A 72,089-nucleotide genomic window follows, 5' to 3' on the forward strand; every position below is an offset into this window, starting at 1 on the left:
TTTTGTATTTGGATAGGCCTAAATGGAATTATTAAAGGCATAGGTTGAAGAACTTGAGAATCTAGGTAATTTTGAATACACGTGGATTTCAATGAACAAATTGATAAGACTGTACTATTCTCTTTAATTTAGTTGCTATTGTAACTCAGACAAATGACTGAATGGATGACATACTGACTAAACTGAATGAAGGATGAATTAAATGCTCAAATATGTTGGAATGATGAGTTGCACGCATCATGCATACTATGCACTTTATTTGGCTAGTGGGCAAATAGGCCTACATTGGGGTATAATGACTGACTGCATGCCTCCAGAACGGCATCTTCTGAGGCTGAGAGGTGCTCTACCGAAGACGCATGGTGCTGTGGCAGTGCATGGAGATCACAAGCTCTTCAACTGGGCAGCAGTCTCACGATTGAGGGAATAGCCTATACAGAGACTACCCAAGACCACTGCAACAGTTATTGTAAAGTGTGGGAATAAGCTTAGCCAGACTTAGCCTACGATCCTAACAAGAAACGTATGGATTTTTTCACAATCCTAACGATATGAACGTTCAACCTTTTGGCAGGCATCTGGCTCCATAAACTGGACTCACAACAACAGATCACGTGTAACCATGCCAGCCGTGGACCTCCACATCCGGCTTTTTCACCTGCGGGTTCGTCTGCGGGGGGGGGGGGGGGGCTGAGGAGTATTTCTGTCTATAATAAAGCTCTTTTGTGGGGAAAAACTCATTCTGATTGGATGAGCCTGGTTAACAGGCCTGGCTGCCAAATGGGTGAACCTATGCCCTTCTGGGCCCACCCATGGCTGCACCCCTGCCCAGTCATGTGAAATCAATAGATCAGGGCCTAATGAATTTATTTCAATTTACTGATATCATTATATGAACTGTAACTCAGCAAAATCTTTGACATTGTTGAATGACTAGCTTATATTTTTGTTCAGTAACATGACTCAGGATATGACCCAGATGCAGACACAGGAAGCGGATAGTACAGTTCTCAGATTATTTATTGTAAACACGGGGCAGGTACGGGGCAGGCGAAGGGTAGGTCGAGGACAGGCAGGGGTCCAGTAATTAGTTCAGTCAAGCATGTACAGGACGGCAGGCAGGCTCGGGTCACGGCAGGCAGAATAGTCTGGACTGGGAAAACTAGGAAACACAACTTGAGAAAAAGGAAAGCAGGAGAGCACGCTGGTAAGACTTGACAAGACGAACTGGCAACAGACAGAGAACACAGGGGATAATGGGAAGATGGGCAACACCTGGAGGATGGTGGAAACAAGCACAAAGACAGGTAAAACAGATCAGGGTGTGACAGTTCAGTATATGTCAATTGACCGATTTCCTTATATGAACCGTAATTCAGTCAAATCGTAGACATTTTTGCATGTTGCGTTTGTTTTTTGTTCAGTGTAGTTAACATCTGCCGGCTGCAAAACTTGATGATGCTAGCAACGTGACATGCACTGCAGAACAATGAGGAGGAACGTTAGTTTGGTCAGATTTAAGTAGGGTGTCAGTGTTTAAGGAGAGCGAGGACAGGTGTGGAGGCTGATTAGCAATGAGTTGTAGCAAATGTTTGTTAAGGATCTGCATTCAAAGCAACTAGTTCAAGTGTTGCAAACAGACATAGAGGCTGATTGCAATGAGTAGCAGCTGGTGCTTGTTGAGTTGCTACGGAGCTGCATTCAAGGCAACTAGTTAAAGTGGCCACATTTAAGTCTTGTTCTCTCTAGTTACCTTTTTAAAATTCTTAACACTATTATCTGTTGTTGTGGAGGTAAAGTGTGGCTTTCATTTGTGCCGTGTATAATAGATTGTTTGTGGTGAGGTTATTTTGTTTTCTCCTGCATGTTGTGTTAGATCAAGGCTCTCCAACCATGTTCCTGGAGAGATAACATCCCGTTGGTTTTCGCTCCAACTGTAATCGAGCACACCTGATTCTAATAATTAGCTGTTTGATAAGCTGAATCAATTTAGTTACAACTGGGGTTGGAGCGAAAACCTACAGGAGGGTTGCTCTCCAGGAACAGGGTTGGAGAGACCTGTGATAGATGTTATTCCAGAATAAACAGAGATCCAGTCAGGTCAGCCAGGAGAATATAACTAAAATATGTTACATCTAACAGGCTTGGCTGCAGGCTACCGGGTGGAAATACATTTCAGGTTTTCTTTTGATACACTTTTAAATGTGTTACTATTAAGAGAGTGTTATCAGAAGTCTATGACTGTTATGGGTAATTTTGGGAAAAGCAGTAACTATGGGGCAATGGATGCTGGAGGGCTAGAGGTAGAAGGATGTGTAGCAGGCTGCTGAGGGACGTGGGATGGTGTTTGGTTTGGACCTGCATGTGCCATGTTTGTTGCTTCGGCTCAAGGTTGGCTAAGTGTTCCCAGAGTTTCTGATTGATACTGGAATTTTGTCTATGAACTGGCTATGTGAAGTATCATGTTGGACAGAGCAGGTTTGGATCTGATTTTGACTAATACCCAGGTCTCTGTTTGACACAGGAAACTTGAAATGTCTAAACGTTGATTTGTACACAGGACAAATGTGACCAAATGTTATTACAGTAATGTGCTGCATAGTGTGAATCACGAGTGGAGGAATGTAGGTAACTTTCATCTAGACATGCAGTGGTTAAAGAACATATGAGGGTGAATGACGCTGGAAGTCAAAACGTTGTCAACCATGTGAATCATATGAATGAATGTGTTGGTTTCTTACCACACAAGGTTTAAGAACACCAATCTAAGGAGAGGAGTAAAGATATATCAGAGACCTCCCTGTCAGTCTCTGGACCATGTATGCGTCCGTCTGTTTGTATGTGTGTGCATATGTGTGTGAATCACCAGGGGTCTCAGACAGGGGCCAAAACTCCATGGGAAAGGGGTTCATTAAAACTATGGCTTCAATACATCACATTATAAAGCCCCATCTCCAGATGTACTTATGGTCATTTTCAGGGACCAGAGACATGGAAATAGATGGTGGTACTTTAATTTCAGTGGGCCCCACAGATAGAGCCCTCCCACTGGACACTGAGTCACCTCAAACAGCCATTGTCCCTGCTTCATCTTAAACTACATATCTACACTGCTCCCAGTCAGTGAATGGAGCTGTGGGTTTGGATAAGCCGTCTGAATCACACCAAAGGAATTTGGGCCTCCACGCCGCCTTTGTACTGAGACCAGGCCCCATGGTGTCACGTATGTGTGTGTGCTGAGGCCGTGGAGTCTGTACTGTGTGTGTGTGTCTGTGTCTGTCTTAATATCCGTATCTTTCTGTGTTTAGTTGGATGGCGTGAGGTCTCATAACCCCATAGCTCATACTATACTTACTCTGAAGGGTTATTAACACATGAAAAGTAGACAGTCTGCAGGAGGGATATTTTCTCCTGTTTAGGAGGCCCCTCTATTAGATCCCCATTCACTTTCAAAAACAAAGTCACATAAACACACACACTCGGACTCTGCTCACTCTTCACATCCGTCTCTGTAACAAACTCTAGAGGCACTCAGCTGAATTATTTTGTCATGAATGTGATTAATGTCCTAGTGGGTCACTGGCTGTGCAATTAATGCTACGCACACACACATATGCAGTCTCAATTCTGTACAATCAGTGTGGGTCAATAAAGGTTGAAATTTAGAAACTGCACAAGCACACATACATAGACTGAAACTTTCAGACACACACAGATGTAAATTTGATATCTCATAATAATAAAAAACGGGTAATGAATTCCCCTGTGTGCTTCTACACATCTGGGAACCTTTTAGAGCCTGTGATAGATGTAGTAAGCCAGCTAACTGAGTGTGTATGCTTTATTTGTCCTCCATTTCTCTGTCATTCCACACATGTTATATGACAAATCTATCCTTTGTCCATATACCACTAATCATAAGTCCTAATCATTACAATATGAAAAGTACCGGTTTACTTTCCCAATTCATGTTTGCAATACATAAGATATAGAAAGCCTCAGTCAGATGAATGTATAACATTTTTAGAGTAGAACATTGAGATTAATGTTCATAACTTGCTTATCAAACATCTGTACGTCATGTACTGTACCTCTGCCTAGCTGCTCTCTGGTTTCAGGCCATGGCTTTGAAAAGGCAAAATTTTTGTTGGTTGATTTTAACAGTGTTTTCATCAAGATTATCACATGGGCCAAGGAATACAAACATACACATTCTGCCAAGATGAATCCAGGTCACTTGGTCCTGTTCAAATATACTTGCCTCTTCTTTTTTTTTGTATGTTTTTTTTACAATACAAATTAAAAGACAGCATATAAACACACACAAACATCAACGACATCACCCTGCCCAGACCCACCTGCTCACCCCCAGCCCCCAACCATAGCTCCTCCCACCAGCCTCCACTAACCGGTTTCATCAGAAGGATGATCAAAGAGACTATAGTTCTGACTCAGTTTCCCCACTCAGCGTTCCAAGGACAAACCTGTTTACTTTAATGTGTTCGTAATGACCAGCGGTTCAGTTAAATTTCCAGTGCATTCACAAATGTGATTATCCTATGTTTTATACAGTGCCTTCAGAAAGTATTCACACCCCTTGACTTTTTCCACATTTTGTTGTGTTGCAGGCCGAATTGAAAATGTATTCCATTTAGATTTTGTGCCATACAATACTCCATAATGTCAAAGGGGAATTATGTTTTTAGACATTTTTACAAATTAATAGTATTCAACCCCTTTGTTATGTCAAGCCTAAATAACTTCAGGAGTAAAATGTGCCTAAATAATCGATAATATTTCAACCGGACAATAACGTTGTCAATATAAAAGGTAAACAAAAAAGGCTCACTCTCGGTTGTGCGCATGAAAAACCTCTGGGACACTGTAGGGTCAACTCATTCAGAGTGGTCTTACTCTCTCATTTTTCAGAATACAAGTCAGATAATAAACTGGATGGACTAACTGTGTGCAATAAGCATGACTTAGCCACAAAGGATCATTAGCTTCTTTTAAAGCTGTGAGTTGTTTCACATCACAAGCGTGTAGGCTTAAATGCCTAGTTGGGAACCCTGTAATTTGGGCAGCGCATGTGGCAATAGGCCTAGCTAATTAATAAGATGCGGCTGTCAGTGAAAAGCAATGCATCTAAAATATGTGTGAAGATAATGTGTCTTCAGTATAATTTGAAATTCACAAGTAAAAATTTGTTTAAAACCTCACTAGGGTACGTGGGACTAGCGTCCCACCTGGCCAACATCCAGTGAAATTGCAGAGCGCCAAATTCATAAACAGAAATACTCATTATAAAAATTAATAAAACATACAAGTGTTATACATCAGTTTAACCTCTTCAACCTATAGGGGCGCTATTTCATTATTGGATAAAAAAAAACGTGCCCGTTTTAAGCACAACATTTTGTCACAAAAAGATGCTCACGATGCATATAATTGACAGCTTTGGAAAGAAAACACTCTGACGTTTCCAAAACTGCAAAGATATTATCTGTGAGTGCCCCAGAACTGATGCTACAGGCGAAACCAAGATGAAACTTCAAACAGGAAATGAGCAGGATTTTTGAGGCTCTGTTTTTCATTGTCTCCTTATATGGCTGTGTAAGCGCCAGGAATGAGCCTGCCCTTTCTATCGTTTCTCCAAGTTGTCTGCAGCATTGTGACGTATTTGTAGGCATATCATTGGAAGATTGGCCATAAAGAGACTACATTTACCAGGTGTCCGCCCGGTGTCCTTTGTTGAAATTGCTGCGTAATCTCCAAGCTGCTCGCATTCATCCATGTGATTGAGACAGAGAGGAGAATTCCAGGAATTATATATCATGAAGAGATATGTGAAAAACACCTTGAGGATTGATTCTAAACAACGTTTACCATGTTTCAGTCAATATTATGGAGTTAATGTGGAAAAAAGTTTGGCGTTTTGATGAATGAATTTTCGTTTTTTTTTGGTAGCCAAACATGACGCAGAAAACGGGCCGATTTCTCCTGCACAAATAATCTTTCAGGAAAAACTGAACATTTGCTATCTGAGAGTCTCCTCATTGAAAACATCAGAAGTTCTTCAAATGTAAATTATTTTTATTTGAATGGTTTTCTGGTTTTTGTGAAAATGTTGCCTGCTGAATGCTAACGCTAATGCTAGCTATCAATAGCTATCAATACTGTTACACAAATTCTTGTTTTGCTATGTTTGAGAAGCATATTTTTGATAATCTGAGATGACAGTGTTGTTAACAAAAGGCTAAGCTTGAGAGCTAGCATATTTATTTCATTTCATTTGCGATTTTCATGAATAGTTAACGTTGCGTTATGGTAATGGACATGAGGCTGTAGTCACGATCCCGGATCCGGGAAGGCTCGACGCAAGAAGTTAAAGATTAACTTATTGTTAATCCAACCACAGTGTCAGTTTTCAAAAAGGCTTTATGGCGACAGCTTACCATGCGATTATCTGAGAACAGCACCCAGCAGACAAATCATTACAAACCAAGTAGAGGAGTTACACAAGTCAGAAATAGCGATAAAATTAATCACTTACCTTTGATGTTCATATGGTTGCACTCACAAGATTCCCATTTACTCAATAAATGTTCGTTTTGTTCGATAAAGTCCCTGTTTATATCCAAAATCTTCCGTTTTGTTCGCACGTTTTTTTCCAGTAATCAACAGGCTCAAACGCAGTCACAACAGGCAGATGAAAAATCCAAATAGTATCCGTAAAGTTCATAGAAACATGTCAAACGATGTTTATAAACAATCCTTGGGTTGTTTTTAGCCTAAATAATCGATAATATTTCAACCGGACAATAACGTCGTCAATATAAAAGGTAAACAAGAAAGGCTCACTCTCGGTCGTGCGCATGAAAAACATCTGGGACACTGTAGGGTCAACTCATTCAGAGTGGTCTTACTCTCTCATTTTTCAGAATACAATTCTGAAACAATTTATAAAGACTGTTGACATCTAGTGGAAGCCATAAGAAGTGCAATTTGAGTCCTAAGTCAATGGATACTGTAATGGCATTCAATAGAAAACAACAAACATAAAAAATGCCACTTTCTGGATGGATTTTTCCCAGGATTTTGCCTGCCAATGCAGTAGTTATACTCACAGACATTATTTTAACTTATTGGATATAGGGGGCGCTATTTAAATTTTTAGATGAAAAACGTTCGCGTTTTAAAGAAGATATGTTGTCACGAAAAGATGCATATAATTGACAGCTTTGGAAAGAAAACACTCTGACGTTTCCAAAACTGCAAAGATATTGTCTGTGAGTGCCACAGAACTGATGTTACAGAAAAAACCCAGATAAAAATCCAATCAGGAAGTGCCGCATTTTTTAAAACCGCCTCATGGCAATGACTCTTTATATGGCTGTGGAGGAGCTAGGAGTCAGCTTACGTTTTCCACGTTTTCCCCAAGGTGTCTGCAGCATTGTGACGTATTTGTAGGCATATCATTGGAAGATTGACCATAAGAGACTACATCTACCAGGTGGTCGCTTGGTGTCCTCCGTCGCAATTATTGCATAATCTCCAGCTGCAGTATTTTTCCGTTTACTCCTGATGAGAAACCAACTGCCACAAATGATTTATCATCGAATAGAAATGTGAAAAACACCTTAAGGATTGATTCTAAACAACGTTTGCCATGTTTCTGTCAATATTATGGCGCTAATTTGGAAAAAAGTTCAGCGTTGTAGTGACTGCATTTGGTTTTTTTTCTTAGCCAAACGTGATGAACAAAATGGAGCTATTTCTCCTACACAAATAATATTTTTGGAAAAAATTAACCGAAGTTCTTCAAAGGTAAATTATTTTATTTGAATGCTTTTCTTGTTTTTGTGAAAATGTTGCCTGCTGAATGCTAGGCTTAATGCTATGCTAGGCTATCAATACTCTTACACAAATGCTTGTGTAGTTTTGGTTGAAAAGCATATTTTCAAAATCTGAGATGACAGTGTTGTTAACAAAAGGCTAAACTTGTGTTTCAATATATTTATTTCATTTCATTTGCGATTTTCATGAATAGGAAACGTTACGTTATGGTAATGAGCTTGAGGCTATGATTATGCTCCCGGATACGGGATTGCTCGACGCTAGAGGTTAACAGTTGTGGAAACTTTAGAGTGTTTTCTATCCAAATCTACCAATATATGCACATCCTAGCTTCTGGGCCTGTGTAGCAGGCAGTTTACTTTGGGCACGCTTTTCATCCGGAGGTGAAAATAGTGCCCCCTACCCTAGTGAAGTTTTAACAAGTCACATAAGTTGCATGGACTCACTCTATGTGCAATAATATTGTTTGACATGATTTTTGAATGACTACCTCATCTCTGTACCCCCCCACATACAAATATCTGTAAGGTTCCTCAGTCGGGCAGTGAATTCCAAACACCGATTCAACCACAAAGACCAGAGGGGTTTTTCAATAACTCGCAAAGAAGGGCACCTATTGGTAGATGGGTAAACATAAAAAAGAAGACATTAAATATCCCTTTGAGAATCGAGTAGTTATTATTTTCACTTTGGATGGTGTATCAATACACCCAGTCACTACAAAGATACAGCCATCCTTTCTAACTCAGACGGAGAAGAACAAAACCGCTCAAGGATTTCACCATGAGGCCATTGGTGATAGGAGATCTCAGGATGGATCAAAAACATTTTAGTTACAGCTGTAATGACTGCCAAACGTGATTCTAACATGATTTGACTGAATACGTATATGCTCATATGCTTATATGCTCAAAATGTAGATTTTTTTTATGTACATCGTTTTTTATGTACATCGTTAACAAAACATGACAATTTTAATCCCAATTTATAACACTACAAAATTTGGAAAAAGTCAGGGGGCGTGAATACTTTCTGAAGGCACTGTGCATTCGGAAAGTATTTATAACCCTTGACTTATCCACATTTTGTTACAATTCATCCTTATTCTAAAATTGATGAAATTGCCCCCCCCTCAATCTACACACAATAATCCATAATGACAAAGCAAAAACAGGTTTTTCAAGCATTTTTGCAAATATACCAAAACATTTTTTGTTGAAATATCACATTAACATAAGTATTCAGACGCTTTACTCAGTATATTCTTGAAGCAGTTTTGACAGCAATTACATCCTAGAGTCTTCTTGGGTATTGGCACACCCGTATTTGGAGAGTTTCTCCCATTTTTCTCTGCAGATCCTCTCAAGCTCTGTCAGGTTGGATGGGGAGCGTCGCTGCACAGCTATTTTCCGGTCTTTCAGGTCAAAACCAGATTCTGAATCCAAGAGGTAAAGAGTGGCAGACAGGCTCGATGACAGAGCAGGCAGAAGGGGCAGGCAGGTACGGAGTCCAGAAAAAACAGGCAAAGGTCAAAACCGGGAAGACTAGAAAAAAGAGAATAGAAAACAGGAGCAGGGGAAAAACAAGCTGGTTGATTTGAAAACATACAAGATGAACTGGCACAGAGAGACTGGAAACACAGGGATAAATACACTGGGGAAAATAAGCGACGCCTTGAGGAGGTTTAGACAATCATAATAACAGGTGAAATAGATCAGGGCGTGGCAGTTGTCAGTCAATAGCTGGCTACTAACTAGCTAGCTAAGTAGAATTAGCATTGGTTTAGTGTAGCATCAGTATTGATAGTAGCTATCACTGTGTGTGGTGCCACTCATGAGAACGCTGCAATCAATGCACACTATCAGTGATGGCCTACATTTTACGGGTCATCCCAGTCGACCTCCTCCGGCAGTCACACTTAAATATTGTACAAGTTAATCTGACTTTGGTTATTCTTTGGAACCGTATTCCCTTACACAGTTTAAGGTAGAATGCATTCAACATAACTTGCAGACTGGTCTGTATTAATGTGGTGAATGCTAGCTCATTAGTGCATACTGTTCCATGAGTCACACTATTAGCATACCTTTTACGGTATCATTTCAGTGTGCTTATGCTAGCTCATTAGTGCATATAATTGCATGAGTTACACACATTTTAAATAGGTGGTCCTGCCTGTCAGTCCATCTTTGCGTTATAGTAGTATTATTCTAGCGACTGTTCTTATTCTATCATATGGTATTGTAGCAATGACTTCATTCTAGTCTTCACGAATTAGTACTGTCATAAATTAATCTTTTGCTTGCATTTTGTTATCTTCACGTCTTAGTTCTATCATGTATTTTAGGCTGCAACTCTTGTGTGGTGAATGCTCGCACAGTGATATTCTTTGCTTCATTTTCTATACACAGTATGCCTAATGGCATGGCTGCACGTGCATGGTTAGGTTCTGTATCCATCACCTTGCAGAGGTGAATGTTTGTGCTAATTCATGCATTGATTGTTATGTTCTGTATCATCTGCACAGTCGTTATGGCATGGTTGCTATTATTACTATTGCCAATAGAACACAGTGAGGTCGTGGTGACAGAGGCCAACACTAGCTATCCCTTCCACAGCATCTACTTGGAGCATTGCAGTACGACGGCACACCATTTTAAGGTGGTAGTAAGCAAGTTTATGCGCACCTGGTTAAATAAAGTTGAAATAAAAAAATGAAAAATTGGCAAGATGGGCAGATAGTATAACACATTTTTTATTTTAACTTTATTTAACTAGGCAAGTCAGTTAAGATCAAATTCTTATTTTCAATGACAGCCTAGGAACAGTGGGTTAACTGCCTGTTCAGGGGCAGAAAGACAGATTTGTACCTTGTCAGCTCAGGGATTTGAACTTGCAACCTTCCGGTTACTAGTCCACCGCTCTAACCACTAGGTTACCCTGCTGCCTGTGGCGGCATGCTCACTGTTTATATTCAAGCTTTGCTTGGGCAGTGAGTTACCCTGAAGGAGCAGAACCTATTTCATCAAGATTTGCACGAAAAGAGCAGTTGTTCAGGTGTTCAGATTAGCAATGGCATTAAAGCAACTTAATCCCCCCCCCCCCACTTACTTTTAAAAAATGCAAACATATAAATGAATACCTTTTATTCATGGTTAAAAGACTACGTTTTAACTCAACAATATACAGTTTAACATTGAAACGATGTTACATCTAGCTCCTTCATAAGAACGGTGTGTGTTTGACATATAAAAGAGTACATCTTTAACCTATGGAAAGATAAAGGTTCAAAATGAAAATGTTATGTATCTCAAGAAAAAAGTGCAAAAACAGCAGTTGACTAATGTGGATCCTATTCTTGTTCTCATTATCACATTCTAAAGTTATGTATTGTTGCCAACTACTTTATTGAGGAATTTTTTGTTGTTGTTGCTATGACTGTGATATGTGGTTGTGTCACCCAGCTATCTTATAGGTCGACTTTGGGCACAAAAACCGTTCCAACTCCACTCCTTTCTCCGTTTTAAAACAGAAATGGGGTGTGCCTTTGGTGGATCATTCTGGTCATGCGAGATGACCAACATAGCTAGTTTGTTAGCTAAGCTAGCCTCTGTAGCTAGCCAGTATTCTCCAGTATGTGTTGACGCAATTTCACAGGATTTGTTTTTGGATGGAAGCTGTAGAGGTCGGTAAGAAATAGCACTTCTGTAGCCAAATATCTTATTTATCAAGTTTTTTTCAAGCATTAAATGACCTGGTATGATGGTGCATTGGTCAATGAATTGTTTAAAGATGTTATTTTTTTGTTGCCCAAAGTCGACTCTGGGTAAGAGTGTCTGCTAAATGACTAAAATGTTAATGAAAATTAATTAATTTGTTGGACATAAAGGGCATCGGTATCCAAAATAACATACAGTATATGACATTAATAGGTAGCCAAGCCACTGTATTCCACTAGATCGGGGATGGGCAACTTTGATGGGGGTGGGGGCCACACATTGTTTGTACTCATCATGGGGGGACATAGTTGCTCGTGGGTCTGCATACCCTCATTTCATGCAATTCTACTTATTTAGCCGTGGGGCGGAGAGGAATTAACAGATTTACAGATCATTTCCTGCAGAAGGGTTTGCCGTTTTTAGTATGATAACTGATGATCAATGGGCCCCACCCTGGTCTGTAATACGACCGTGCTTACTACAAGTTTAGATAGCTGGCTGACATACTAACTTAGCAATACATTTTTTTTATTTTTTTTATCGCTGACATGGGCTAACTGAGTGACTGTTAATGCACAAATTTCGAAATATACAGTGAGTTGAGACCCCAACTGAGTCCCCCCCAATTAAATAGTCCCCCCCCTGCACTACTTCTACTATACTGCTACTAATACTATCACACTACAACTGTTGATGAGATTATGACTTTCTCTATATTACTATAACATTGATTTTCATAGTGTGTGGTTTGCTAAATATGATACTTTATAAATTCCATAATGTTTCATGAAACATTTACATGGTAGTCTGGCTGACAACAAACATGATTTGGTTAACCCACTGCATGTGTTTGAGATTTTCATACAGTAATGTACTCTGGTCAATGTCAGAATTAAAGGGAAACCTGAACTACAAAGTTATTAGTCATCTGAGTGAACAATCCCTTTTAAGTCATCTGGGTGAGCTATCCCTTTAATAAAATTTGTAAGTACTGTTATTTTAACAATCTGGGTTCACTGTTCCTTTAATAAAATCTGGACATACTGTTCCTTTAATGTTTCCAGAACTGTGACGGAGCTACGGACCACTACCCTCTCATTGGTCGCTCAATTAGCAGAGTTCTGACTCCAGATGTTCTAGAATTTTCAGAGACCGGAAATGCAAAAGCAGCATATCATTCCACATTATCGCTCATTGACCGTGTTCCCCTAACAGCTAAAACAGCCCACACATTCACATACATACACCCACACACAAACAAACACACACATGCAGTGACGGGGTCATGTATGGTCTCACTACCAGTCACAGTTCCACAGTTATAAACCAACTGTTGACACCAAACATGACAACAACATTGTAATTATAATTCTAACTAGAGAGTAATTATCTTGGAGCTTTTAGTGCCAATGCGTCACTGACTGAAATTCTAAATCTCCAATGAACTTTGGCAAACTGTGTATATCTGTGTCTCTTCTGAAGCTGCTCGGAAAATAACATCAAGACTATTTTTCACATTAAGACTGTTTATATAAAATACTTCAACATGCAACATGGCTGGATACCAAACAAAAAGTATTGGTTGATTGGGTACTAGACCTGGATGTCCAATCACTCCTGTGTGTAAACATAGGCAGACATAGGCTCAATCCCAATACCCCCCTATAGCCCTCCCCCTCCATTTTGTGCAATCCCTCGATCCTCATCGAGTCGCAGTGCTGTCCCAATTCAACTTTAAGGGAGTGGTAGTGCCTTTTCAGCGCTCTAGTTTGGGGTGGCAGCCTAGTGGTAAGAGTGGTGGGCCAATAATCGAAAGGTTGCTGGATCAAATTTCTGAGCTGACAAGGTAGAAATCTGTTGTTTTCCCCTGAACAAGACATTTAAGTGTTCCCCGGTAGGCTGTCATTTTAACCTCTTGAACCTCTGGGGGCAGTATTTCGTTTTTGGATGACAAACGTTCCCGTTTTAAACAAGATATTTTGTCACGAAAAGATGCTCGACTATGCATATAATTGACAGCTTTAAAAGAAAACTCTGACGTTTCCAAAACTGCAAAGATATTGTCTGTGAGTGCCACAGAACTAATGCTACAGTCGAAACCAAGATGACATTTCATACAGGAAGTGAACCAGAGTTTGAATGCGCTGTGTTCCAATGTCTCATTCTATGGCTGTGAATGCGCAAGGAATGAGCCTACACTTTCTGTCGCTTCCCCAAGGTGTCTGCAACATTGTGACGTATTTGTAGGCATATCATTGGAAAATTGACCATAAGAGACTACATTTACCAGGTGTCCGCTCGGTGTCCTCCGTCAAAACTGTTGCGTAATCTCCAGGTGCGTGCATTTTTCCATTTTGTTCAGAGGAGAAACCAAACTGCCACGAGTGATTTATCATCGAATAGATATGTGAAAAACGCCTTGAGGATTGATTCTAAACAATGTTTGCCATGTTTCTGTCGATATTATGGAGTTAATTTGGAAAAAAGTTTGCCGTTGTAATGACTGAATTTTCTGGGTTTTTTCTTAGCCAAACGTGATGAACAAAACGGAGCGATATCTCCTACACAAATAATATTTTTGGAAAAACTGAACATTTGCTATCTAACAGAGTCTACTCATTGAAAACATCGGAAGTTCTTCAAAGGTAAATTATTTTATTTGAATGTTTTTCTTGATTTTGTGAAAATGTTGCCTGCTGAATGCTAGGCTTAATGCTATGCTAGCTATCAATACTCTTACACAAATGCTTGTGTAGCTATGGTTGAAAAGCATTTTTTGAAAATCTGAGATGACAGTGTTGTTAACAAAAGGCTAAGCTTGTGAGCCAATATAATTATATCATTTCACTTGCTGCAAATTGAATGTAGAATTTTTGTAATTTTGCCTTTATTAAAAAATATTTCAAAGCCAGTCACTTTATTGTAGTAACGTTAACGTTAGAGATTGGAGATATTTGCCAATGCAGGTAACGTAGCAGCAGGGCTTGGAACCGGTTCAGGGAACTGAAAAGTGGAAAAAAATCATCAAGATTCATAAACGAAACCTGGAACGAAAGTGATCCATATGTTCTGAAACAGAAACATTATTTTAAAAGCATTGGAACTGGTTAATAAACGTTATTTACGTTCCAAGCATTTTCTCTAGTCCCACAACAAAGTGCCTATGCAAAGCCCTCTCTCTTTCACTTATTTCAGTGTCTGCCAGCAAGCCAAAAATATTTGATTGTGTATGCTTGGGCTACCTGCCACTCACCCCACCCAAGCATAGGCTACTGCACTGACATTACAAGCTTGATTCAGAAGATAGAGAGAGAGATTTTTAATTAGCTAGAGAATTGGTAAACTTTTTCAATGCTAGTTAAGGATACTCTATGCCTAGTTATAATGTCATAGCAAGATTCCCCGCGCTTCAAGCCTCCTACTCAACCCTCTCTCCCCACCAGCAAAATTTCAGTCACATTTTGCGCCTTAGGCGACACTTGTATGTCCATCAGGCATGTAAACAACTAGCTTACCTGCTCTATCCGCACTGATTGGTGATTATTTGACCCTACTGGTCATCTATGAACATTTGAACATCTTGAAGAACCATCTGGCCTTAATGACCTTGTACTCATATAATCTCCACCAGACACAGCCAGAAGAGGACTGGCCACCCTTCAGAGCCTGGTTCCTCTCTAGGTTTCTTCTTTGTTTTTACCTAGGTTCCTGCCTTTCTAGGGAGTTTTTCCTGGCCACCGTGCTTCAACATCTGCATTGCTTGCTGTTTGGGGTTTTAGGCTGGATGTCACTTTGTGACATCTGCTGATGTAAAAAAGGCTTTTTAAATACATTTGATTGATTGATTAAATGTTTCTATGTTGATTTCAACGGTTAAAAAATGAACAGAAAGGAACAATATAAATCGGTTCTTTATTTTGGTTCAAATGTCACGCCCTCACCTGAGATATCTCTGTTTTCTTTATATTTTGGTTAGCTCAGGGTGTGACTAGGGTGGGTACACTAGTTTTTGTATTGTCTAGGTTTTTTTTGTATGTCTAGGGTTTTTGTAGGTCTAGGTGATTTGTATGTCTATGGTGGCCTGATATGGTTCCCAATCAGAGGCAGCTGTTTATCGTTGTCTCTGATTGGGGATCATATTTAGTTAGCCATGTTTTTGGGATCTTGTCTTTGTGTAGTTGCCTGTCAGCACTTTTTTTGTATAGCGTCACGTTTCATTTTGTTATTTTGTTTATTTGTTCAGTGTTCATTCTTTTTAATAAATAAGAATGTATGCATACCACGCTGTGCCTTGGTCCGATGAACAAACGTGACAGAAGATCCCACCAAAAATGGACCAAGCAGCGTGGTCAGGAGGAATGGACCTGGGAGGAGATTCTGGGTGGAGCAGGAACCTGGACGTAGGCTGGGGAGTATCGCCGTCCTAAGGAGGAGATAGAGGCAGCGAAAGCGGAACGGCGATGTTACGAGGAGTTGTACCAACGAGACAGGCACGAGAGGCAGCCCCATAAGATTTTTTTGGGGGGTGGCACACAGGGAGGTTGGCTGAGTCAGGTTGGAGACCTGAGCCAACTCCTCATGCTTACCATGGGGAGCGTGTGACTGGTCAGAGACAGTGTTACGCAGTTATGCGCACGGTGTCTCCAGTTCGCATTCATAGCCCGGTGCGCTCTATTCCAGCTCCTCGCATTTGCTGGGCTAGAATGGTCATCCAGTCAGGACAGATGGTGCCGGCCCAGTGCTCCTGGTCTCCAGTACACCTCCTTGGACCAGGATATCCTGCGCCGGCTCTACGTACTGTGTCTCTGGTGCGTCTGCATAGCCCAGTGCGTCCTGTGCTAGCGCCCCGCACTTGCCGGGCTCAAGTGAGCATCCAGCCAGGATGCATTGTGCCAGCTCTACGCTCCAGATCTCCAGTGCGCCTCCATAGTCCAGTACGTCCTGTGCCTGCTACCCGGACTCGCGCTGAGATGCGTGTCATCAGCCCGGTACCACCAGTGCCGGCACCACGCAACAGACCTCCAGTGCGCCTCCACAGTCCAGTACATGCTGTGCCTCCTGCCCGCAATCGCCCTGAGTTGCGTGTCTTCAGCCCAGTGCCACCTGTACCGGTCCCACGCACCAGGCCTCCAGTGCGCCTCCACAGTCCAGAACCTCTTGTGTCCTGAGATGTGTGTCTTCAGCCCAGTACCACCAGTGCCAGCACCACGCATCAGGTCTCCAGTGTGCCTCCACAGTCCAGAGCTTCCGGCGACAGTTTCCAGTCCAGAGCTTCCGGCGACAGTTCCCAGTCCGGAGCTTCCGGCGACGTTTCACAGTCCGGAACCCCCAATGACGGGCCACAGTCCGGAACCTCCAACGATGGTCCACAGACCGGGGTTTCCGGCGATGGTCCCCAGTCCGGGGTCTCCGGCGACGGTCCCCAGTCTGGGGCCTCCGGCGACGGTCCCCAGTCCAGAGCCTCTGGTGATGATCCACGGTCCGGTTCTACAAAGGCGGAGGAATCAGCGTAAAGAGGGGGGGCTGCATCCAGAACCGGAGCCGCCACCGAGGGTAGAATCCCACCCGGACCCTCCCTATAGGTTCAGGTTTGCGGCCGGGAGTCCGCACCTTTGGCGGGGGTCCTGTCACGCCCTGACCTGAGACATGTTTTCTTTATATTTTGGTTAGGTCAGGGTGTGATTGGGGTGGGTACGCTAGTTTTTGTCTTGTCTAGGGGGTTTTGTATGTCTAGGGTTTTACTCGGTCTAGGTGATTTGTATGTCTATGGTATTATTGTTGTCTCTGATTGGAGATCATATTTAGGTAGCCATTTCCCTTTGGTGTTTTTGGGATCTTCTCTATGTATAGTTGCCTGTCAGCACTCGTTTGTATAGCTTCACGTTTCGTTTTGTTATTTTGTTCAGTGTCAATTCTTTTTAGTAAATAAGAATGCACGCATACCACGCTACGCCTTTGTCCGATTCTTATAACGAATGTGACATCAAACCGGTTCAGAACTTTGTTTTTCCATTTGGAACAGTGGAAAGAAACAAAAAAGAATGGTGGTTCAGAACGAAGAGATTGGAAAATAATTTTGGTTCCAACCCCTGCTACCCCTAGCTAACTCTTTTCTTCCTTATTGTGTAGTGGAGGATAAAAATACCTGTATGCTATGGATGTGTAGCTATGTAGCCAATCTGTGTACTGACCCTGAAAACGTTTGGTATAAATATTAGTTCAGAACAGTAGTTTTAATTGTTCTAGCTAAAGTGCCTTCACTGGTAATAACTGAATGAAATGTGACGGTTAAACCGCTATGGAATAAAAGTCCTGCTTCTGTACTACTCCACATTGAACCACAGCCAGAGGATGGGTACATTACGGGTCCATTGTTGTTCTGCTGTTCTCATTTGATGTTCATATGGTAAGTACATATTTGTTGCATGAGAAATATAAGGAAAGTTATTACTGCAGCCAGTATAGGCATTCTGAAAAACACAAGGTTCATCGTCAATTAATTGCGTGGTGTCCGTGGCCGTTTCTGATGTGCGCAAGTGATGTAGCGATGTCCCATTCCCAAGTGTTATTATAGCTCTCCCTACCACTAGTTGCTCCATTTTTGAGTGCCACTCCCCCACAGAGGGACACTCAAAAACAAGGGGGGGGGGGGCTAAGGGATTGAGCCATTGTACGTTCTAGTGGCTCTGCCATGCATGTGAGAACACCTCCATGCCCCTTAGATCTTTCCCAGAATGACCTGTTGAACCTTGTACACTCCCTAGGACAAGCTGATAAGAGTTGGATTGTGAGGCTTGAATCCTGTTATGAATCCTCCCTCTCTCTCAATCTCAGCCCCATCAATGCGTACTTTAAGCCCAGTCCTTACTCCTGAATGACAGAGAAGCCGGTGGCCAAAACAGCAACAAAAAATTGCTCTTTACTGATGAAATAAGATTTAAAAAATGGTATATACATAATTGATAAAAACATACACTCACACAGATATAATTGCACTTGGCGCTAGCAGGGGTGGAGTCTATAAGGGGTGCCAGTGGTGGTGGTTTTGGAAAGCCGTGGGTTGGATGGTTCCGCGATGGACAGGATAAGTGCTGTTCAGCGTGCGTGATGGGAGAGTAAATGTTACATATTACAACCTACACGTCTCATGTTACATGTCTGTTGGTAGGTCTTCCTGCAGGCTTTCTAGTTGGTCTGCTTGGATGTCTTCATCCTGAAAGAACAAAACAGAGTATTAATATAAGACAGTTAACAGAGCCATCATTTTTTTTCCTGTTTCCCCCCTGTGAGTTCAGGTCAACCACTTGACTGTTGCGCGACTGTATTTAGATTAATGACTATTTGTTTTAGTTATAGTCTGCCTCCCAGAGTTATACTTGTAACATCTGCTCCTGCTACGCCCTCTGGTGGTCATCCGGTGTTCTCTTGACCTACGCACACACACACACACACACACACACACACACACACACACACACACACACACACACACACACACACACACACACACACACACACACACACAGGTGTGCTGGAGTCGGAGCAGATCCCTACCAGCTGCAAATTGTTCCATAAATCAAGGTCTCTACAAATGCTCATTCCTGCCACTTCAAATCAAATCTTATTTGTCACATACTCATGGTTAGCAGATGTTAATGCAACTGTAGCAAAATGCTTGTGCTTTTAGTTCTGACAATGCAGTGATAACCAACGAGTAATCTAACCTAACAATTTGAGCAGCGTGCATAGCAATAGGTCTAGCTGATTAATAAGATGTGGCTGTCGGTGAAAAGCAATGCATTTAAAATGTGTGAAATTCACGAGTAAAGATTTGCTTATTAAGTCACATAAGTTGCATGGACTCACACTGTCTGCAATATAATTGTTTAACATGATTTTTGAATGACTACCTCATCTCTGGACCCAGCACATACAATAATCTGTAAGGTCCCTCAGTCGAGCAGTGAATTTCAAACACTCATTTAACCACAAAGACCAGAGAGGTTTTCCATTGGCTCGCAAAGAAGGGCACCTATTGGTAGATGGGTAAAGATAAAAAAGCAGACATTGAATATCCCTTTGAGCACGGTGAATCGATTACCGCCAGTCGCTACAAAGACACGGCCGTCCTTCCTAACTCTGTTGCCAGAGAGGAAGAAATCCTCAGGAATTTCACCATGAGGCCAATGGTGACTTTTAATCAGTTAGAGTTTAATGGCTGTGATAGGAAAAAACTGAGGATGGATCAACAACAATGTAGTCACTCCACAATACTAACCTAAATGACAGAGTGAAACGAAGGAAGCCTGTGCAGAATAAAAAATATTCCAAAACATGCATCCTGTTTGAAATAAATGTACTTTATATCCTGAATACAAAGCATTATGGTTGGGGCAAATCCAACACATCACTGGGTAGCATTCAAAATATTTTCCAACATGGTGGTGGCTGCATTATGTTATGTGTATGCTTTACATTGGCAAGGACTAGGGAGTTTTTTGGTGGGATAAAAATAAACAAAATAGAGCTGGGAGACATTCACCTGAAACCCAAGGCCAAATATACAGTGTAGTTGCTTAAGAAGTTGACATTGAATGTTCCTGAGTGGCCTTGTTAAATCGGGTTGAAAACCTATGGCAAGACTTAAAAATGGCTGTCTAACAATGATCAACAACAAACTTGACAGAGCTTGAATCATTTTTAAAAGAATGATGTGGAAATGTTGTACAATCCTGGTGTGCAAAACTTTTAGATTTACCCAAAAAGACTCACAGCTGTAATCGTTGCCGAATGTGAATCTAACATGTATTAAATATATGTAAATTATATATTTCTGTATTTCATTTTCAATACATTTGTAAAAAATTCTAAAAACATGTTTTCACCTTGTCATTATGGGGTATCGTGTATTTATTTAATATATTTTGAATTCAGGCTGTATCATATAAAATGTGGAATACAGAGTATTGCAAAACTATTCATCCCCCTTGGCATTTTCCCTATTTCGTTGCATTACAACCTGTAATTTAAATATATATTTTTGGGATTACGTGTAATGGACAAACACAAAATAGTCCAAATTGGTGAAGTGAAATTTTAAAAAGTACTTGTTTCAATACAATAAAAAGCAGAAAAGTGGTGCATTCATATGTTTTGTTATGAAGCATTAAATAAGACCTGGTGCAACCAATTACCTTCAGAAGTCACATAATTAGTTGAATAAAGTCCACCTGTGTGCAATCTAAGTGTCACATGATCTCAGTATATATACACCTGTTCTGAAAGGCATGCAATACCACAAAGTAAGGGGCACCACCAGTCAAGGGGTACCACCAATCAAGGGGTACTACCAATCAAGGGGTACTACCAATCAAGGGGTACTATAAAGACCAAGGAGCTCACCAAACAGGTCAGGGACAAAGTTGTGGAGAAGTACAGATCAGAGTTGAGTTATAAAAAGTACCAGAAACTTTGAACATCCCACAGAGAACCATTAACTCTATTATTAAATTGTTTTAAGAATATGGCACCACAACAAACCTACCAAGAGAGGGCCGCCCACCAAAACTCACAGACCAGGCAAGGAGGACATTATTAAGCCCCTAAATAAGATCTGGTGCAACCAATTACCTTCAGAAGTCACATATAATTAGTTAAATAAAGTCCACCTGTGTGCAATCTAAGTGTCACATGATCTCAGTATATGAATAGGTATGCAGTTCTGAAAGGTATGCAATACAACTAAGCAAGCGGCACCATGATGTACAAGGACCTCGCCAAACAGGTCAGGGCCAAAGTTGTGGAGAAGTACAGATCAGAGTTGGGTTATAAAAATATCAGAAACTTTGAACATCCCACGGAGGACCATTAAATCTATTATACATTTTTTTAAGAATATGGCACCACAACAAACCTGCCAAGAGAGGGCCACCCACCAAACTCACAGAACAGGCAAGGAGGGCATTAATCAGAGAGGCAACAAAGAGACCAAAGATAACCCTGAAGGAACTGCAAAGCTCCAAATCAAATCAGCAGAAATTGGAGTGTCTCTCCATAGGACCACTTTAAGCCGTACACTGCACAGAGCTGGGCTTCATGGATGAGTGTCCAGAAAAAATAAGAATACGTATTCCCGATGATAGTCAACCGAGTTCAAAGTAAAGGAAGGCAAAGTCGAGAACACATATACATAACATAGATGACAGGTAGCTATATTTATAACATAGATGGTAATTGAATAACTGCAAACATGTCACGTTCTGACCTTAGTTCTTTTGTTATGTCTTTGTTTTAGTATAGTCAGGGAGTGAGTTGAGTGGGTTGTCTATGTTCTTTTTTCTATGTTTTGGGATTTCTGTGTTTGGCCTGGTATGGTTCTCAATCAGAGGCAGCTGTCAATCGTCGTCCCTGATTGAGAACCATACTTGGGTAGCCTGGTTTCACTTTTGACTTGTGGGTGATTATGTTTCCGTTTCAGTGTTTGCACCAGTCGGGACTGTTTTCGGTTTTCATTTTTGATTATCTATTTTTTTTGTATTTTCGTATTCATTCCTATTAAAATACATGATGGATACATACCACGCTGCGCATTGGTCTTACGATCCTTCCTACTACTCCTCCTCGTCAGAAGACAACCGTTACAAAACATGCGTGATGAACTTAAATAAATAAATCATGCACTGATGTCAGAGCAAGATTTGTGCTCATGTTTGAAGAAGTTTGAATTATGTGGGTGCGTCTCTAATTAGTATTCCTCTCTTAACCCTTACACAGGAAGAAAACATATACAGTGGGGTCCAAATTATTGACACTCTTGTACTGACACCCTTGATAAACAGCAAAAATGAATGTATAAAACAAATCATTAAAATACTGAGCTTTATACTATGGCATCGTTGAATATTAATTTCTGATTGGCTTGAAGGGCATTCTAGAGTGTGCATTATTTCCCTCTAACACACGGCATATAAGCACAATAAAATTCAATGGCTATACTTCATTCTTACTTGTTTTGTTTAAGCTGCTTTTGAAAGCAAATGTCGATTTTATTTTTTAAATGTTTTACATTTTATTTATTTTTTTATTTTATTTTTTGTTATCAAAATACATTTTCATAATAGCAAGCTAGGACTGATGGTTTGGTTACCAAGGCAACTACAGTAGCTATCGAGTAAACTTGCTATCTACTTCAGTAGATGTTGAATCAATCAATCAATCAAATTGATTTATGAAGCCCTTTTCAGCCTATGTCACAAAGTGCTATACAGAAACCCAGCCTAAAAGCCCAAACAGAAAGCAATGCAGATGTAGAAGCACGGCGGCTAATAAAAACTCCCTATAACATATTTATACCGGCAAATGAAGACATTTCTAAAGGCAAATGTATTCAATTATAGCCATGTAATAAAAGGGACAATCAACTCAGGGTTCTATGCGATCTCTGGAAACTAATGCAACTACATGGAAGGTCAGTGCCACTCTGCTAGCGTGTCATTGGAAACACCTTCCACGTCGTTCATTATTTTCCATAGAACGCATAGCTCCTCGTTGATTATCCCTTGCATAATGTGAACTTTCTGTGAAAGTTCCCAGAACATTCGTTAGTTTACAGCAACTGTTTTCATAACACAAAACTGTGCAGGTGTGCTGGTGATTGTACAATGTTTGTATAAAACATTCACCTGACGTTGCAAGAACATTCTCAGAACTCATTTAGTCTGTTCTATAAATGGTTCCCAGAATGCTTCATTAGGTTGCGGGAACAGTCTGGTGGGAACATTTAGGGGACATCACAAACGATATACTCCAAAAACACAAAAACTGTCCATTCGTGTGGAGGATATTGCTTCTTTTAGGGTGCAAAAATATATGTGTTCAAGCTATCCTGAATGTGACCAGTCTATCTGATTTAGTTAAATGTTAAATGTATTACTGTTTTTGTAGAGCAGTCTGTGGCTGAGAGCCCAATCCTAATCATTTCATATTTGCACACTCTGACTTTCTCCTGAATCATGTAGCCTGGGCCTATGAATGTCAGTGGCAGACATCCGTGAAAATTGGGATTTACACACATATGCAGATCAAATCCAGATTTGGCCATGAGTGTGTACTACTTTACTACTGTATGAATTGGAGAATTGGGTGAATGACATTTTCAGGAAGACTGTAATGTTCCGTTACTCTCAGATACCGTGTCTCTGTGTAGACATGCAGAGAATCAATTTTAGGTTATAGGTTCGCTCAAGGGGTTTCTTACTTGTTGAGGGCATTCTTCAGGTACTGCTGCAGCCACTTGGTTTCGGGATTGATACAAACCTCCTTGTGGTTCTTCAGCTTGGCACTAAGAAGAAAGAAAATAAAGAGGGGTAAGATTAGTTGAGAAAGAGGAGAGGGATGAGATTAATAGTTTCTGGTGCGCTGTTCCATTCCAGCACAGACTGCCTCAATTTCACCTCCATTCAATCCACATTTATGTGCAGTAACATGGAAAGCTGTGAATATGCACTGTTGAGGAGAGCTGGTAAGTAAGAATTTTACTGCACCGTTTTACTGCACCTGTATCCTGTGCACGTGACCAATAAACAGTGATTTGATTTTATATCTAACATCTACATGTGCTTATCTCTTAAACCAACCCTTAAGCAACTGAGCTGCATTCAGACTTGGAGTTCTAAATGGGGGAGATATCTCTCTACATTAGCCATGTTTCCTGATATCTATATATACAGTAACTGACTTAGTCAATAAACTTTAGTGTTTCATAAATTGGCTGAACTCCATATTGCCTCCATATGTTTACCGGGTAAAGCTATGCAGGTCTGTCATCACCCCAGGTGCATTCCATTGTTCTTATGTGTGTTCCCCAACCCCTATCCTCACACACCATTATCATGTTATCACCTATCTGCCCTAGGCTAGAAGATTGAATTACCACTACCTTCTAAGTTTTAAAAAGTGACAACTGTGCATTTGGCGGTTTAGATAAAGAGATCCAGTCAACATGTCACTCATAAAGCTATCAACTAGTTAATTCCTCATCCCTATCCCTGTTTCCAGTGTTAAATAGTTCCCTGGGAGGAGATATGTTTCAGATGTAGCCAGGTATTCTACAGATAAACACATTAGAGAAGTGGATATGTAAAGGTGTCACAGATTGTATTTAATGGAGACGTTTAAGCATTATGTTGTATTGGTTTTAATGATAGACAGTTCAAGATTGGTATTTTAAGGGATCCATCCCCTCTTGCCCTTTGACGAAATAACCCTAACCATGTGCCTATTGGCTTCATCCAGAATAACCTGTGGCAATTGGCTTAGACCAGAATAACCCTAATCTATTTGCAGATGGGTCATGGGTCAGATCATGTGTCTCTATGTGGGGGGTCAGTGCTTGAAGTGTGTGGTACACATGTTATGAACACATGTTTTTATTTTCCAAGATGGCATAGCAATGGGGATGTCTGTTTTGATTGTCTTGTCCAGTCCCTTGTATATATCGTTTTTTCTACATATATTTGATTTTCTTTTCCATCTACGGACTGAACATACTCTCCTGCAACCTGCCTCACCCAATGTGGTTTGGATCTGATATTTCTACACTTTTGAACTGGAAACCCCCTTCTGAAGCTAGCCAGCTAACTACCTACTAGCTAGGACTCAGTTAGCCACTGCTAGCGGTCATCACCGTTAATTAACTCAGACTGGCAGCCTCAGCCCAGGCAACTCTTGCCAGACTGCACAGTGCGAAATCTACCCAGGGCATATCAGACTGCTTTTCTCTACCACATCGTCCGGATTCCTACCGCAAGCTCTGAACCTTTACTCCGGATCATCACAGCTAGCTAGCTGCTATCCGAGTCGCTACTCCAGTCTAACGTCTCTGACCTCTTTCGGCAATTAGCCTGGACCCTTTTCTGCCGACACGGAGCCCTGCTGATCCATCACGACTGGTCTACCAAGGTAACCGCCCAAGGGGGTCACTGTCCCGAAGCAAGCATCAGTTAGCCTGGAGCTAGCCTGGAGCTAGGCCCTTCTCCTGGCTAGCCAAAGAATTCCATCAGATAATTCCTGGGCTTCAATACCTCTTCTGCCAATTGGCCTGGACTTTTTGCTGCTGACACGGAGACCCGTCGATCCATCACGACTGGTCTGCCGACATAACAGTCCGATGGGGTTTCAACAGACTCTCCCTTTGTGACGTTCCCCTGAGGACCATCTGCAAGCATGCTTCCATCCCCGGCCTGCTAGCTGTCTGAATCGCCGTGCCTCCAGCTCGCCTAGCTACTCACTGGACCCTATGATCACTCGGCTACACATGCCTCTCCCTAATGTCAATAAGCCTTGTCTATTGCTGTTTTGGTTAGTAATGTTGTCTTATTTCACTGTAGATTCTCCAGCCCTGCTCAATATGTCTTAAGACACTAACAGCTTAGACAATTAAGGTTACAGTTATGAAAACTTAGGACACTAAAGAGGGCTTTCTACTGACGCAGATATTCCATATATATTTTGTTAGCTGCATGTGTGAAATATCTCCATGAGTACTATTTATTATATAATTTAATAATTTAATTTAAATAGTACTTTTAAAATAAATAAGAAAATATTGTTTGTTTAATCGATTAGTATATTTGAGTTCAACCACAATATTTGTTGTATGATATATTCTGTCTTTTCAGGTGCATTAAACTGGAATTGCAATGTTCTCTCTTTGGCTTGTTAAAAAAACAGTGAACTTTCTGAGATTATTTTATTTTCAATTAGACAGGTATTTTCCTTTACATGGTAGCAAGATCTTATCTATTTTGCTAACTTTCTATTAAAATTAGATCATTTCTTTCAATTGGGATATGAATACAGAATAAATCCACTTTACCGTCTGACCATTTTATTGATAAACGACACGGTAATGTAAAAGTTTTTTTTTTTGTGATCCAATATGTAATATAGTTCACTTGTCATAATTTGGTTTTAATCCAGAGAGGTTAGAAAACGTATCTAGATCCTCGATGAGGCTGTGGAAGGATCCAAATTGTGGATTTAAAAGAAAACATGAATCATCAGTATACAAAGACACCTTTGTTTTTAAGCTCTGGATTTCTAGACCCTTGATTTATTGTTGGATCTGATTTTAAAAGCTAACATTTCAATGACCATAATAAATGTATATATGCCGATAGTGGACAACCTTGTTTTACTCCTCTTAACAGTTTAATACGTTCTGAGAAGTAACCATCATTTACTCTTTTAGACCTAGGTTTACTATACATAACTTTAATCCATTGTATAAAGATTCCCCAAAATGTTTATATTTCAAGAATTTATACAGTGGGGCAAAAAAGTATTTAGTCAGCTGCCAATTGTGCAAGTTCTCCCACTTAAAAAGATGAGAGAGGCCTGTAATTTTCATCATAGGTACATTTCAACTATGACAGACAAAATGAGAAAATAAGTCCAAAAATCACATTGTAGGATTTCTTTTGAATTTATTTGCAAATTATGGTGGAAAATAAGTATTTGGTCACCTAAAAACAAGCAAGATTTCTGGCTCTAAACAGACATGTAACTTCTTCTTTAAGAGGCTCCTCTGTCCTCCACTCGTTACCTGTATTAATGACACCTGTTTGAACTTGTTATCAGTATAAAATACACCTGTCCACAACCTCAAACAGTCACACTCCAAACTCCACTATGGCCAAGACCAAATAGCTGTCAAAGGACACCAGAAACAAAATTGTAGACCTGCACCAGGCTGGGAAGACTGAATCTGCAATAGGTAAGCAGCTTGGTTTGAAGAAATCAACTGTGGGAGCAATTATTGGGAAATGGAAGACATACAAGATCACTGATAATCTCCCTCAATCTGGGGCTCCACGTAAGATCTCACCCTGTGGGGTCAAAATGATCACAAGAACGGTGAGCAAAAATCCCAGAACCACACAGGGGGACCTGCTGAATGACCTGCAGAGAGCTGGGACCAAAGTAACAAAGCCTACCATCAGTAACACACTACGCCGCCAGGGACTCAAATCCTGCAGTGCCAGACGTGTCCCACTGCTTAAGCCAGTACATGTCCAGGCCCGTCTGAAGTTTGCTAGAGAGCATTTGGATGATCCAGAAGAAGATTGGGAGAATGTCATATGGTCAGATGAAACCAAAATATAACTTTTTGGTATAAACTCAACTCATCGTGTTTGGAGGACAAAGAATGCTGAGTTGCGTCCAAAGAACACCATACCTACTGTGAAGCATGGGAGTGGAAACATCATGCTTTGGGGCTGTTTTTCTGCAAAGGGACCAGGACGACTGATACGTGTAAAGGAAAGAATGAATGGGGCCATGTATCATGAGATTTTTAGTGAAAACCTCCTTCCATCAGCAAGGGAATTGAAGATGAAACGTGGCTGGGTCTTTCAGCATGACAATGTCATTGCCAACAAAGGGTATATAACAAAGTATTGAGATAAACTTTTGTTATTGACCAAATACTTATTTTCCACCATATTTTGCTAATAAATTCATAACAAATCCTACAATGTGATTTTCTGGATATTTTTTTTCTCATTTTGTCTGTCATAGTTGAAGTGTACCTATGATGAAAATTACAGGCCTCTCATCTTTTTAAGTGGGAGAACTTGCACAATTGGTGGCTGACTAAATATTTTTTGGCACACTGTAATATGAATTCCAGTCGTACTTTATCAGAAGCCTTTTCAATGTCAGCTATTAAATACCAGATTTGTAATAGTGTTCTATTGTTTACAGTACTTGTCTTATATTATCTCCAATGTATCATCCATGTAGAAAACCTGTATACTTGTTGAGTATCTAATTATCTACAATTTTATAGGAGTGGTTAAAACATGCTAATAACTGTCCTCTGAGTATATCAAAAAAGGTTTGGAATGCAGTGGCTTGCGAAAGTATTCACCACCCTTGGAATTTTTCCTATTTTGTTTCCTTACAATCTGGAATTAAAATGGATTTTGGGGGGAGGTTGTATCACTTGACTTACAAAACATGCCTACTACTTTGAAGATGCAAAATAAAGTCAATACTTTGTAGAGCCACCTTTCACAGCAATTACAGCTGCTAGTCTCTTGGGGCACATAAGCTTGGCACATCTAGCCACTGGGATTTTTCAACCTTCTTCAAGGCAAAACTGCTCCAACTTCTTCAAGTTGAATGGGTTCTGCTGGTGTACAGCAATATTTAAGTCATACTACATATTCTCAATTGGACTGAGGTCTGGGCTTTGACTATGCCATTCCAAGACATGTAAATGATTCCCATTAAACCACTTGAGTGTTGCTTTAGCAGTATGCTTAGGGTCATTGTCCTGCTTGAAGGTGAACCTCTGTCCCAGTCTCACATTTCTGGAAGACTGAAACAGGTTTCCCTCAATAATTTCCCTGTATTTAGCTCCATCCATCATTACTTCAATTTTGATCAGTTTCCCAGTCCCTGCCGATGGACAACATCCACACAGCATGATACTGCCACCACCATGCTTTACTGTGGGCATGATATTCTCAGGGTGATGGGAGGTGTTGGGTTTGCGCCAGACATAGCGTTTACCTTGATGTCCAAAAAGCTCAATTTTAGTTTCATCTGACCAGATTACCTCCTTCCATATGTTTGGGGAGTCTCTCACAGGCCTTTTGGCAAACACTAAACATGTTTGCTTATTTTTTTCTGGACACTCTTCTGTAAAGCCCAGCTCTGTGGAGTGTACAGCTTAAAGTGGTCCTATGGACAGATACTCCAATCTCCGACGTGGAGATTTGCAGTTGCCTCTCTGATGAATGCCCTCCTTGCCTGTTCTGTGAGTTTGGTGTGCGCCCCTCTCTTGGCAGATTTGTTGTGATGTCATATTCTTTAAAAAAATGTATAATAGATTTAATGATGTTCAAAGTTTCTGATATTTTTTATAACCCAACTCTGATCTGTACTTCTCCACAACCTGTTTGGAGAGGTCCTTGGACATCATAGTGCCGCTTGCTTGGTGGTGGCCCTTGTTTAGTTGTATTGCATGCCTTTCAGAACAGGTGTATATATACTGAGATCATGTGACACTTAGATTGCACACAGGAGGACTTTATTTAACTAATTATGTGACTTCTGAAGGTAATTGGTTGCACCAGATCATATTTAGGGCCTTCATAGAAAAGTTATTTTTTTATTTCACTTCACCAGTTTTGACTATTTTGTGTTTGTCCATTACATGAAATCCAAATAAAAATCCATTTAAATTACAGGTTGTAATGCAACAAAATAGGAAAAACGCTCAGGGAGATGAATACTTTTGTAAGGCACTGTACCTCAACTGGTATGCCATCCAACCCTAGAGTTTTCCCAGGCTTAAAGGCTTTAATTGCATCAAGAAGTTCCCCCTCCGTAATTTGGCCTTCACATGAGTCTGTTTAGCTGTTAAATTTAGATTATTAATTGAAAAAAGTTAATACAATTAACTTTGGTTAGGGGATTAGTAGATGGAGGAGGTAGATGGAGGAGACTGAAATGAAAACATACACTTAAAGTACTGTGCTTTCTCTTTCAAAATAGTTTTGGGTGAATCATGGGGGACTGTCATTTGTAACAAATTTCAGTAAATTATTTTTGGTAGCATTTCTATGTTGAAGATTAAAAAATGATTTGCTGCATTTCCCCCCAGTTCAGTTTATTTTATAATTAATTGCTCACTTTTATTTAACTAGACAAGTCAGTTAAGAACTAATTCTTATTTTCAATGAAGGCCTAGGAACAGTGGGTTAACAGATTTGTACCTTGTCAGCTCAGGGATTTGAACTTGCAACCTTTCGGTTACTAATCCAACACTCTAACCACTAGGCTACCCTGCCGCCCCATTAGACCTGATCATATTGCATAAGTTCTATGCCTCTATATTTAAAGATGAGTAATGAATTGCATGGCCTGTAAAGGCACATTTAAAAGTGTCCTATACAATAATGGGATCTGCTGTTCCTATGTTATGTCGGAAAATGTCAGTAATGAATTCTTATGTCCTAGTTAAAAACTAGTTATCATCCAATAAGCTTCGATTACATTTCCAATATCCTCACCGCCATGGAAATTCTGTAAGAGTAATGTATATGCCAATTATTTGATGGTCCGACCGCATTCTGTCCCCTATAAACACTTTCTAAACTTTGGTGCCAGCAAGAATGACATAAGAAAGTAGTCAAGACGACTAGCTTGATTGAGCTTCCACCATGTAGGTCAGGATTTTTAAGCCTCCACTAGTATTTTAAGTATCCACTAGTACTAATATATCCATGATATTCATGATTTCCTTAAGTGCATGTAGGTGATAGTTTGTTTATGGTCCAATAACATATTTAAAATAATCCATCTACCTTGCGGATCTGTTTGGACAATTTGAAAATTCGGATTAAAATTACTGTTAATTAATAGCATCACCCCTTTGGAGTTTCTTTGCCCATGGGAGAAGTATATGTAGTAATGAATTGTAGTAACCAAGAAAGTGTTCTATTATATTTGAGATTCTTCAAAGTAGCCACCCTTTGTCTTGATGACAGCTTTGCACATTCTTGGCATTTTCTCAACCAGCTTCACTTGGAATGCTTTTCCAACCGTCTTGAAGGAGTTCCCACATATTCTGAGCACTTGTTGGCTGCTTTTCCTTCACTCTGCAGTCCAACTCATCCCAAACCATCTCAATTGGGTTGGAGGTGTGTTGGGTCATTGTCCTGTTGAAAAACAAATGGTTGTCCCTCTTAAGTGCAAACCAGATGGGATGGCGTATCGCTGCAGAATGCTGTGGTAGCCATGCTGTTTATGTGTGCCTTTGGTTGGAACCACAAATTTGGACTCATCAGACCAATGGACATTTTTCCACCTGTCTTATGTCCATTGCTCGTGTTTCATAGCCAAAGCAAGTCTCTTCTTCTTATTGGTGTCCCTTTTAGTATTGTTTTTTTGCAGCAATTCAACCATGAATGCCTGATTCACGCAGTCTCCTCTGAACAGTTGATGTTGAGATGTGTCTGTTACTTGAACTCTGTGAAGCATTTATTTAGGCTGCGATTTCTGAGACTGGTAACTCTAACTTCCCTCTCTTCCTTTACTGTGGCGGTCCTCATGGGAGCTAGTTTCATCATTGCGCTTGATTATTTTTGACATTTTCCAGATTGGCTGACCTTTAAAGTAATGATGGACTGTCGTTCTCTTTGCTTATTTGAGCTGTTCTTGCCATAATATGGATTTGGTCTTTTACCAAATAAGACTATGTTCTCTATCACCTCTACCTTGTCACAACACAACTGATTGGCTCAAACACATTAAGAAGGAAAGAAATTCCACAAATGACCTTTTAACAAGGCACACCTGTTAATTGAAATGTATTCCAGGTGACTACCTCATGAAGCTGGTTGAGGGAATGCCAAGAGTGTGCAAAGCTGTCATCAATAATCTCAAATATAAAATATATTTTGATTTGTTTAAAAAAAGTGTTTTCTACATGATTTTATCTGTGTTATTTCATAATGTTGATGTCTTCACTATTATTCTACAATGTAGAAAATGGTAAAAAAAAAATAAGAAAAACCCTTAAATGATTAGGTGTGTCCAAACTTTTGACTGGTACTGTATATATATTAAAAGATGTTTCATATATCTTAATTTACTTCCACAATTAACTAATAACATGTGTAATAATGTAGGCAGTTAATGTGAAGGATTTGTTACCAGGATTGCAATTATTATTTTGGCAAACAATTATTGTGATTCATCCTATATTGTCCCTAACATCGTTACCCCATAGCAACAGATGTGGGATACATCATACACACACACACACTCATACACACTCTCCATCCTTCCCCCACAAAGAACCACAAGCTCAACAAGTTCAACAGTTGTTCCATCCCCGTGCCCACCTCAAGAAAATACTTGATGTGCGAATGCATATACGCTTGTAGATGATTGAGATGGCATGCAACATTTAGCATGTATGGGAAGATTTGATTAACCAATGCCAAGTCCTAGCTGATGGAGCTCAGATACACACCCTTCCCTCGAAACATACACATGCTGGTCCCCCATTTTGACCATTTCCCCAAGCATGTCTGTGCAGACAGAACTTTGATACATTTGTTCCACCAGGGCCACAATAATTTTCCCCCTCTCTGATCATCTGAGTGTGACCCCATGGGTTACTGCAGTTATTGTTGCCAGCATTGCTATGTTGTCCCCTTGATCTTAACCCCCCCACAACAAAAGTTCCCTGGGGGCGCCCAGTGTGGCAGACCCCAGCACCTCTCCAAAAAGTGGTATATGTATGTGTGTCTTTCAGATGGTTGGGTTAGAAGCAGAAGTCAATTTCAGTTGGACCTTGTGTGCAAATGACCAATAAAGAGATCTTAATCTTATAATGTTGAACAGTACCAGACCCTGTGAGTTAGGAGCTAGAGAAAAGCCAGTGCGTGACAACACAGACCAAATATTTAGAGAAAAATAAAACTGCATCCAATTCCCAACCCCCCTCACTCACACTCACTCTTTTTCACAATAACGCTTCCTGTGGATGTGTCTAATTATGTGTGTATGATGTACAGAATGGACAATGAGATGGGCATCAGCAGTGTGTGTGGTGTGTGTGCGCGCGTCTCCTTTCACTGTCAGCTCCATGAGATTGATGGTATGAAATGTTTCAGAGCCAGAAGGTCGTGTGTGTGTGTGTGTGTGTGTGTGTGTGTGTGTGTGTGTGTGTGTGTGTGTGTGTGTGTGTGTGTGTGTGTGTGTGTGTGTGTGTGTGTGTGTGTGTGTGTGTGTGTGTGTGTGTGTGTGTGTGTGTGTGTGTGTGTGTGTGTGTGTGATTTTTCAAAATGTAGAGTTTTTGTAAGACCCCAGGATATCGGGAGTTGGCATCAAATCTGTCCACTACGGCCAACATTTAAAAAGTGTTGTGGTGAACCCGGGTCTATAAAAGAGCAGTCAGCTGCTTAGACCACTGGTACATCCATCCATAAGGACTTTGCAAGGCCAGTCTTAATTAATGGCTAAACTAAACAATGGAGTTGTTTTTCTGAACATAAACAATCAGAATGAATGCCTGAATAAAATGAACCCTATCCCAAACCTTAACCCTAACCAAATGGAATTAATGCCTGACTGTTAACCAATCGGAATTAATGCCTTTCTGTTTTACTTAAAGCTGCAATATGGCGACCAGACCAAATTCACATAGAAATGTGAGTTATAGATCTGTCATTGAAAGCAAGTCTAAGAAGCGGTAGATCTGGTAGATCTATGAGGACAATTTCTATTCTGCCCATGCTTAAGTTAAATTTTTGCGTCTTTTACTTTCGGTCGGTTTTGTACACCCACTTCAAACAGCTGAAAATACAATATTTTTGGTTATGGAAAATGTATTTCACAGCTGTTAAGATAGTACACTGATTCTCCACACAATGATTGCTTTTTTTTGTCACATTAACTGAAAGGAGGCTTACTGTTAGAATTTTAGCAACCAGGAAATGGCTTAGCAATTTCTGCATGTTTCATCTTTAACGCAGTAAGAATCAATGCCTAAATCAAGACATTGGTCACAATGGGACTCCCCTGTTGAAATAAAGGTAAAACCAAATAAGTCAAAACCGGCCACTAGGGGCAACGGTGAGCACTACTATCATGAAGTAGGCTTGGCTTTTGCTAGGGTGTTGTGGTTGGCAGATGGGCGGATGCTGGATTCAAAGGTCATGTGTTCAATCCCAGTGATAGGCACTGCGGTATCAATAAACACCTCAAATGTTGATGTTTGGTGCAATTTCAAAATGTGACGTTTGGAGAAATGTCTATTTTGCAGTGAGACTCTGAAAGCTTGATGTTCTGTGATCTTGTCCGTCCGTACATGTGTGTGTTGGGGAGGTACTCACATCACTTGGAAGGGGCAGTTGGGTGTGTGCAGGAACTTCAGTTCTCGGATGTTACGCTGGGGGACGGTGTTAACTGTAGAACGACACCAACACCTCTCCACCAGACTGATTGGTTTAGCTGAGGAGGGGGTTGAACAGAGAACATGAATGTACAGTGTAATATACAGTAACATGAATATAATATCCTTCAACTACACATTTTGCCATGGCGAGTAGAGAAATTGTTGCAGTTTTAAAGCAAACTTTCTGCAATTCTACACATTTTTGTCACAGGACGGAGAGAAGTTAATTAGTTTTAAAGCTAATTTCTTGCAACTCTACACATTTTGTCAAATATCTGGGTGAGAAAAATTTACCAAATCGAGGGGGGCCTCCTGGAGGTCAGGGCCCCTGGGCACATGCCCAGCATGCTCGTTTAGATAACTGGCTAGACTAATTTACCAATCCCAAAAAATATAGCTGGCATGGCTAATTGAGTGACGGTCAGTGACTGACATAACAAGAGACAAACTGCTAATGCCGAAACAAATTTGAAACTTGCACCTTGTGTATTCTACTATTCTAACACACAACACGCAACCTCGACTCATTTGAGATGGTTTGGGATGAGTTGGACTGCAGAGTAAAGGAAAAGCAGCCAACAAGTGCCCAGCATATGTGAGAACTCCTTCAATACTGTTGGAAAAGCATTCCATGTGATGCTGGTTGAGAGAATTCCAAGATTGTGCAAAGCTGTCATCAAGGTAAAGGGTGGCTACTTTAACAAATCTCAAATATGAAATATATTTTGATTTGTTGAACACTTTTTAATTACTACATGATTCCACATATGTTATTTCATAGTTTTAATGTCTTCACTATTATTCTACAATGTAGAAAATAATAAAAATAAATAAATACCCTGGAAAAAGTAGGTGTCTCCAAACTTTTGACTGGTACTATATATGATGCATGGAACTCGCAGATGAACACTCATGGGCATCCAAAATCTAATTTGCATTTAATCTAAAATAGCGTTCGCAGGAAGCAGATGACCAACGCCCCATGATCTTCAGTGTGGATGCAGGTACAGATAAAGAAGCTGTTGAAGCAGCCCGATGCGAAATGAATGGGTTGCATAGCTTTATTACGATAACCACCAAAGCAATGCTATTGACTTTGGCCTGAACACCGACATATATATATATAATGCAAGGAAGTCGCAGATTAACTCACTTTTGGGCATCCAAAATCTCCTTTGCATGTGTTATTTCATAGTTTTGGATGTCTTCAATATTATTCTACAATGTAGAAAATAGTAAAAATAAAGAAAAACCCTGGAATGAGGAGGTGTGTCCAAACTTTTGACTGGTACTGTACAAGTATATATATATTTGTCAGGGGGTCCCTAGCAGCTGGGAGCCCTAAGCAACTGCTTAAGTCAATGAGAAACATCTGCAGTAAGAGATAAGTGGAGAATATGAATACAACCACTCATTGTCTCAGACAAAAGGAGAGAACCCAAGACCTAGTCAAATAATTTCTTATTACTTTCCCCCTTCTGATGACCAGGTGGCGAATCGCATCTCTGCATGTCTGGCAGACATATCAGTGTGGATGACGGATCACCACCTCAAGCTGAACTTCGGCAAGACGGAGCTGCTCTTCCTCCCGGGGAAGGACTGCCCGTTCCATGATCTCGCCATCACGGTTGACAACTCCATTGTGTCCTCCTCCCAGAGCGCTAAGAACCTTGGCGTGATCCTGGACAACAAACTGTCGTTCTCAACTAACATCAAGGCGGTGGCCCGTTCCTGTAGGTTCATGCTCTACAACATCCGCAGAGTACGACCCTGCCTCACACAGGAAGCGGCGCAGGTCCTAATCCAGGCACTTGTCATCTCCCGTCTGGATTACTGCAACTCGCTGTTGGCTGGGCTCCCTGCCTGTGCCATTAAACCCCTACAACTCATCCAGAACGCCGCAGCCCGTCTAGTGTTCAACCTTCCCAAGTTCTCTCACGTCACCCCGCTCCTCTGCTCTCTCCACTGGCTTCCAGTTGAAGCTCGCATCCGCTACAAGACCATGGTGCTTGCCTACGGAGCTGTGAGGGGAACGGCACCTCAGTACCTCCAGGCTCTGATCAGGCCCTACACCCAAATAAGGGCACTGCGTTCATCCACCTCTGGCCTGCTCGCCTCCCTACCACTGAGGAAGTACAGTTCCCGCTCAGCTCAGTCAAAACTGTTCGCTGCTCTGGCTCCCCAATGGTGGAACAAACTCCCTCACGACGCCAGGACAGCGGAGTCAATCACCACCTTCCGGAGACACCTGAAACCCCACCTCTTTAAGGAATACCTAGGATAGGATAAAGTAATCCTTCTCACCCCCCTTAAAATATTTAGATGCACTATTGTAAAGTGGTTGTTCCACTGGATGTCATAAGGTGAATGCACCAATTTGTAAGTCGCTCTGGATAAGAGCGTCTGCTAAATGACTTAAATGTAAATGTTAAATGTAAATAATACTGTCAGAGATGAGCAAGGCAACATGAGTACCCCCACTGTCAAGTTGAACATGGAGAATGTTAATATTATACTACTAAACCCCTCACTTTCTTACTTTCTCTCTCACACATGTATATTATGCAGTGAGTGTGTTTGTTTAGTAAATCATGTTGTTTGGTAAGCTTTGTATTTTCTTTAACTTGGTGATGCGGTTTGAAATCATTTAACAGAATGTCCCAACATCAGACCGACAGTAGGCTACTGTTCTGTGGTTAATCATACCATTTTCTTGACAAGGACATTTAGATTTGTGAATAGAAATACAAAGTCGATAATTTACTAAACAACAAATAAACATTTTGTGATAAATAGGCTGAAATAGCCTATTATTTGTTGAACATTTCTGAAGTTAAAAGGTCATTTAATGAGAGTAGGTCTAGTCCTAATTCAATTTCATACCACATTAAGCTCAGTGTTTAGGGCGTTCACTGTCATTCCCAAAATTAAGTGTAGTTAGACCACTGGGAACGGCTTTGATCACAGAAATAAACTCTCTGAAAGGTATTGGAACTCTTTCAATGTTATAAATGGTTCATATTTGAGAATATTACCCTTGTTGTCGAAAATATCAAGAACAAAGTCAATATTTCTCTCATGCCAGCTGGGGAAGAACAATGACTTATTCCTTACAGTTATGTCTGAATTATTCCACAAAAGAGCTTTATGTGGGGAAAAAATGTGCAGGAAACCTATTTTACAGTCCATTAAAGCTTGTTAGTGAAACCTAGCCAATTTAGCAGGTAATCTTTTGGAAATATAATTACATTTCACTAAAAATTGAAGACCTCCCAATTTATTAAACACATTATTTGGAATGAAATACCATATTGAATCAAACATTGATCAAACATTTTTTCAACCAGTTTATCTTAAAAGTGTTAATTATGTCAACAACATCCAACACTTCTAGACCGCCTTTCTTTTGTTAGAAAGGACAGATTTTTTTAGTTTGTGAGACTTATTTTTCCAGATGTCAAGTCAAGAAAGGTTTTATTAATCTCTTTACAAGTAGCTGGATTTACACATAACAATAATGAGGGATACACAAAACGAGACAGTCCCTCTGCCTTGGACAGAAGTACTCTCCCAAGTATAGAAAGATATCTTTGTAGCCAATTATTAAATATATTTTTAGTTCTCTTAATTTTAGGAGAGAAATTCAAATGTTGTCTGACTAAGTGGTTTTTTGATAGATGTATTGCTAAATATTTAACACAGTCCTTTACAGGAATATTTTCTCTTTTTTATCATCAGAGTCAAATAAACATAAGATTTCACATTTAGAAACATTCAGCATTAATCCTGATGCAATAGAAAATGCAGTTATAGCATTAAGGGCATGGGCGACCTGGTCTTTGTCTCTTAAGAAAAGAGTTGTATCATCAGCCAGTTGGGAGATTTTGATTTCTTTGTTAAAAATGTTTAAGCCATATCATATGTTTAAGCCATATCTAGAGATAGAAGTTCCACAACCAAAATTAATAAAAATGAAATGGCGAAATTGGGCATCCCTGTCGTACACTTCTGATGATACTGAATCTTTTGGAAGTATTAAGGTTTAGTAGCACAGAACTATTTATATCTTTGTAAAACATGCAAAATACTTTAATAACATTTTCACCAAATCCAAAAAGTTTAAGAGACCTAAAGAGAAATTCATGTTCAATTGTGTCAAAGGCTTTACAGAAGTACAAAAATAGTACAACCGCATCTGAGTCAATTGCATCTGAATAATCTATAAGGTCCAAGACTAAACAAATGTTAGAGCTTATGGGATGGCCCTTCATAAATCCTGTTTGAGTCTCATTTATAATGGTATCTATTCCTTTCTTTAATATTTTGGCATAAACCAGAGCAATCAATTTGTAATCAACATGTAATAAAGTAATTAGTCTCCAATTGTCAATGAGAGAAGGGTCTTTATCGGGCTTCGGAATCAATGAAACAAGGTCCTGTTTCATAGTGGAGACCATTTCCCCATTTTTAATGCAATCTTGAATCATATTGAAAATTGAGTCTTCTAGTAACTCCCAAAACTGTCTATAGAATTCAACTGACAGGCCATCAGGGCCAGGTGATTTCCCTTTTTTCATTGAATTCAGAGGCTCTCTAATTTCTTCAATTGACACAGGTGAATCGCAAACTGAGTGGAAATCATCCTCAATTACAGGAACATAATTATGAATGTGGCAAATGTAGCTTTCACAACCATCTGCCTGAAATTGAGAGCTGTAAACGTTTTCATTAAAGGAATTGACAAATTATGATATTGTAATGAAACAGCAGGGAGCAAGTCTCGAACCCTCGACCTTTGAGCCCGAGGTCCGGCGCGCCATCGACTGTGCCGCAAAAGCATGCTCGTGCGGCAGAGACGATTTCCGCGCTTATAAACCCAGGGTCGTTACACTATTACGATGATGATATATGACGTCTGATTAATTTACACTTACAGGGCAAGGGGATGAGAAAGGAAGGAATGGAATTTTAAATGGACTGCCTTTGGCAGGAAATTTGTCACACGTTCATCCAGCAACGATTGTGTTTTCAGCCACTGGTAGCGTGTGGGTTCTTTATTTGCGCTACAGTCAATTATGATGTCAAATTAAATTAACTATATAATTATTAATATATGCCTACTGTATGATAGCTAGTAAATTGGTTAGCTAACTAATATTAGCCTGCCTAACTGGAACTTCTGAAGAAGGAACATGTTTTACTTTTACAATTTACAAAAGTTAACCAAACAAAAACAGCATTACTTTAATGATAAGTGTTTGAGCCATCATGTGCATGAGTAGCTCAATTTAAAACTTACTTTAAAAAAATGTATATACACTTGTATGTTGACTTCTCCACATAATGTTGGTTTTAAGTTTTGACTGACTTTTCTTAGCTGATGTACCATCATCGCGAATTGAAATATGGGGCGTTTCAGGTCTGAAGTGAACATAATTGTATTACTCGCAAACTCCATTAAAAACGAGGGCTGGGACGTTGCAAACTTCTCTTGCTTGGCTAATCATTTGGACCAATGACAAATATGGCCGCGGGGATTCCCCCAAGGGCATAAGGCAAGGTTAAGTGGTTGAGGGTATGTCTTTTATGAATTTGAACGGGCTAAACTATCATGTCTGTTTGGTTACCATGGCAACTACTGTAGCTATCTACTAAACTTGCTAGCTACTTCAGTGGATGTTCAACACATTTCTATCAGCAAATGAACACATTTCTAGTGGCAAATGTTTTCAATTATAACCATTGTATAAAAGAGAATCAACTCGGGGCTCTATGCGTTCTCTGGAAAATAATGCAACTCCGTGGACGGTCAGTTCCACTCCGCTAGTGAGTCGTGGAACACAACCTCCACGTCGTTCATTATTTTCCATAGAACGCATAGCCCCTTGTTGATTATCCCTTACATGACCGATGCTAGTTTAGACAGTGCCGCTATTTTTTGGATCTCTTCTATATTTGTGGTTGGGAGATGGTACCATTTGGAGGTATTTCCGCAGGATGGACAAATCAAAATTAACTTAATAACCTCATCATTTTTATCTCCAGATCATTGTCTTTCATTGGCTATATTGGCAATCAATATATGCCGAGAGGGGCCATTTCTATGGCGATTTAAAGGGAAAGACTCAGAAATACACAATGAAAACAGGAACATATCGCCTTTGCGGAGGTTGGATATTGAAATTCAGTCTGTTGCTTTGTAAATAAAGATATTTAGTCCCTATGTTCGTATTCTGCAGATTTAAAAAAAAACCTGCAGCCAATAGCTTGTCTGTTGACATTCAAAGGGCTCCCAAGTGGCGCAGCTGTCTAATTTGCCTACTTAAATAAAGGTTCAATAAAAAAATAAAAATTGTCAAAGTTAACAGCGTTCTGTCGTGGAGCAGCGCCACAGAGTTCTATAGAGAAGTGGCCACTTTTTGATCATGTCCGTGATGGACATTCCATTCACTCCAAACATGCTAAATTCTCAGATTATATCGTCTGAAACTTTTGAACCATTCACTGTGTATACCACACATTAGGAACACCTTCCTAATATTAACAAGCACCCCCCCCCCCCATCGAGGACCAAACCTGCCTTAATTAGAATTAAATGAAGAAATGCACACATAAATAGATAACTAAAACAATGCTTCTTTGCAATATCTAATTATTCAAACTTTAATTCATTTAAGCTTTCTTGCTCCAATATGATAATGAGGGGATGTCAATCAGACGTCTGTGGGTGGTATCTAACTCACCATTGGTTGAACAATGTAATGGCACGTTGCTTCGATGCTTTTGCACCCGCTATGTGAAGCTAGCCACAATAACGAATAGCCAGGATAGTATAATTTGTGGTTCGCTTCAAAATAAAAGTCCCTCATTGACACTGATACAAATAGTGGAATCATGCTACATTTGGACTAGATAATGGGGGTGTATTGCATGCATTGTACAACCTTGCCAATAGATCTTGGATCCATTAAATATTCACAACTGTGAAGAGTTTACACAAATATTAGCATCGTAGTGCTTATTTTAGGACTTTAACTGTGGGAAATCACCTCACTATTCAGCCTATTTACCTATGGATCCATGAAAAGGGTTATCAGCCTACTCAGTGACACCCAGAGAACACAACTGTGAAGAGTTTACAAATATTGCGTTGTAGCTCATATTGCAGGACTTTGACTATGGGAAATCACCTCACCTGTCAGTCTTTTGTGTGTATTGGACATTGCAATATGAATGTAAAGCCTTACCTATGGATCTTGGGTCCATGAAATGGGGTATCAGCCAACTCAATTTACGCCCACAGAACACAACTGTTAAGATTACAAAATATTAAGTTCATAACACTTATTGCAGGACTTTGTTGAGTGCATTTGCTGTTTGTGTCGGTTGTGTTTCAGATTATTTTGTGCGTAATATAAATGAATGGTAAATAATGTATTGTCATGAGTCAATTTTATTGTAAATAAGAATATAATATGTTTCTAATGTAGATGCTACCATAATTATGGATAATCCTGACTGCATCGTGAATAATGACTAGTGAGAATGCGTTGTTGGCTAGAGAGCACATGCCAATTCCAGAGTGGTCACACTCATTATGTAACGTAACATTTTTTTTGTGAGAAAACTATCAGTAGAGTTGAAAATGTGATGGAAACTAATTTAACTAGTGTTTTTTTCGACATATGGGAATTTAAACACAATGTATTTTTATGTGCACTACATCATCATGCACAGCCATTTATCTGTAACAAGTCCATTTGATGGAAACACATCTCCGGTGGGAGAATGCACGTATTGTTTTTATGCAGATTTTTTGAATATTTGGATGAAAATGTGTCACTAATTGGATGGAAACCAAGCAAATGACACTAACTAAATGTTGAATTGTTCAGCAACATGTGCAGTAAATTCTCAAATGATGTTTGTGTTGAAAGGTATATAATACACTTATTGTCATCTCCCTATCACTACATGCTGTGACGTGGGCCTGGAAGGTGACAAATCTACAAGCTGCCTGGCTGTGGCCTACGGGCCTTACTGGGATGTACAGCATCAGTCTCTCTGTCTCGCTGCCATTCTGTCAACATGAAACTCAGCAAAAAAAGAAATGTCCCTTTTTCAGGAACCTGTCTTTCAAAGATAATTAGTAAAAATCCAAATAACTTCACAGATCTTCATTGTAAAAGGGTTTAAACACTGTTTCCCATGCATGTTCAATGAACCATAAACAATTAATGAACATACACTTGTGGAACGGTCCTTAAGACACTAACAGCTTACAGATGGTAGGCAATTAAGGTCACAGTTATGAAAACGTAGGACACTAAAAGAGGCCTTTCTACTGACTCTGAAAAACACAAAGAAAGATGCCCAGGGTCCCTGCTCATCTGCGTGAATGTGCCTTAGGCATGTTGCAAGGAGGCATGAGGACTGCAGATGTGGCCAGGGCAATAAATTGTAATGTCTGTACTGTGAGAAGCTTAAGACAGCGATACAGGGAGACAGGACGGACAGCTGATCGTCCTCGCAGTGGCAGACCACGTGTAACAACAATTTCACAGGATCGGTACATCCGAACATCACATCTGCAGGACAGGTACAGGATGGCAGCAACAACTGCCCGAGTTAGGAACGCACAATCCCTCCATCAGTGGTCAGACTGAGAGAGGCTGGACTGAGGGCTTGTCGGCCTGTTGTAAGGAAGGTCCTCACCAGACATCACCGGTAACAACATCGCCTATGGGCACAAACCCATGGTCCTTCTGTAGCTCTGTTGGTAGAGCATGGCGCTTGTAACGCCAGGGTAGTGGGTTCGATTCCCGGGACCACCCATACGTAGAATGTATGCACACATGACTGTAAGTCGCTTTGGATAAAAGCATCCGCTTAATGGCATATTTCACAAACCCACCGTCGCTGGACCAGACAGGACTGGCAAAAAGTGCTCTTCACTGACAAGTCGCGGTTTTGTCTCATCAGGGGTGATGGTTGAATTCGCGTTTATCGTTGAAGGAAGAGCGTCTGCTAAATGACTTAAATGTAAATGTAAATGAATGAGCGTTACACTGAGGCCTGTACTCTGGAGCGGGATTGGAGGTGGCGGATCTGGGACGGTGTGTCACAGCATCATCGGACTGAGCTTGTTGTCATTGCAGGCAATCTCAACACTGTGTGTTATAGGGAAGACATCCTACTCCCTCATGTGGTACCCTTCCTGCAGGCTCATCCTGACATGACCCTCCAGCATGACAATGCCACCAGCCATACTGCTCATTCTGTGCATGACTTCCTGCAAGACAGGAATGTCAGTGTTCTGCCTTGGCCAACAAAGAGCCTGGATCTCAATCCCATTGAGCACGTCTGGGACCTGTTGGATCGGAGGGTGGGGGCTAGGGCCATTCCCCCCAGAAATGTCTGGACCTTGCAGGTGCCTTGGTAGAAGAGTGGGGTAACATCTCACAGCAAGAACTGGCAAATCTAGCAAGAACTGGCAAATCTGGTGCAGTGCGTGAGGAGGAGATGCACTGCAGTACTTAATTCAGCTGGTGGCCACACCAGATTCTGACTTACTTTTGATTTTGATCCCCCTTTGTTCAGGGACACATTCCAGTTCTGTTCGTCACATGTCTGTGGAACTTGTTCAGTTTCTCTCAGTTGTTGACTCTTATGTTCATACAAATATTTACACATGTTAAGTTTTCTGAAAATAAACGCAATTGACAGCGAGAGGACGTTTTCTTTTTTGCTGAGTTTATTATATGTAGCCACTCAAATTCATATGAACTGCTACAGACACAATCACTGACTTCTATTCAATTTGTCTACTTGCCCCATTCTTCAATCTTGTCTGGGATATATATTTTAGTTGACACACCTGTGTGATGTATCTGATATACAGTGAATTTCTAAAGTATTCAGACTGCTTGAATTTATTCACCTTTTGTTACGTTAGTCTTATTCTAAAATTGATTAGATATTTTTGTCCCTTATCAATCAACACAGTACCAAATAATGGCAAAATGAAAACAGGTTTTTATACATTTTTGCAAATGTATTAAAAAATGTAAAAACAAAATACCTTATATACATAGATATTCGAACCATTTGCTATGAGACTCGAAATTGAGCTCAGGTGCATCCTGTTTCCATTGATCAACCTTGAGATGTTTCTACATCTTGATTGGAGTCCACCTGTGGTAAATGCAATTGATTGGACATGATTAGGAAAGGCACACACATGTCCAACAGTTGACAGCGCATGTCATAGCAAAAACAAAGCCATGTGGTCGAAGGAATTGTCAGAGCTCGAATACAGGATTGTATCGAAGTATAGATCTGGGGAAGGGTACCAAAAAATGTCTGTAGAATTGAAGGTCCCCCAGAACACAGTGGCCTCCATCATATTTAAATGGAAGAAGTTTGGAACCACCAATACCCTTCCTAAAGCTGGCCAAACTGTGCAACCGAGGGAAAGGGTCTTGGTCAGGGAAATTCCTCTGTGGAGATGGAAGAACCTTCCAGAAGGACAACCAGCACTCCACCTGCAGCACTCCACCAATCAGGCGTTTATGGTAGAGCGGCCAGACGTAAGCCACTCCTCAGTAAAAGGCACGACTGTCCACTTGGAGTTTGTCAAAAGGCACCTAAAGGACTGAGAAACAAGATTCTCTGGTCTGATGAAACCAATATTGAATGCTTTGGCCTGAATGCCAAGCGTCATGTCTGGATGAAACCTTGCACCATCCTTACAGTGAAGCATGGTGGTGGCAGCATCATGCTGTGGGTATGTTTTTCAGCAGCAGGGACTGGGAGACTAGTCAGGATCGAGGGAAAGATGAACGGTGCAAAGTACAGAGAGATCCTTGATGAAAACCTGCCCCAGAGCGTTCAGGACCTCAGACTGGGGCGAAGGTTTTACCTTCCAACAGGACAAGGAACCTAAACACACAGCCAAGACAACACAGAAGTGGCTTCGGGAGTTTATGTATGCCCTTGAGATGCCCAGACTTGAACCTGATTGAACATATCTGGAGATTGCTGAAAATAGCTGTGCAGCGACAGTCACCATCCAACCTGACAGAGCTTGAGAGAATCTGCAGAGAAGAATGGGAGAAAGTCCCCAAATACAGGTTTACCAAGGTCGTTGTGTCATACCCAAGACGACAAGACTGTAATCACTGCCAAAAACACAGTACTGAGTAAAGGGTCTGAATGCTTATGTAAACGTGATATTTAAGTTTGTTAGAAATTTGCTTTGTCATTATGGGGTGTTGTTTTGATGATTTTTTTTTTTTTAATCAATTTCAGAATAAGGCTGTAACGTAACAAAATGTGGAAAAAGTCAAGGGGTATGATTACCTTCCGAATGCACTGTACATGAATAAAAATGTATTCACCCTGAACTTGCATTGCATTTACTTTAGACTTTTTGAAACACAAGCTCCAAGTGTCTTTGTGTTTAAGTTTCAACAGAAGTTAGTCAAAGGTAGTGTGAAGACCCAACATCAAAAACATGCTATGAAAAGTAGTATTGTAATCTAACAACAATAAAATGTGTTTATACAAAACTCATCCCCAAAATGTATCCTTTGAAAGCCTTGATATTGTATATAGCTGAAAACAGGGTGGCAGGTCTTTTGATGTGCTGCTCTAAAGTTCCATAGCCTAGCAGACTCATCTAGGGATAGGGGATGGACACATGTTAGTTTTGACAAATGTCTGGGAGCTTTTTACAGAGAGGCGAGAGCAAGAGTTTTGGCGTGAGTACAGTAAATCCAATCCAACCAGTGGCCCTTGATAATATGCTATGTTATCACACAGGCAGAACTACCATAGTGAAGTAGGTTTACATAGTGCATCGAGTATACTAATATGAGTGTAGACTACTTCTCTGTACTCTGGAGAGATCGCAGTTAGTTGGTCAGAAGGCTTTGAAGGTCCTTGGATCATTCTGTCTCTGTAGCACCCGGAGAGAGATGGATAAGGATCAGTGCTAGAAAGAGAGACAGCCCTCAACCCTGACCTCCCACTGGCCCAGGGCCTCCTCCCTAGTTTCATGCAATGTAAATGAAAACAATATCATGACTCACTGACACAGAGTGCTCCATGTTCCTGCTGGTAGCAAGCCTCAACCTGGATGCAGAGGAATGTCCTGCTGGTAGGTTTGCATCTATCTCCACCAGGCTCCAATAAATCTGTTGACAACCCTGCCATGATTAACAAAATAACATTTTATCTGTATTTAGGATTCATTCATCAGTTTGCCTACTTGACATTCATGTCTCTAAATGACAACATTAGATCTGATTAAAAGTATACATGCCATTTGTGATAACAGCTATGACAAACGACATGGCGTACATGTGAATGTATAGCTAACGCAAACTCACTCACTTTTGTACATCGCCTTGGTCTGTACAATTGACCTTATTTTAACGCCCCAAAAACGTAATACTTCCAGATCAACTGTAATGTCAAATACCATTGTAAAGCACAATTCCCCCCCTTTCCAACAGAATCAATTACATGACCCCCATGCTGCCCATTTCCGCATAATTCAAGAAGACAATGAGCCCCGTCGGGTCTTTTTAAAAATGACGGGTGGGGAAGCGAAACTAATGCGTGATAGTGAGAAGGAGAGATGTTGTGTGGGAATTTATTTTTATTTTTTACCCGATCTGTCCAACTTATCACCTTATTGCCTCTAAAATGTAAATAAAACACTATAAAGAGTTTATATAATGTGTCATTACATACTTATTTGAAGGTTTGTGTCAAATTTGAATCGGGTTTTTAGGGCGGTGCTAAAGTGATCTTAGAAGTAAACAGTGGCTTTGAGAATGATGATCGCATGCAATGATGATGCAAGAAAATGACTAGGTATCCCCCTTACCCCCGTCAATGTCCATTTCTTGTTTTTAAATGATTAGAGAAGTGCTATACCTGGTGGAGAGAGATTGTAAGACAGAAATAGTTGCTTTTTGCGTGCTGTACGTTACGACATCACACGTCACGATGTAACGGAGGGTCAGTTTTTAAAACTTTTCTCCAATACTATAGAGCCATTACCATGTCGATCAACACTTGAATAGAAACCTAGTTCACACCCCCGATTTTGAAGTCAACACAGTCGCTACAGTCCCATTACTTTTCTTTGTAGCCTCGTTTGAATGTTGCGGTTGAGCACATTTATATGGAATGGGGTGAGTTTACGTTAGCTAAGATATTATTAAGTCGCTCTGGATAAGAGCGTCTGCTAAATGACTTAAATGTAAATGTAAATATTATTTATATTATGGCACCGCGCCTCTTCTCACTAACAATTGCAACAGCAAATGTCACTATTGTGGCTAATCCTTATAGTGGCTAGCTTCACATAGGTGACTTATTCCATCGTGACAAATGCTCCTCCTTATTTGACTGTAGTTAGCTAGCTGCTAGCTTAGATGTTGGTCATTGTTGGCACTGAATTTTGCAGCCAAACTGCTTCAAAGATGGATGATGTCAAGAATTATCAAATGTAGCTAGCTAACTAAATTATAACTTATTTAGTAATAGAGTGGATACTTAATATGGTTATCTAGCTAATGTGAACTAGCCAACATGTATTGCCTCTTACACATGCCACAATTCTGCTTGCTTTACATTTGACATATTTATCTACCATAGCTAGCTAGATAATAATGATTTATGATACTTGCAGTTTAGTTCCTTATCTAGCTAACTGTAAAACTGAGAGTCTGGCTGTAAAACTAAGCTAGCTAGCCACCTCGACTTTATCAGTTGTAACCAAGCTAGCTAGCTTGATAATCACTCAGTAACGTTAGCTTACCATGCTTTTCTGGCCAGCTGGACATTCCTCTAGCACATCCCGGTCGACTACTTCTTGCATACTCCCATTTCTTCCTCTTCTTCTGTGGGTTTTATGGCGGACTACAACCCCAAAAGGTGTATTGCTGACACCAACGGGAGAGGTTGAAAAACCAAAACAAGGTAAAAGAAAATCCATATGTGATAGGGAAACTAATTTAATCCAACTAAATAAAAAGAGTACATTGGCAAAACCAACACAAAACTCTCACTTCTTCCTTCTTTCAAATCTCCATATCTCCCTTCTCAGGCTTTACTGACAATATTCCATGTAACTCTTCCGCCGATAAATCTTTCAGTCCCAGGAACCGCTCTGCCGCATCCACAATGATGTCTGTCTTCCTGGACCTTCTCTAGCTTGATAGTGCCATTAATCATCATAGCTATAAAAGACACAAAGCCCACCTTCTTAACCTTTAAAATGTCAGGGTACTGCGGGTGAAAGGCAGCCCCTGCAGCCTGCAGTGAAGGCCTATCCACCACCATGGACTCTTCAGGAGCCATTCAAATCCTCAACCCGTTCAAAAGCTGCTGCATGTGAAATGCTCTGGACAGCCCTGAATTTGGCCACCTAATTCTCTTTTACCCTTGTCGGGCAATTGAAAGATGTAGCTTCATGGTTCCCACCACAATTGCAACATTTTCCTCACTTTTAAAACACACGATATTATCTTTTCCACAAGTAGGACATATCGGCTTCTCGCTTCTGCAAACACTTTACAATGATCACACTGCATTGGTCTTGGTATAAATGTTCTGACTCTGTATTTTATATAATCCAACTGCACTTGAGTAGGGAGAGACTCCATATCAAAAAACTAAAGAACAGATAGACTCTTCACTTTTTCACCATTCACCACACGATTCATCCAACGTGCATCAATCATTCCAGGAATATTTTTCATCTCTTCAAAATCAACTTCCCTCGAAATGCCAGATATAAGGGGTGCTTTGTTCCGAAGAGACACATGACACTTATCAAATTGGGTGAGACGCAACGTACGTTCCTTCTGATCAGCAGAAGCACCAAAAATCTAAACAAGCCTGATCCTGAAACCCTTGACTTCACCAAGCACTCTCTCCACCAGTTTGGATATCTCAAACGGTTTCTTCAAGATTGGTAATCTGCTCAGCTGCTCCTCATTACCAAACCCTAACTCCCTCTAGATACAAAGGGACATTCTCATCACTGTACACTAATTTGCTCCGTCATCCATTCTTTTGGACAATATTCCAATTCTCCTTGATTCTACCGCCATTGGATTCAGAATCCATTTCATTGTCCGCTTCCGCCATCTTTTTTTGCCTCCACACGAGTAGGCCACCGCTCCCATCTCTTGATCTTCTTCTATGTTTAAAACGATATGGCTGTAGTCCGGTGCCTTATTGTCAAAAGTAGCCCACTCGTAACACAGCCACCTAGTGCAGACAGGCAGTCAATGGCTCAGTGTTCCAAAACTGTTGATCTGTTTCTACATCCTCGACTTTGGCGATGTCATTTACAAAATAGCCTCCAACACCCTACTCAACAAATTGGATGCAGTCTATCACAGTGCAATCCGTTTTGTCACCAAAGCCCCATATACTACCCACCATTGCGACCTGTACGCTCTCGTTGGCTGGCCCTCGCTTCATACTCGTCGCCAAACCCATGTCATCTAAAAGACCCTGCTAGGTAAAGTCCCCCCTTATCTCAGCTCGCTGGTCACCATAGCATCTCCCACCTGTAGCACACGCTCCAGCAGGTATATCTCTCTAGTCACCCCCAAAACCAATTCTTTCTTTGGCCGCCTCTCCTTCCAGTTCTTTGCTGCCAATGACTGGAGCGAACTACAAAAATCTCTGAAACTGGAAACACTTATCTCCCACACTAGCTTTAAGCACCAACTGTCAGAGCAGCTCACAGATTACTGCACCTGTACATAGCCCACCTATAATTTAGCCCAAACAACTACCTCTTTCCCAACTGTATTTAATTAATTTATTTATTTTGCTCCTTTGCACCCCATTATTTTAATTTCTACTTTGCACATTCTTCCATTGTAAAACTACGATTCCAGTGTTTTACTTGCTATATTGTATTTACTTTGCCACCATGGCCTTTTTTGCCTTTACCTCCCTTCTCACCTCATTTGCTCACATTGTATATAGACTTGTTTATACTGTATTATTGACTGTATGTTTGTTTTACTCCATGTGTAACTCTGTCGTTGTATCTGTCGAACTGCTTTGCTTTATCTTGGCCAGGTCTCAATTGTAAATGAGAACTTGTTCTCAACTTGCCTACCTGGTTAAATAAAGGTGAAATAAATAAATAAACATCAAGCAAGGACAATGTTCCATTTGTTGTTTTTGTGTGTTGTTATTGTGCACATGCGGCACAGCAACATACAGATTTGATCTGCTATCCCCCCCAAAAAAGGGATATATCATATTGAGACATAGCTATACGCTACACATTATTGTTTGGCGGGATGGAGAGGGGGTGCTAATGTGAAACATGGCCTTTAAACTTTGAACACCATTCTGTAATACTGAACGCAGCCCAGGCAAATGCAATCGAGTAACGTGCCGTGGAATTGATCAACCAATGGTGTGTTAGATTCCATCCATATACATTTGCTTGACACCCCCTCGTTATCATATTGGAGGAAGAAACACAGAAATAATTACCCCTTTCAAAGGCACTTAAATATTTTGTCTTCCCCATTTACCCTCTGAATGGTACATAAACTCAATCCATATCTCAATTGTCTCAAGGCTTAAAAAATGCATCTACACTGATTGAAGTGGATTTTAAGAGGTGACATATGGATTCACCTGGTCTGTCTGTATCATGGAAAGAGCAGGTGTTGTTAATGTGTTGTATTCTCATTGTATATGGTAGAGACATGGGGTTTGGACCATTGTTTTTAATTAAAAAATACTTTTATGTGTGATCACCTTACGCAGCCCTGGCAAATGACAGCCTTCAGACATTTTTTGAAAGGGGTTTAGTAGGCTATATCCTGTCCCTAAATCTCACACATATTTTCCGTGAAATTGTGCAAAACGTAGGCCTATTGCAGCATTTCGTGCATGTTGGTTATTCAAGGCGGCATGTGTCTTCTCGTTTCATTTGTATCTTTGCCATGAATGAGATCTCACAAAAATGCACAATATTTTGCAATAGTTCTTGCATGATTTCACTCGAAATTGGTGAGATCACGTTGCCTGTCCAGATACAATCTCGGGTTATTTGCATATTTGCAGCCTGTTTAATAGATTATCTTTATTAAAAGAGACGCAACTAATTTTATGGAGCAGCTCCAGGGAAAGATAGCCAAATGCAATTAAATAATGTTTTATGTAGTTCTGCTATTGCACAATTTAAAAACGTTTCAAGTTTCAGTTTCAACCCTCAAATTCTCACTATAGCCCCGGTGCTTAACGGTCATCAAGTAAGGTGATAACAACCTGGATTAACCCTCTCCGTCCACAAAAGATGTACCCTGGGGTCATTGTAATGACGCGACACCTGAACCAGCCGCATTACCAAGAGAAAGAGGCCGCAGTAGAGAGCCATCTACCCGGCTGAGTGATGTCGCCAGCACCGCTATCGCACTGGCTTTGTGTTGGAGGATAATTTGAGGGTAATTAAATGGTAACAAAAGGGAGGACAAATACACATATTAATCAGCAATCCGACTGAGGTCTGCTGCGCTACAGACAGCCTATATGCACACAATGCTAGAGTTCTAGTGCCCTGGTGGGGTTGCTTTACGCACGACCGACCGGTAGGCTATACATGCGCTATGCCACTTGTTATTGCTGCTCATGGGGAATATAGCTAGAAATATATGATATTCAGATGGGAAATTCAAAGAGCCATTCGAAGGGTTTAGTTGAAAATACAATTATGTGCATAGGCTATAGCAAAGTGAACATAGGAACCAGACTTTCAATAATCAAATAAAGCATGTTGGTTGTTGGTGATCCCACTCTTTCAATTATTCAAAACAGAAGTAATAAATCATATAAAATAGTTTACACTATATTTAATTGCACCGCGATCAGGCAATTGTTTAGGCTAGGGCCAATACAAATCAAACAGCCTAGATTATTTTAATTACGGGTGACTAATGTATATCTGATAGTGGCATAAACAGTAGAATGACAAAAAATTATCAGGTGCATCTCACTAGAACAACCTTTTAACATGCAGCGCCTCGGGCACACACCGAACCACATAAAACATATCCAGACAATTACATGAATGTTTTATGTTAATAACAAATAGCAAATAATAGCTAAAATCATGCACCGTAGCCTACCTTGTGAGAAAGGAGCGTATGTCGCCACAGCGAGCACAACCATAACCGCCAAGTATTTCAAATCCATGATTAACGATACCGGTCCGATAATCTGTTCAAAGTAGAGTCCAGATCGCACTGTGAAAGTGTGTGTCGGAGTGTTGAAGTTATACACGGTGCATACAAGGCACGCTGCAGAGGAGGAAAGGGAAAGGGGGAGTGTCTGAGGATGAACAAACTACCCCTCCCCCACACACGCGCGAACGCACACACGCACGCGGACTCATACACACACGTTCTCAAAAGATGGAAGTGTGTGTGTGTGGATTTCATTTATGACTCCCTGGCAAGGCGAGTTTCCTCTATCAGAAATCTCTGGACCTGAATCAAAGTGTTTCGAAAATCTTTGCAAGCTTCCCATGCTTTACCTCAAATAAAATGTTATTGGTCACATACACGTGATTAGCAGATGTTATTGTGGATGTAGCGAAAAGCTTGTGCTTCTAGCTCTGACCATGGATGGGGAATATAACTGGAAGTATATAAAAATATAAACAAAAATAAGACTCAGAAGTTTACATACACTTAGGTTGGAGTCATTTAAAACGCTCCACAAATGTCTTGTTAACAATCTATAGTTTTGGCAAGTCAGTTAGGACATCTACTATGTGTATGACACAAGTAATCATTCCAACAATTGTTTACAGACATATTATTTCATTTATAATTCACTGTATCACAATTCCAGTGGGTCAGAAGTTTACATACACTACATTGACTGTGCCTTTCAACAGCTTGGAAAATTCCAGAAAATGATGTCATGGCTTTAGAAGCTTCTGATAGGCTAATTGACATCATTTGAATCAATTGGAGGTGTATCTGTGGATGTATTTTAAGGCCTACTTTCAAACTCAGTGCCTATTTGCTTGACATCATGGGAAAATCAAAAGAAATAAGCCAAAATTGTAGACCTCCACAAGTCTGGTTCATTCTTGGGAGCAATTTCCAAACGCCTGAAGGTACCACGTTCATCTGTACAAACAATAGTATGCAAATACTATTTAAATGTATTTGGCTAAGGTGTATGTAAACTTCTGACTTCAACTGTAAATATTAAAAATAAGTAACAAAGATAAATAGAAACAAATTGTAGTATATAAATACAAATAAAAAAAGATAATCAAATTATTACCCTATTGCTAACAAAAACATACAAATAAAACTAATTTGCACAAATCCTATATCACACAAATAAGAATAACACACTTATAACGAAGGGAACCTGATTTATTACACTATTGCACTTCAAACAAGAAACACACAAACTAAATTGCAGAACTTTTTTCATTACTAATTGCATTAGTACTGTACAAAGTTAAAGGTGTGCTATCTGATAGATTCCCCTGCTCCCCCACCTCAGGCCTCCAGTGGGTAGACCTGAGGTAAAACCTACCCCTGCCCCCTCCCCATCTCGTACTTGTGGGAGACCTTCCCAGGCAGTAGCCTGCTTAGCTCACAAACTAGAATCAGGGCGCCCACTCCACTCCGTCCCATATGGTGACATGATATCATTGATGTGACGTGCAAATGAGCGATAGAAAATAGATTGCACATATGTCACCATTCGGAATATTATCATTTTTGTTTTTAAAATGTTTTGTGTGTGGCACCCCCGGCAAGATGCCACCCTGGGCGGCTGCCCATGCCGCCTATGCCTAAATCTGCCACTATACCCAATAATATATAATAATATATAATAATATATGCCATTTAGCAGACGCTTTTATCCAAAGCGACTTACAGTCATGTGTGCATACATTCTACGTATGGGTGGTCCCGGGGATTGAACCCACTACCCTGGCGTTACAAGCGCCATGCTCTACCAACTGAGCTACAGAGGACCAATACACACAAACCTAAGTAGGAATGACTTAAGACTATATACATATGGACGAGCGATGTCAGAACGGAATGGACTGAGATACAGTAGAATAGTATAGAAAAACAATGTATACATATGATATGAGTAATGCCAGATATGTAAACATTATTAAAGTGACTAGTGATTCCTAGTCTATGCCTATAGGCAGCAGCCTCTAATGTGCTAGTGATGGCTGTTTAACAGTCTATTGGCCTTGATATAGAAGCTGTTTTTCAGTCTCTGTCCCAGCTTTGATGCACCTGTACTGACCTCTCCTTCTGGATGATAGTGGGGTGAACAAGCAGTGGCTCTGGTGGTTGACGTCCTTGATCTTTTTGGCATTCCTGTGACATCGGGTCCTGTAGGTGTCCTGGAAGGCAGGTAGTTTTCCCCCGGAGAGCTTTGCAGTTGAGGGCGGTGCAAATGTCGTACCAGTCGGTGATACAGCCCGACAGGATGCTTTCAATTGTGCATCTGTAAAATGTGTGAGGGTTTTAGGTGACAAGCCAGATTTCTTCAGCCTCCTGAGGTTGAAGAGGCTCTGTTTGCGCCTTCTTCACCACACTGTCTTTGTGGGTGGTCCATTTCAGTTTGTCAGTGAAGTGTACGCCAAGGAACTTGAAGCTTTCCACCTTCTCCACTGCGGTCCCGTCGATGTAGATAGTGGTGTGCACCTCTGCTGTTTCCTGAAGTCACGATCATCTCATTTGTTTTGTTGACCTTGAGTGTGAGTTTGTTTTCCAGGCACCACACTCCCAGAGTCGGTGCCATTATGGTGGCATAATGACACATTTTGTATATTTGGCTTTGGGGAATGGAATTGCCAGTGTTTAATGGGGCTGTGTATTTGATACGGTATGATACAGAGAAGAAAGCACATTACTCATGAATTAGCTTTGCATTCTGCTCTGTCTTTTACAGTATATGGTCTTCATGCTGCATTCAGAGAAATGGCAGGATACATTTAACACATGTTTATATTAAGTTCTGGTGTGTTAATTTTTGCCATAAGCCTGCAACACCCCAAATTAACTATCTAACAGCCAAAACACCAAGCTACAGACTTACTTTATATTACAACACGTGTGCTAATGAATATAGGAGAAACAGTAACCACAGGAAGAACATATGGTCCTGTTAGAAAGGAATGATCTGTGCTATTCTCAATTTAAGTGAATCTCTAAACAATTGTCTTTAGCTTTGGGTTGGGGGGAGAATGTGCGTCCAGTATTGTGTTTGGAGAGGGTTAATAGGGAGTTTAACAGGATGCAGATGTGAAGTCCAATTCCAGACATTTGGCTCTAGCCCACCAGCGCAAATGTGTGTGTGTGTGTGTGTGTAGAGATTTGTGGGCAGTGAAATTAATTGAACCAGGGAGGCCGATGAGCACTGTTTACACTGTGATCTGAGAGAGGAATATCACACAGACACATGTTGACTTATCTCACACAGATGGATACTGGGCGAGAGAGAGAGAGAGAGAGAGAGAGAGAGAGAGAGAGAGAGAGAGAGAGAGAGAGAGAGAGAGAGAGAGAGAGAGAGAGAGAGAGAGAGAGAGAGAGAGAGAGAGAGAGAGAGAGAGAGAGAGAGAGAGAGAGAGAGAGAGAGAGAGAGAGAGAGAGAGAGAGAGAGAGAGAGAGAGAGAGAGAGAGAGAGAGAGAGAGAGAGAGAGAGAGAGAGAGAGAGAGAGAGAGAGAGAGAGAGAGAGAGAGAGAGAGAGAGTTTAATGTGGGCTGTCTGTGAGTTTTTGGTGGAGAAGAAAAGTAAAGAGCTGAGCAAGAGGGACTGTGATATGCGAGTGAAAGCCGAGTGGGTGCAGTGTGTGAGTGAGGTGTATAGTGTGCAATGACACATTAAAAATGCCGTGTGTGCAGTCATTGTGATGTCTGTGAGGTCTTTGTGCCTTGACCGCTTTTGTATTGAGTCCATGGGCTGTTGTTGTGTCTCTTTGGGGTGATGGTGGTGTTTTAACATATAACAACTAGTGTCTGTAAGTGACCTAACAGCCCTGAATCAACAAGCTCTTACAGTCTCACTGCAGAGTTAGACGTTTTTGCACTTTTCTCCAAACATCACATTTCAAAGTGCTTTTGACACCCTGGGTTGCTCCTTCTACCACTGGGATTGAACACATGCCTTCGGAGCTGGAGTCATGGGATTATGTTATGGCAATCCACCACCCCTGTTCACAGTGCCCTAGTGAAAACCAAAGCCTACTTGATGCTAATAGCGCTCACTGTTGCCCCTTGTTGCCGGTTTCAAGGCATTTCATGGAAGTCCTCATGACATGAACATCTGGCTGCTCTGAATATATGAACATGTCTTGTCTAAGCAAACACACACAATCTAAGCTAACACTTGCCACTCAAACCAATGCATCTGGTTCTAAACTCTAAAACATAGACACATTAATTAAATTATGAAGAAAATACATTTCAACATCTCTCTCTCTCTCTCTCTCTCTCTCTCTCTCTCTCTCTCTCTCTCTCTCTCTCTCTCTCTCTCTCTCTCAGAGAGAGTGCTGAAAGCTTGAACAGTCTAAAGGTACAATGAAGCCGTTTTTATCTCAATATTAAATAATTGAGAGAGAGATTGATGTTTTCAATTAAAATGGTCAAAAAGAAACAAAAATAGCTTCTTAACAAAAAACAATTTCACAAGCAATAATTTTGCTAGGAGTGGTTTGATTGGGCAGGGCAAAACCAGCTGTTATTGGAAGAGTTTAAAAAAATGTAACTAGGCAAATTCACATTTACAATGAAGGCCAACCCCGGCAAAACCCAACCCGGGCGATGCTGGGCCATTATTCCAACCTCATAGTGTGGAAATACATTTAAAACACAGGATAATCTAGGGTTTGACTGCGCTGTACCTTTAAAGTAACGTTCCAGGTTTTCCATGTTGTTTAAAAGCAGCTTTTCTATGTTTGAATAGTGTAATCAATGATTTTCTGAATGCCTATACCCTATAACGTTTTTACTCAATCGTAGACGTAGTTGTGAAAGTCGTCATAAAACTTGATGAAACACACAGAGGGTTTGGTTCAACCGGTGGTGTGGGCACATGCCAGTCATTAAAAAATATTAATGACAAGTGAAACAGCTGACTGGCTTGGTCAGCCAATGAGCCAACGTGACATCCAATTATATGACAAAATAGCAAGCATTTTTTTAAACAGTCTGTTTGAGATATATATACGTGTCACATGTTTTTTTTCTGTTTACATGAGGCGTGTGTGTGTGTGTGTGTGTACTTAACTCTGAGCAGATGATTAATGTTACTGGTTGGTGTTTATCTTCACCCTGTCTTACTATCTAGAGATCGGGTGTGTCTGACAGTGTGTCTGTGTGTCTCTCGGTCGGTATGTGTGTTCTGTGGTATTTCTCACTCCAGGGGTCCAACTCTTCCTCTTAGTGTGAGTCATTAGTTAAAGTGCTTTCAAATGACAAGACAGCCGAATCTCTAACCTTTATTTAACCAGGCAAGTCAGTTAAGAACATATTCTTATTTTCAATGACGGCGTGGGAACAGTGGGTTAACTGCATGTTCAGGGGCAGAACGACAGATTTGGACCATGTCAGCTCAGAGGTTTGAACTCGCAACCTTCCGGTTACTAGTCCAACGCTCTAACCACTAGGCTACCCTGCCACATCAAACATGAAGAATTTCCTGACAAATAAAGAGATAATTGCAAACCATCCCTTAACTTATCATTCCTTTTGGTATTTTCTTAATCAAAGGGTATTATAATGTCACGGGAGGAGATGGCTGCCGTTTTACGGGCTCCTATTGTGGACCGCCTCTACCATCAGTCCTATTAGTCAACGTGCAGTCATTGGATAATAAACTGAATGAGCTCCGATCAAGTCTATCCTACCAACGGGACATTAAAAACTGTTATATCTTGTGTTTCACCGAGTCGTGGCTGAACAATGACCTGGATAACATACAGCTGGCTGGGTTTTCTGTGCATTGGCAAGATAGAACAGCTGCCTCTGGTAAGACAAGGGGTGGCGGTCTGTTTCTATTTGTCAAAAACAGCTGGTGTACAGCTATGTAAATGAAGTCTCGAGGTATTTCTCACCTGAGATGGAGTATGTCATGATAAGCTGTAGACCAAACTATTTACCAAGAGAGTTTTCATCAATATTTTTGGTAGCTGTCTATTTACCACCACAAACCGATACTGGCACTAAGAACACACTCAATGAGTTGTATAAAGCCATAAGCAAACAAGATAATGTTAATCCAGAGGTTGCGCTCCTAGTGGCCGGGGACTTTAATGCAGGGAAACTTACATAATTTCTACCAGCATGTTAAATGTGCAACCAGAGAAAAAAAAACTCTAGAACACCTTTACTCCACACACAGAGATGTGTACAAAGCTCTCCCTGACCCTCCATTTGGCAAATCTGACCATAATTATATCCTCCTGATTCCCAATTACAAGCAAAAACTAAAGCAGGTAGTACCAGTGACTCGCTCAATACAGAAGTGGTCAGATAACGAAGATGCTAAGCTACAGGCCTGTTTTGCTAGCACAGACTGGAATATGTTCTGTGATTCGTTTGATGGCATTGAGCTGTGTACCACATCAGTCACTGGCTTCATCAATAAGTGCATCAATCCCCACAGTGACCGTACGTACATACCCAACCAGAAGCCATGGATTTCAGGCAACATCCGCACTGAGCTAATGGGTAAGCTGCCAACGAACCATCAACAGGCAAGCGTCAATAAAGGATGAAGATTTAATCCTACTACACTGGCTCTGAGGCTCATCGGAAGTTGGCAGGGCTTGCAAACTATTACGGACTACAAAGGGAAGCACAGCCGGGAGCTGCGCAGTGACACGAGCCTACCAGACGAGCTAAAGTCCAAAAACATCAAGACAGTTGTAAAGAGGGCACGACAACACCTATTCCCCTTCGTGAGACTGAAAAGATTTGTCATGGGTCCTCAGGTCTTTAAAAAGTTCTACAGCTGCACCATCGAGAGCATCCTGACTGTTTGCATCTCCGCCTTGTATGGCAACTGCTCTGCCTCCTATCACAAGGCACTACAGAGGGCACATACGGCCCATTACATCACTAGGGACAAGCTTCCTGCCACCCAGGACCTCCACAGCAGGCTATGTCCGAGGAAGGCCATAAAAATGGCCAAAGACTCCAGCCACCCTAGTCATGGACTGTTCTCTCTGCTACCGCACGGCAAGCGGTATCGGAGTACAAAATCTAGGTCAAAAAGGCTTCTCAACAGCTTCTATCCCCAAGCCATAAGACTCCTGAACAGCTATCCAAATTGCTACCCAGACTATTTGCACCCCCCCCCACCCATTTTTACACTGCTACCACTCTTTTTATCTATACATAGTAATTTTACCTCACCTACATGTACATATTACCTCAATTACCTCTTTACCGGAACCCCCTGTATATAGCCTTGTCACTGTTATTATATTGTTGTCTTTAATTATTTGTTATCTTTCTATTTTCTTATTTGTTTCATTTATTGTTATTTATTTATTGTTTACTTCACTTTATTTAATAAATACTTTAATACGTATTTTTTCTTAACTGCATTGTTGGGCTTGTAAGTAAGCAAGTAAGCATTTCAAGCATTTGATGACTGCATGTAACAAATACAATTTGATTTGATTCAGATGGCTGAGGTATTGATGACTGCATGCATTATAGCAGGGAGGCCAGTTTCCATAGAGCAATCCTGTGTTAGGGAGCACTCAGGTGACTGGCCCAATGGGGGCTCTACAGGGCTTCATAATGACTCTGCTGTCTTGAGGGTCTGCTAGTTGTGTCTTTGTCTTTTTTTCTCTCTAACTCCTATGGAGAGTCAAGCTCCCAAACCTTTGTTAAGGGATTTTTATCATTAATTAATAAATTATGTATACATTTCAATCAGAACTATGACTAAACAGAATACTATTATGTTACTGTATGGATGTATGAATCGTATTATAATCTTAGTACTGAATATAATGTGTGTAATTATAATCAAGAATTAGAACAAAGACTGTCTGTTCCTTGGTAGAAACGGATGAAGTTATCGTCAGACTGGCTAGAATGCTTATCTACACAGGGAGAGGAGAGACCTTGGGCTGGTAGTGAATTATCTAACAGGTGGTGGACGATGTGGGAATGCTTGTGAACTATACTGCCATTGTATCGGAGTGGAGAAGGGACAGTTTAAAACCTGTACCATGATCAGTACTCTCGAGAATAAACGCTATTGATTGATTTTGAGACTGGCCTCTGTCCATTTTATGCAAATAAGTATCTTATAAATTCTTAGGAATGGGCAGAGTGTTTAATTGAATTGGTTAATAAAGATATAGGAATCTAATTCCTTTAAAACCTCTTGAAGCTAGGAGGCACTATTTTTATGTTTGGAAAAATAACGTTCCCAAAGTAAACTGACTATTTCTCAGGACCAGATGCTAGAATATGCATATAATTGACAGCTTAGGATAGAAAACACTCTAAAGTTTCCAAAACTGTAAAAACATATTGTCTGAGAGTACAACAGAACTGATATTGCAGGCGAAAGCCTGAGAAAAATCCAATCAGGAAGTGACTCTTATTTTGAAACCCCTGTGTTTCTATGCATCCCTATTGCCCATTGAAGGGGATATAAACCAGATTACTTTTTCCATGGCTTCCCTAAGGTGTCAACAGCCTTTAGACATAGTTTCAGGCTTTTATTTAGAAGAATGAGCGTGAACGACCACATTGCGTAAGTGGACAGGTGGGGCTCTCAGAGTGATTTGTGCGCAAAAGAGAGAGGCGGCCATTGTTACTCCCGGTCCTAGTGAAAAGCCAACTGTCCCGGTTGATATATTATCAAATAGATATTTGAAAAACACCTTGAGGATTGATTATAAAAAAACGTTTGACATGTTTCTGTGTACATTATGGATATAATTTGGAATTTTTGCCTGCGTTGTCGTGACCGCTCTTTCTGGTGGATTACTGGGCATAACGCATCAAACTAACAGAGGTATTTGAATATAAAAAATATCTTTATGGAACAAAAGGAACATTTGTTGTCTAACTGGGAGTCTTGTGAGTGAAAACATCCGAATATCATCAAAGGTAAACGATTCATTTGATTGCTTTTCTGATTTTCGTGATCAAGTTACCTGATGCTAGGTGTACTTATTGTTTTGTTTTGCTACCGATAAACTTACACAAACGCTTGTATTGCTATCGCTGTAAAGCATAATTTCAAAATATATTAACAAAAGGCTATGCTGTGTTTCGCTATATTTCACTTGTGATATCATGAATATGAATATTTTCTAGTAATATAATTTGACTGTTGCGCTATGACTGTTGCGCTATGCTATTCAGCGTTGCTGATGACAAATATACCGGATCCGGGATGGGTGGTTCTAAGAGGTTTTAACAACCTTACAGACCAATAAACACACAGACACCACCATATAGACCACCACTAAAGTGGTCAGAGACATTGTTTAGTCTCAATAAGGTTCCATGATTATCTACTCTTGCTGTGATTGTAATAAGTCCTTTTGTTCACCCAACCTAGAATACCTCACAATCAAATGCCAACCGTATTACTTCCTAAGAAAATGATCTTCGGTTATAGTGACAGCCGTGTATATTTCCTCTCAAGCCAATACCACGATGGCCCTAAAATAAATACAGTGGACTCTATGCAAACTGGAAACTACATATCCTGTGGCCGCATTTATTGAAGACGAAGATTTTAAGAAAGCTAATTTGAGGAAAACGCTACAGAAGTTCTACCAACACATTGACTGTAGCACTCGCTCTGAGAAAACATTGGACCCTTGCTACTCAACTTTGAAATGCCTACAAAGCCCTCCCCCGCACTCACTTTGGCAAATCTGATCACGAATCTATTTTGCTCCTCCCTTTCTATAGGCAGAAACTCAAACAGGACTATTGAACGCTGGTCTGACCAATCAGAATTCATGCTTCAAGATTGTTTTGATTACGCGGACTGGGATATGTTCCGGGTAGCCTCTGAAAATAATATTGACGAATACATGGATACGGTGACTGAGCCAAGAAACTGAAGATCTCGTACAACGCTGTGTACCCTTTACAAAACAGCGCAAACTGTCTCTAACCAGAATAAAAAGAGGAGTGGGAGGCCCCAGTACACAAGTACACAACAAGTCCATGACCCAGTTGCACAGGGTGGGGTTCAGACCAAGTTCAGGCCAGAGCTTAATGATGAACTTGGAGGGTACTATGGTGTTGAATTGCTGAGCTATATTCAATGAACAGCATTCTTACATCGGTATTCCTCTTGTCCAGATGGGATAGGGCAGTGTGCAGTGCAATGGCAATTGCATAGTCTGTGGATCTTGGGTACAGGAACATAGTCTGTGGTTTCTTGGGTACAGGAACAATAGTGGACATTTTGAAGCATGTGGGGACAGTAGACTGGGATAGGGAGAGATTGAATATGTCCGTAAACACATGCTCTGCACATGCTCTGAGGACGTGGCTAGGGATGCCATCTGGGCCGGCAGCCCTGTGAGGGTTAACACGCGTAAATGTCTTACTCACATCGGCCACAGAGAATGAGATCCTTGTAAGCTGGCCGCATAGGTGGCACTGTGTTATCCTCAAAGTGAGCAGGATGCAAGATGTCGGTGTGTGCGACGTGGCTGGTTTTCCTTTTGTAGTCTGTGTCACATTCTGACCTTTATTTCCTTTGTTTTGTATTCATTATTTGGTATGGTCAGGGCGTGAGTTGGGGTGGGCAGTCTATGTTTGATTTTTCTAAGATTTGGGGATTTCTATGTTTCGGCCTAGTATGGTTCTCAATCAGAGGCAGGTGTCATTAGTTGTCTCTGATTGAGAATCATACTTAGGTAGCCTAGGTTGCACTGTTTGTTTGTGGGTGATTGTCTATGTGTCAGCACAGATCTCATTTGTTGCTTCACAGTCTTTATTGGTTTATTGTTTTTGAATGCAGTGTTCAGTACTTTCTTTAATTAAATATTCACTATGAACACATAACACGCTGCATTTTGGTCCTCTGATCCTTCTCGCCTCTCCTCTTCAGATGAAGAGGAGGAAGATCGTGACAGTCTGATTGTCTGTAGAACCTGCCACATACACTACCGTTCAAAAGTTTGTGTCACGTATAAATGTCCTTGTTTTTGAAAGAAAAGCATATTTTTGTCCATGAAAATAACATCAAATTGATCAGGAATACCGTGTAGACATTGTTGATGTTGTAAATTACTATTGTAGCTGGAAACGGCAGATTTTTTTAATGGAATATTTATATAGGCTTAAAATAGTACCCGCAAAACACCAGTCTCAATGTCAACAGTCAATGAAGAGGCGACTCCGGGACGCTGGCCTTTTAGGCAGAGTGTCACGTTCTGACCTTAGTTCTGTTATTTTATCTTTGTTTTAGTATGGTCAGGGCGTGAGTTGGATGGGCAGCCTATGTTTGTTTTTCTATGTTGGTTTTTGAGTTCGGCCTAGTATGGTTCTCGATCAGAGGCAGCTGTCAATTGTTGTCCCTGATTGGGAATCATACTTAGGTAGCCTGGGTTTCACTTTTGGGTTGTGGGTGTTTGTCTTCCGTGTTAGTGTTTGTACCACACGGGACTGTTTCGTTTATTTCACGTTTATTGTTTTGTATTTCGTAGTGTTCAGTTTATGTATTAAAATAAACATTATGGACACTTACCACGCTGCAAATTGGTCCTCCGATCCTTCTCGCTACTCCTCCTCAGAAGAGGAGGACGAGGTTCGTTACACAGAGTTCCTCTGTCCAGTGTCTGTGTTCTTTTGCCCATCTTTATCTTTTATTTTTATTAGCCAGTCTGAGATGTGGCTTTTTCTTTGCAAATCTGTCTAGAAGGCCAGCATCCCGGAAATTCCTCTTCACTTTGTGACTGGTGTTTTGCGGGTCAAGTTTGCAGATGACACAACAGTAGTAGGCCTGATTACTAACATTACTAACAACTAACAAGCGAGAAAGCCTACATGGAGGAGTTGAGGGCCCTGGTAGTGTGGTGCCAGGAAAATAACCTCTCACTCAACATCAACAAAACAAAGGAGGGAAACAGCAGAGGTAACACTCCCCCTATCTACATTGACAGAACCACAGTGGAGAAGTTAGAAAACTTCAAGGTCCTCGGCACACACATCACTGACAAACTGAATGGTCCACCAAGACAGACCGTATGGTGAAGAAGTTGCAACAGTGCCTATTAAACCCCAAGAGGCTGAAGAATTTTGTCTTGGCACCTAAAACCCTGACAAACTTTTACAGATAAACAATTGAGAGCATCCTGTTGGGCTGTATCTCCGCCTTGTATGGCAACTGCAGCGCCTGCAACCGCAGGGCTCTCCAGAGAGTGGTGCAGTCTGCCCAACGCATCACCGGGGGCAAGCTATCTGCACTCTAGGACACCTACAGCACCCGATGTCACAGGAAGGCCAAAATATCATCAAGGACAACAACCACCCGAGCCACTGCCTGTTCACCCTGCTATCACCCAGAAGGGAAGGTCAGTACAGGTGCATCAAAGCTGCGACCAAGAGACTGAAAAAAAGCTTCTATCTCAAGGCCATCAGACTGTTAAATAGCATTCACTAGCAACTTAGAGGCTGCTGCCTTATATACATGGACTTGAAATCACTGGCCACATTAATAATGGAACACTAGTCACTTTAATAATGTTTACATATTTTGCATTACTCATCTCATATGCACATACTGTAATCTATTCTACTGTATTTTAGTATATGCCGCTCCGACATTGCTCGTCCAAATATTTATACATTCTTAATTCCATTCCTTTACTTTAGATTTGTTTGTATTGTGTGTATTTTTGTGAAGCTGTTAGATATTACCTGTTAGATATTACTGCACTGTTGGAGCTAGAAACACAAGCATTTTGCTACACCCAAAATAACATCTGCTAAACATGTGTATGTGACCAATACAATTTGATTGGATTTGATTTAAGGGTTGCAGTGGTTTGACAGGCCCCTGGTGTTGTGGTGTTTAGTGTGGCATGGGAACACAACCCTGTGTCTATCACCTGTTGCTCTGATGTTACTAAAGAAGACACCAACAGTTAATCTGGTCAGTCATGACATATTAGTTAAACTGATAAACAGTTTTTTTGTTGAAAGTTCATATCTAAACAATGTCGCAAATGTTGAAATGTGGACCCTTCCATTGTCAGTTGTTAAAGATACTCTGTCTTTTGGCTAAATGCTTCTCTGTCTGTGTGGGTTGTGTGCCTGTCTCTCATTGTGTTGTTTATACATGTTTGGCGTAGATCTGGCAGAGATAGATTTAGACTTCCAGTAAAGTCCTGGGAGTCTGGCAAAGAGAAACAGTAGGGTTGTCCTCATAATTATTTGCATCTGGATGAATGGAAAGGTTTAAGGCAAACATTATAGTGAACATCCAATAAAGTTGCAATTACAGAAGTAGGGACATAGTGAAGTAGGGCAAACACACACACACACACACACACACACACACACACACACACACACACACACACACACACACACACACACACACACACACACACACACACACACACACACACACACACACACACACACACACACACACACACACACACACACACACACACTCAAGCATGAATAAACAACAAACTCCTCTTCTGACATAGAAGTTAATTTTGTCACTGAAACCTAAAACCTCAACACAAACAATGAGCCTCAGGCTTTTGACTTCCAACCACAACTGTTATCCCTAACAAAGGTCTTGCACACCACCATCCCTCTCATCTCTCAACCTTTTACCCTCTCTGTCTCTTTCACTCCCACCTCTCTCTCTCCATCTTTCTCTCTCTCACCCACTCTCTCAAACTCTCTCTCTTTCTCACTCTCTCACTTAACCTCTTACTCTCTCAGATTATATCTAGCAGACAGGATATGAGTGAAGATGGATTATGAAGGCACAACGCTAGTCTGAGATCAGTGGTAGCCAGTTCTCTCCTCACTGGGAGGTTTACTCTGATTGATATGTTCATGGTTTGGAATTTGTTCAAAAACAGATCAGAAGAAAATACAAATTTATTGTCATATACGCTGAATACAACAGCCTTACTTACAGTACAAGCCCTTAACCAACAATGCAGTTTTAAGAAAAAACAAAAAAGAAGTAAGAGATAAGAATAACAAATTATTAAAGAGCAGCAGTAAATAACAATAGCGTGGCTATATACAAGGGGTACTGGTACAGAGTCAATGTGCTGTGGCACCGGTGTCGAGGTAATTGAGGTAATATGTATGAGGATCTGAGGACCCATGCCAAAAGTTTTCAGTCTCCTGAGGGTGAATAGGTTTTGTCGTGCCCTCTTCTCGACTGTCTTGGTGTGCTTGGACCATGTTAGTTTGTTGGTGATATGGACTTGAAGCTCTCAACCCGCTCCACTGCAGCCCCATCGATTATGGGGGCGTGCTCGGTCCTCCTTTTCCTGTAGTCCACAATCATCTACTTGGTCTAGATCAAGCTGAGGGAGAGGTTGTAGTCCTTGCACCATAGGGGCAGGTCTCTTACCTCCTCCCTATAGGCTGTCTCATCGTTATCGTTGATCTGGCCGACAACTGTTGTGTCAATGGCAAACTTTTGTTATTATTATTTTTGTTTTTGTCCTCCGAAACACAACCCAGCCAAGCCACATTGCTTCTTGACACATTGCCCGCTTAACCCGGAAGTCAGCCACACCAATGTGCCGGAGGAAACATTGTACACCTGGTGAACGTGTCAGAACGACAGATTTGTACCTTGTTAGCTCGGGGGTTTGAACTTGCAACCTTCCGGTTACTAGTCCAACGCTCTAACCACTAGGCTACCCTGCCGCCCTACAGGAGTCGCTAGTGGACAATGGGACATGAACATCCATGCCGGCCAAACCATCCCCTAACCCAGACTACGCTTGGCCAATTGTGCACCGCCCATGGGTCTCCGGGTTGTGGCCAGCTCCGACAGAGCCAGGACTCGAACCAGGTTCTCTAGTGGCACAGCTGGCATGGCAATGCTGTGCCTTAGACTAATGCGTCACTCGGAAGGCTGTCATCGGCAAACGTAATGATGGTGTTGGAGTCATGCTTGGCCGTGCAGTCATGAGTGAACAGGGAGTACAGGAGGGAACTGAGCACCCAACCCTGAGGGGCCCCCATGTTGAGGATCAGCATTGTGGATGTGTTGTTCCCCACCTGGGGGTGGCCCGTCAGGAAGTCCAGGATACAGTTGCAGAGGGAGGTGTTCAGTCCCAGGGTCCTTGGCTTAGTGATGAACTTTGAGGGCACTATGGTGTTGAACGCTGAGCTGTAGTCAATGAATAGTGTTCTCACATAGGTGTTCCTTTTGTCCAGGTGTGAAAGGGCAGCGTGGAGTGCAATAGAGATTGCATCATCTGTGGATCTATTGGGGCGGTATGCAAATTGTAGTGGATCTAGGGTTTCTGGGATAATAATGTTGATGTGAGCCATGACCAGCCTTTCAAAGCATTTCATGGCTACAGACGTGAGTGCTATGGGTCGGTAGTCATTTAGGCAGGTTACCTTATTGTTCTGGGCACAGGGACTACGATGGTCTGCTTGAAACATGTTGGTCCTATATATTCAGATAGAGAGAGGTTCAAAATTTTAGTGAAGACACTTGCCAGTTGGTCAGTGCATGCTCAGAGTACCTGTCCAGGTAACCCGTCTGGCCCTGTGGCCTTGTGAATGTTGACCTGTTTAAAAGGTCTTACTCACATCGGCTGCGGAGAGGGTGATCACACAGTCATTTGGAACGGCTGGTGCTCTCATGCATGTTTGTGTGTTACTTGCCTCGAAGCAAGCATAGAAGTTATTTAGCTTGTCTGGTAGGCTCGTGTCACTGGGCAGCTCTCGGCTGTGCTTCCCCTTGTAGGGTATAGTTTGCAAGCCCTGCCACATCCGATGAGCGTAGGAGCCGGTGTAGTACAATTCGATCTTAGTTCTGTATTGACGCTTTGCCTGTTTGATGGTTCGTTGGAGGGCATAGCGGGATTTCTTATATGCGTCCGCTCCTTGAAAGCGGCGGCTCTACCGTTTAGCTCAGTGCGAATGTTGCCTGTAATCCATAGCTTCTTGTTGGGGTATGTACATACAGTCACTGTGGGGACGAAGTTGTCGATGCACTTATTGATGAAGCTTGTGACTGATGTGGTGTACTACTCAATGCCATTGGAAGAATCCCTGAACATATTCCAGTCTGTGCTATAAAAACAGTCCTGTAGTTTAGCATCTGCTTCATCTGACCACTTTTTATAGACCGAGTCACTCTTGCTTCCTTCTTTAATTTTTGCTGTTAAGTAGGAATCAGGAGGATGTAATTATGGTCATATTTGCCAAATGGAGGGCGAGGGAGAGCTGTGTACGCGTCTCTGTGTGTGGAGTAAAGGTGGTCTACAGTTTTTTCCCCGTCTGGTTTTACATTTAACATGTTGATAGAAATGAGGTTAAACTAATTTAAGTTTCCCTGCATTAATGTCCCTGGCCACTAAGAGCACCGCATCTGGATGAGCATTTTCCTGTTTGCTTATGGTGGTATACAGCTCATTGATTGCGGTTTTTAGTGCCAGCATCGCTCTGTGGTGGTATTTTTTTAATATTTTTTTTATTTCACCTTTATTTAACCAGGTAGGCAAGTTGAGAACAAGTTCTCATTTACAATTGCGACCTGGCCAAGATAAAGCAAAGCAGTTCGACAGATACAACGACACAGAGTTACACATGGAATAAAACAAACATACAGTCAATAATACAGTATAAACAAGTCTATATACAATGTGAGCAAATGAGGTGAGAAGGGAAAAAGGCCATGGTGGCAAAGTAAATACAATATAGCAAGTAAAACACTGGAATGGTAGTTTTGCAATGGAAGAATGTGCAAAGTAGACATAAAAATAATGGGGTGCAAAGGAGCAAAATAAATAAATTAATTAAATACAGTTGGGAAAGAGGTAGTTGTTTGGGCTAAATTATAGGTGGGCTATGTACAGGTGCAGTAATCTGTAAGATGCTCTGACAGTTGGTGCTTAAAGCTAGTGAGGGAGATAAGTGTTTCCAGTTTCAGAGATTTTTGCAGTTCGTTCCAGTCACTGGCAGCAGAGAACTGGAAGGAGAGGCGGCCAAAGAAAGAATTGGTTTTGGGGGTGACCAGAGAGATATACCTGCTGGAGCGTGTGCTACAGGTGGGAGATGCTATGGTGGTATGTAGACAGCTACAAAAAATACAGATGAAAACTCTCTAGGTAGATAGTGTGGTGTACAGTTTATCATGAGATACTCTACCTCAGGTCGAACAAAACCTTGAGACTTCCTTAGATATCATCTAAACTACCGCCCAGTGTCTTACCAGTGCTGCTGTTCTATCCTGCCGATAGTGTATAACCCGCCAGCTGTATGTTATTAATGTCGCCACGACTCATAAGATATTAACAGTCTTTAAAGTGAAACATAGGATATTACAGTCTTTAATGTCCCGTTGGTAAGATACATGTGCTTTCAGTTTATCCCATTTATTTTAGCCTGATCCTCACAAGGCACCCCGATCTCTTTCCCGCGAAATCTCAGTTTCGTTCTCCAGCAAATGACGGGGATGAGGGCCTGTTAGGGTGTTTGGAGTATATCCTTCCCGTCTGACTCATGGAATATACATTATTTGTCCATTTCCAGGTGAGTAATCGCTGTTCTGATGTCCAGAATCTATTTTTTGGTTATAAGAGACGGTAGCAGCAACATAATGTACAAAATAAGTTACAAACAATGCGAAAAAACAAACAAAATAGCGTGGTTGGTTAAGAGCCAATAAAATGGCAGCCATCCCCTCCGGCGCCATCTTTTATTAAGACAAACTAGCTCTGTGGAGAGTATTGCTGAGTCTGACAATATTGCCAAGAATCTATTCATAAAGTGGTATATAATATTGCTATAGTAAGGCAAGCCAACAACTGATTTACTGTGTAATAAAATATATGGTATCATTTTTACAACTTCCACATGATTTGTCATATTCAGAGATGCCGGATAACCTTGAGTTTTCCCCATAATGTAGAAATGGTGGGAGTAGCCTACTGTAACCAAACTCTACACTCTATTATCCAGTATCCAGCGTGTTGCATTGCCTATGGGTGTTGATAATAACTATTCAATATAGTATCTGAGGTTTACATCACTATTGCCCATCTCTGTCCCCACGCTGACACTCAGCTCTTCACTACAGCCATAATAACTTCACTGCTGCCTATGCTATGCTGCGTGTCAGGGTTCAAGTCACCATTAACCAATTAAAGAGCCTTTAAACTGAACCACATATTCACATACTGACAGGTGCTTCATACACAGGACAGCAGCTGTCAGTCATTCCCATGGCTGTTAGGCCTGGGGTTGAAGATGCACTTTGTCTTGTTTAGTATGATTGACTGTATCGAACCTGATTCATCAGAATGATTATGATACTATGTTAACCCATTGAGCTAAAGCCTTGGTGTGGGAGCTAACACAAATATTGAGGTCTCAGGCAAGTTACCTCAACTCACAGTTGAGCATAGTTCACCAAATCACCTCCAGTACAATATCTTGTATTTAATCTTGACTCTATTTAGCCTATAAGGTATTATGGTAATCAAACTGCTATTAGAGGGAATACAATACCTGAAGAGAGACCAAGATAGAGTATCTAATCTTCTTTAATATGAACTAATAACAGATCTAGTAACTGGCTGATTCACCCAGTGAGACTGCTTTGAAGTACTGTTGTTTCTCTGATAGATGACTTAAGGTTATTTTTCATAGAGCAGTAACAGAGAGAAGCAACATTGGCTCATTCATAAAAGTGGAAAATTGAGGATAATTCATGGTTGAAAGAAATGTCTTGCAGGGGTACAGACACACACTGAGGGTGATTTATAAAAGAGGGTCTAGCCTCTTGCTGATCAGAAAGCCTCAGTGTGTGTGTGAGTGTCCACACTGAATTATGGAAGCAGAGATATCTCCGTTGGGGCTCTGGCTGTTCTGCTGTTGCTCTAAATGAGCCATGTGATTCATATTCCCTCGTATGCCCTCCTATGGCTCAGCCACCAGTTGTTTGTGTTTACCTCATAAGTATTTTCTGCTTGGATCACTGACTGTGTGTGATGAAGGATAGGAGAGAGAATCGTGGATAGGAGAGTGAAGAGAGGAGAAGGCAGGTATGAGAAGAGGGAAAGTGAGATTGAGCTAGAGTAGAGCTATAAGAGAGGGATGAGTGTCCAGCTGAAAGTGTTTCCAGAGCTGGCTTTGATTACAGACTGCATCCATGCTCTGGTACTCGTTAACTCTAGGGTCACACATACTGACACACACAAACAAACTGGGTGTGTATGAATGATGCATGGTAGAACTGACCTGCAG

At 41.0% G+C, this 72,089-nt stretch overlaps 1 protein-coding gene across 8 annotated transcripts; it reads right to left on the reverse strand.

Annotated features, from left to right (window-relative positions):
- Positions 1-8,986: 8,986 nt before the first annotated feature.
- On the reverse strand, positions 8,987-52,905 carry LOC124038085 (stromal cell-derived factor 1-like). Of its 8 annotated transcripts, none has more exons than XR_006839300.1 (6): positions 52,740-52,905; positions 46,647-46,763; positions 34,493-34,610; positions 23,833-23,916; positions 18,557-18,789; positions 8,987-9,401 (listed from the first exon to the last, which is right to left on the reverse strand). XR_006839300.1 is itself a non-coding variant. In XM_046353524.1 (6 exons), exons 1-5 carry the CDS (start codon positions 52,804-52,806, stop codon positions 18,762-18,764), a joined length of 414 nt encoding a protein of 137 aa, XP_046209480.1. In that variant the 5' UTR covers positions 52,807-52,905; the 3' UTR covers positions 8,987-9,401; positions 18,717-18,761. The 8 variants fall into 8 exon arrangements, 6 of the variants coding, with proteins under 6 accessions (XP_046209480.1, XP_046209482.1, XP_046209484.1 ...); XM_046353524.1 differs by having other exon boundaries at positions 18,717-18,789; XR_006839301.1 differs by lacking the exon at positions 8,987-9,401 and adding an exon at positions 14,442-14,579.
- Between the last annotated feature and the right edge of the window lie 19,184 nt (positions 52,906-72,089).

This window comes from Oncorhynchus gorbuscha, linkage group LG06, assembly GCF_021184085.1.
Source record: "Oncorhynchus gorbuscha isolate QuinsamMale2020 ecotype Even-year linkage group LG06, OgorEven_v1.0, whole genome shotgun sequence".
NCBI classification, from domain to species: Eukaryota; Metazoa; Chordata; class Actinopteri; order Salmoniformes; family Salmonidae; genus Oncorhynchus; species Oncorhynchus gorbuscha.

Coding starts and splice junctions, on each gene's coding strand:
- LOC124038085 (XM_046353524.1), bottom strand. CDS start 52,806: ATGGATTTGAAATACTTGGCGGTTATGGTTGTGCTCGCTGTGGCGACA. Junction 34,611..46,646: donor ACATGGAGCACTCTGTGTCA/GTGAGTCATGAT, acceptor CCCCCTCCTCAG/CTAAACCAATCAGTCTGGTG. Junction 18,790..23,832: donor CTGAAGAATGCCCTCAACAA/GTAAGAAACCCC, acceptor TTGTTCTTTCAG/GATGAAGACATCCAAGCAGA.